The sequence below is a fragment of the Haliotis cracherodii genome, unplaced genomic scaffold (assembly GCF_022045235.1).
Source record: "Haliotis cracherodii isolate W230 unplaced genomic scaffold, xgHalCrac1.p SCAF_10, whole genome shotgun sequence".
NCBI classification, from domain to species: Eukaryota; Metazoa; Mollusca; class Gastropoda; order Lepetellida; family Haliotidae; genus Haliotis; species Haliotis cracherodii.
Genome location: NW_027266265.1, coordinates 42454822 through 42515769, shown reverse-complemented (window position 1 = coordinate 42515769; position 60948 = coordinate 42454822). Strand labels below are relative to the sequence as shown.

General features: G+C 38.9%; 2 protein-coding genes across 2 annotated transcripts; one reads left to right on the top strand and one right to left on the bottom strand.

The window, feature by feature from the left end:
* Nucleotides 1–3502: 3502 nt before the first annotated feature.
* Nucleotides 3503–33007, bottom strand: LOC139454399 (E3 ubiquitin-protein ligase ZNRF2-like). Its single transcript, XM_071236073.1, has 4 exons — nucleotides 32545–33007; nucleotides 9452–9547; nucleotides 6839–6944; nucleotides 3503–5969 (listed from the first exon to the last, which is right to left on the bottom strand). The coding sequence occupies exons 1-4, from the start codon at nucleotides 32855–32857 to the stop codon at nucleotides 5912–5914; spliced, it is 573 nt and encodes a 190-aa protein (XP_071092174.1). The 5' UTR covers nucleotides 32858–33007; the 3' UTR covers nucleotides 3503–5911.
* Nucleotides 33008–33272: 265 nt separating this feature from the next.
* On the top strand, nucleotides 33273–54280 carry LOC139450906 (sodium-coupled neutral amino acid transporter 7-like). The gene is made up of 9 exons (XM_071232735.1): nucleotides 33273–33500; nucleotides 42410–42531; nucleotides 43565–43763; nucleotides 46702–46843; nucleotides 48518–48610; nucleotides 49702–49759; nucleotides 50606–50865; nucleotides 52184–52383; nucleotides 53508–54280. The coding sequence occupies exons 1-9, from the start codon at nucleotides 33389–33391 to the stop codon at nucleotides 53711–53713; spliced, it is 1392 nt and encodes a 463-aa protein (XP_071088836.1). The 5' UTR covers nucleotides 33273–33388; the 3' UTR covers nucleotides 53714–54280.
* The last annotated feature ends 6668 nt before the right edge of the window (nucleotides 54281–60948 follow it).

The window sequence follows — 60948 nt, the reverse complement described above, 5'->3', positions numbered from 1 at the left end:
AAATCTTTATTAAAAAATCCAACAACCAATCAATTATCATTACTATCTTACCATTGTTATTTCATTCATTCATTATTGACAATATCGGTGCTAATATGGAAGATGATTTATATTTGACCACCTACATTGAATTTCAGGCCAAAGTTTTTGTAAACCAACCAATAAAAAATAAAAGGCATACAAACAAATGACACAGCAAACCCAGGTGGATCAAGCTGAAAGCTGAGTTTGTTACACACCAGTGCCCAGAGAAACATACAGGTGACTACAGGGTACAGGCCAAAAACACCGAATTGGATGTGTCTCCACAAGTGAAATGATACCCTGAAGAGTTACCTCCCCTGATAATGAAATTCTTGCCTGATGAACAACTTTGTTGTTTTTCTCATGAACATTCATGAATATATTATGATTACTCACAGACTAGGTCCCCTCATCATTGACATGTTAATTACATCAACAAATGTCAACCAACAATCACATCCTGCATTCAACACGTCATTCTCCCTCGGCCCACTGAACAACTTCAACAAAACACTCACGACTCTTCTACCACTGCGACAATGATCAGCATCTTGAATGCACATTGTATTTATTTTGGTCATATTGTCTTTCTCTTGTATATGTATAATTAAGGCAATATTTAGGAGAACACTGCTTGTATTTACACAAGTTTTTGGATGAAAATGAAAATGACAAAGGTTAATTTAATTCTCAACCACAAAAATCAGACAATAATTTCCCATCTCCAGTTCTGCTGCTAACCGTTGCTGGATTTACAGATCAGGTAAAGACCCTTAGACCTGATTTTGTGTTGTGAGATCCATAGATAAAATCATAAGGGAGCAACCATTTGATTTTCAGAGGGTGGATGGGTGGTAGGATTTTGGTTTCAGATCCTCATTTTTTTAATGTTTAGGAGTTCGATTAAGGGTTACAACATAAACGGGTGGTCAATTTTATTTTTAATAAATAAATAACAAACTGCTTTTTGGGAGACACAGATACAGTCTGCAAGAAAAGGGGACATTTTCCTCCCTGCAATACGAGGCATCCATTAAACGTTTTCAGTAAAATGGGCTTCATTATAATATAAGGTCCCCCTTGTAAATCAAATAGTTTCGCCCTAACAAAACATGTTAAAGAAATAATAAATGTAACTGACAATGATGAGAAACAAGTACTTTTCATCAAATAGGTGAATCCATCAAACATCTCCAAATATGTGAATATGATTAAATGCAGACAATACTCATGTTGGTCAAATATACAAAAGAAACGCCAAAGTATCTGTGTTCATGTTTAACTGCGTTCATATTCTGTCTATTTATCAAATGATATTCTCAGAAGCACTAACCTGCAATTGTAAACATTTTCGTCCTTGAAGATTATTGATCATGTTGATACTCAATCAGGCTTAAAATGGATCCCATTTGGCTTGCTAAGTTTCATCAAATTCAAAATTTCCAAATATAATTCCGCCAGGCAAATTGTGAATTTTGACACAAGTTATGGTGAAATGGCTCTGAAGTTTCATTCTCTGAAGATGAAGTTTGAACGAAACATTTTGGAGGCGTGTTTCCTTTTGACGATAATACGCAAAAAAATAGAACTAAGCTTTGTTGTCGGCCATGATTTAGGAACTAGAATTAGCTTGCACCTGGTGCATGTTGACACCTGACGAAAAATTAACTATAGTTGACTTATATAATTAGAAAAATAAAATCTGATCCCAGATTAGTGTCATTAACATTGTGAAATGTTCAGTTCACTGGCAAGATCACTTTGAACGGCATCACTTAAACATCCCATAATTTCTCTTGCTTTCTTGTCATTATCATAAGACTGACCTGGTAGGGTTTATGACGTCAAGCCAAAAGGACAATGTTGTATTACTCATGACACTGAGAATTGTAATGATGTATTGTACAAAAAGTGTATTGAATTCAAAGATTAATGTGGTGTAGAAAACATTCTTTTGTAAGTCTGTCACAAATTTGTAAAACATTTCGACATGCATTAAGTGCATGTAATGATAAATAATAGGTTGCATTTTTCAATATCAGGGTGCACTAGAGCATGTTTTATACTGTTAAATCAATCGCTGGTAATTGTCATAGACAACTGACCAATCAAAGCGGCATCACAAGAATTATTATTTTTATAGTTGGCAATAAACTCACATGATCACAGTTACTTTTGCCTTTGAGCAAATAACGTTCCAGAAATAGAATAATCAATGCAAATGTAACCAACCGACCATGCGGAGTAGGGAGAGCTCTTTAATCGTATTGATATATGAACATGACACAAACATATGTCAAATAGGCTATGAACGTGATGGTGACGCAACAATTACCCATGTTGGCCAAATAGACATATTCCTAATTTAACGAACTGTCCACCTTCAACATGTAAACTTCCACCACCCACCCACCCACCCACTCACTCACTCACTCAGTCATACATGTACAACACGGGTGAGCTACAGTGCACCACAGTATGGATGAGGAGCTCAAGGACTACCAGATGCCAGCATCGTGATGATGCTGATGCGATGCTGATGCTGCTACTGTTGCTGCTCCACAGAGTATCCCCAGGGAAGTCTTGTGATGAGGCTGACTCTAGAACTGGACTCCTGGACTCCGGTGACGCTAGACCTATAAAGCTAAACTCCTAGACTTTGGACCCAGACTCCTAGACTCTAGACCTAAACTCCTACATTTCTGGACACAGATTCTCAAGTCTGGACACCTAGAACCTGGATTCCCTAGACCTGAACTCCCAGACTCCAGACCTGGACTTTAAGACTCTAGACACATATTCCTAGACTCCAAGGATGCAGTGAGGGTGAAAAGATGTTTGAGGGCCCCTTATAATGATTATGTCTCTATAATGCTTTCTTTTCATAGTTTGTGTGTACCAACAACTTCAAAGTTTACTACCCCAAATTTCAGTAGAAGTTTGAGGACTGAAAATGAACTGTTCAGCATATCTGGGATAGAAATAATCTCCCAAGTTAAAAGTACCACAAAAATGGTCAGTTTGATTGTAACTTGATGATAGTACTGTGTGAGTGAGTCATTTGGTTTTATGTTAATTTTAGCAATATTCAAGCCCTAGGATCCAATAGGATTCAATAGGAATAGGATTCACAACAGTTACGACTTTGATTGTTCACGATTTTGATGAAGTGATCATGAAGTCACCTACAAATCCATAATAATTACCAGACAAGTCTTAATTAAGGAAAACACAGTCTAATTAACTGAAGACATTGTTGAGAAAGTTTGTAACATCAGAAAAGTAGATACTAGTTCGTAAACTTTACATTTTTCATCACTATAGCATGCGACGCAACTGACAGATCACATACAGTGCTGCGAGTCCAATTCTAGGCATATGCACACGCCACTGGGTTACAAGAAGCAGTGACAGACACAATGTATATATATTATATATATATATATATATATATATATATATATATATATATATATATATATATATATAATATCAGGTCATATCCCTGGTGGCAGCAACATGCTGTACAAGTATGTATACAATCTTACAAAAAGTTTATATCACACAGTAGATTCATTTGGCTGAATGTCTGTACAATGTTGACAAATCTTGTCACCACTGACAACAGGCATGGGCACCATTGACAACAAGCATGGGCACCATTGACAACAAGTCTTGTCACCACTGACAACAAGTCTTGTCACCACTGACAACAAGTCTTGTCTCCATTGACAACATGCCTGGGCACCACTGACAACAAGTCTTGTCACCATTGACAACATGTCTTGTCACCATTGACAACAAGTCTTGTCACCATTGACAACAAGCATGGGCACCATTGACAACAAGTCTTGTCACCATTGACAACATGCCTGGTCACCATTGACAACAATTCTTGTCACCATTGACAACATGCCTGGGCACCACTGACAACAGCTTTGGCACCATTGACAAGTCTTGGAACCATAGATAAGTCCTTATCTCCATTGACAATAAGCCATGGCACCATAGACAAAGAGTCTTGGAACCACTCACAAGGCCCAGTAATTGACAAAACTGAGCACTGTTTTCAAAACCCAACTGTTGACAAGACCAGGCATCGCTGACACTAAGTGTAGGATTGACCCTATACACTGTGCATAATTGACAAATCGGTGCAGTTGACCATCTTGGTACAGTAACCAATATCTGTTCCATTGACAAAATCAGTAGATTGTCGACAAATATGGGCACTGTTTGAAAGTCCATATAATGTTGACAAATCTTGGTAATGTTGACAAGCCTAATAATGTTGACACATTTGGGTAATCTTGAGAAATCTGTTTCATGTTGAAATGTCAGGGCAACGTTGACAAATCAGTATAATGTTGACGTGTCTGGGTGTCGTTGACAGTCTGCATAGCTTGGTGATGGCTGACTGTCGTTGACCTGCCACCCAGCTCTTGCAGACTGGCGATACATAGACATAAATGACTGATGCTTGTGAAGGTGGAGATGGTAGTGGTGCCTTACACACTGTTGGTGTGCAGAAAGGACTGCTTGTGCTGTGTCCACATCAATCACAACTACACCACTCCGCCGTCAAAACTGAAGGTATATTTCTTCAGAAACATCCTTAAATGACTTTACACAAAAACTTCAAAAATGGATGTTGCACTGGCATGAATAAATCCTATCGTAATCACAATCTCATTCTTATTTCACTGCATTTATTTTTATTACCAACAGGTGATTTGTGGCAACTTGAGAACCTCTGAGAATTATTTTGATAAAACACTGATGTGACACTCCATTCCTCTCTCGTCGAGTATCATGACACGGATGCTTCCACATTTATACCACGCTGGAGTATGTGTTACATCAGTAAACCACTTCAATACTTGTATCACATGGCATATATCCATCAAGTCAGTGTCCTCGTCTCCAAGGAGACGGCACTCATTGAAACATAGTGTCAAAACTGCACCACCAACTCTGAACACATTGCCTTTCACTGGGTTAAATGCAAGCATTAACCAACCAAACAGTTTACACACATCACTCCAGCACATATACACAGCTACTATGAGCTTTCAACTAAAACAGCCCTTCACCCTTTCAATGACAGATGTGTACCACTTGCCCTCAAAGTGGGATCTGTCTTAAAAGGGTTAATTATTTTGATGTTGTGTAAAGGCATTCCCTAGGTAACCAGCCTAGCATATGCACACTTCTCATTCCATGATCACAACTTTAAAGGTCAAATAAAAGTCGCAATAACTGTTTTCACGGCAATGTCCTTTCCATTTATGAAGCATTGCAACAAAATCAACACAGATCAAACAAATCAGAGATTAGACAAAACAGGAAATTCCATCAAACCCTGCTTGTTACACCTTGCCAATCAATACAATATATAGTCCACTCCGCTTCTCCATTTAGAATCTGTGTCCCAGGGAGATTGGCAATGATTTGTGACGTCATCTTTTCGGATGACAACCGGCAGCCATCAGTGGAAGTTAGTCATTGATTTGTTTCACATTCTGATTGATTATCCTTGAGGTCAATTGACTGCTGGCTGAAGACTTTAACTAAATCGTGTATCCAAACCAAGACTTTGCGATCCATCAATAACTGTGACTATCTATAGAAACTGGCTTATTGATCCAAGAATTGACTGCTTGTGTCATCTGAGAGAAAACTTATCAGATCGGCACAAACAAAATTGCTCTGCATTTAACAATTGCCACAACAATAAGGACAGTTGTGCAATTTCTCTGTGCAAGTAAAATATGGTCATTGAAGGTTTGATATCACAAAATTCATGCACCATTGGGTTTTTTTGTCCACCATTTTGCATCTGCTGTGAACTCCTGACACTGTCCTCACACCAAAGCTCCTTGCATCTCTAATCAGCTGGATGTTCCGGACATGAACGGTTTACTTCAAACCATTTGTCTATACACCTACAAAGGAAAAGAACTGAATCAGTGGATCAGCTTATACTGTAATGAGTGAGTGTTTGTTTTCGTTTGTTTGTTGTTTAACGCCGCACCACACTCAGCAATATTTCAGCTACATGACGGCGGTCTGGACCAGACAATCCAGTGATTGACATCACGAGCATCGATCCACACAATTTGGATCGATGCCATGTATCAACCAAGTCAGCGAGCCTTACCAACCGATCCCGTCTGTCGACTTTTAAGACAAGCATAGTCGCCTTTTAAAAATGTTTAAGGCGATATTTGACATATTTACTGATGAATCAAGGAGTAAAGTACAATACAGTGAGCAAGTAAGTATAGCTTTACGCCACTTTCAACAATATTCCTGCAATATCACAGGAGGGTATGCCAGAAATGGCCTTCCCATATTGTGCCCATGTGTGGTATCAAACCTGATCCTTCAGCATAATGAACAAACATATCAACCAATGAGCACCATTGCCTAAGTAGAATATAATATAATAGCAGTGAGTGAGTATGGTTTTACGCCCTTTTTAAACAATATTCCAGCAATATCACAACATTGGACACCAGAAATGGGCTTCACACATTGTACCCATGCAGGGAATCAAACCCAGGTCGTCAGTGTGATGAGTGAACACTTTAACCACTAGGCTACCCCAATGCCCCGATTGTAATGGAACTACTTGAGGTATGTCAATGTAGCTACACCATCCACACAGGGACCTGTATTTGAATTGCATCTGGAAGCAGCAGCTCGGTTCTGATGGAAGCACAGTGAGACATGATTGCTGTTAACCACTTTGACAAGACTGAGATTTAACATGTTTAACAAAGTTAACAAGCTGATGATAAACAGTACTTACGCTTTGTGATATATACACAAGCATGGTAGTCTGGCAATGGTATCCCCTTTCTGCAGATCTTCAAAACATATGACACACTCACCCTTGTCATCTGGCAACACATCCTCTGTAACATAGCAACAGTGTGTGAGTGAGTGAGTGAATGTTTTTAAGTGTTACTGTTAACAATCCAAAACATATTCAGATCCAGGAGGGTACAGCGGTGCATGCTCCCCTTCCAGAAGTAGAAGCACAACAAATATTTATACATTGTAAGCTTCATACAGTGACATATAGGCAACAGTCAGCAGTTGGAACTAACTGTTTTAGTCCACTCGTCCTTATAATGATAACAGAGCAAAATCCTTAAAACGGGCATATATCTACTAATCCTAATGATAACGCAACTATTTGGCAGTTTGGCAAGGAATGTAGGACTAGAGCCAATTTCAGACGCTGTATTAATAGTACTACAACCCAATAAGTTAGTCAAATATTTACCTTTCCAATGCAACATGGCTACCATGTGGAAATTATTTCAATGATTACTTGCACCGATATCATCATGATCAGACTGGTATGTTGCAGTCCCATAACACACCCCTCTCTCTGCTTGCTGAAGCAGTATCATGCCAGCCTGCTGGGGCTGGGACGGGTAATTCGGATACTTGGATCGAGTGGGTACTGAGCAAGACCCGGGTACCCACAGGACTACGTCATGTCATGTGATATATTTTCAATGACAAAAATTATCTCTAACGCCATGGTTACACTACAAGCGACTAATCTTCACATTTTTTTCTGACTTTTATATATTTTAATATGGCTTCAATCAAGTTCGATCCATGAAGAGCCGGGGTAGAATAGCTCTTCAGCAACCCATGCTTGACGTCAAAGGCAACTATGCTTGTCGTAAAATGTCGACTAACGGGATCTGGTGGTCAGGCTCTCTGACTTGGTTGATGCATGTCATCGTACCCCAATTGATTGTCTATTCCAGACTCGATTATTTACAGACTACCGTCATATAGCTGGAATATTGCTGAGTGCAGCGTTAAACAACAAACAAACAAAACATCAATCGAGTTCAGTGTAAGCATGGCCAGATCATTTTATATGTTTATCTTAATACTTTTTTCCAGGGCTATGCTCAAACAATTCCCAATAGGACATTTTGTACCGATTTTATGAGACCTACATGATACTCGTTTGGACTTGTCCCAGCCCTACAGCCTGAATAATCAGCGTTAGGAACTAACAGTTTCAGCTCACTAGTTCTTATAATGATAACATATAGCAAAACCCTTTAAATCGCAAATTTCTACCAGTCCTTATGATACCTTAACTACAGGGGAGTTTCTATTGCACGTAACCCAGTGAGGGACAAGCAACCTAGTGGCTGACAGCATGGCCACTAATTTACATTGTTGCAGTTTGGTGATAAACAATTAGCCAGTTCAGTGCTCATTTAGTTAGCTTTTACAAATAGCATGATCTACTACAGCGTTAGAAATTGGCACTAGTCCTATAGTCCTTGCCAAACTGCCCAATGGTAAAGGTATCATAAGGACTACTAGGAATTTGCCCTTTTTAAGGGTTTTGCTATATGTTATCATTATATGGACTAGTGGACTAGTGGACTAGTGTTAGTTTCTTACGCTGTACTATGTACTGGAAACCTAATCTAGCCTGGAATCCCCATGAGGAGAGAAACGGCCATGATGTGGGTGGGTGTACAGTGTTTGTTTGTCATCATCCATCATTAGCTGTGTGGTGATAATACACGATATTGAGCAAATATTATTCAGAGCTCCTTTAGCTGGCTTTTACAAATAGCATGAGCTACAATGTACTTGATACCTAATCTAGCCTGGAATCCCCATGAGGAAAGAAACAGCCATGTGTGAGTGGGTGTACTGAATGTTTGTTTGTCATTATCATTAGCTCTGGGGTGATAATACACAACGTTGAGCAAATGTAGTCTTACACAGCAGTCGGAATTATTGAAGCTATATTACATTGTTGTTGGTTTGGTTTTTAATACTGCACCCAGCAATATTCTAGTTAAATGAGGGTGGACTGTAAAATGGTGTGCTGTGTGGGTAACTACATCATATAAAAATAATGGGAGTCACTTCTTGTTGAAAACATGAGGAACAATCCAAACTGTACTATGACAAACAATCAGCCGGGAGGCACCCACGTGAGTCCTGTTCCACAAAGCCATATCAGCACTAATATGATCGTAACTCCCATACTTTACCATAGACTTGCGACAGTTGTAGCTCCAAGATGATGGTAACTCCCATACTTTACCATAGACATGCAACAGTCGAAGCTCCAAGATGATCGTAACTCCCATACTTTACCATAGACTTGCGACATTTGTAGCCCCAAGATGATCGTAACTCCCACACTTTAACATAGACTTGCGACATTTGTAGCTCCAAGATGATCGAAACTCCCTTCCTATAACATAGACTCATGCCTTAGCTCTAGGATTGTTTTGTGGAAAGGGACCCTGATCCTCAACGATCTACTCTAACGACATGGATGTGAAACTGGGGTCCTACTATGCTGCAGAATCCCCCTGGGACACCCAATAGAGAGGTCAAGGACAAGTGGTTGTCTTACCATTGTAGGTTATTCTTGGCTTGGTGAGGCAGATGACAAGGTGACACTCTATATCATCTGGAGGAATGAACTTGGAGCACACTGGGCACTTGATTCCTGCACAACAAAATCAGACTAAATAATATCCATTTCATTTTGTCACAGTTCCTGAAAGAAAGAAATTCCATAGTGACTGGCATACTTTGAAAAGGTTCTAGCGTGCTCCCCAGGCACCCTGGTAGTCTGTGAATGAGGAACAATTTACTAGAGTAAAAAATCTGTGCATACCTTCACTGATAACATTGTTTTGTGCTGACATCTATTTATTATACATGAAAAGTGCAGAGGTCTAGACCTGCTCAGATGCCTGATATTCTGCCGCAATTTTGCAGAAATTTTCAGTAAAAATTCTAAAATGGGAATTAAAAATTTCATATTTTAATTTAAACAAGCGTGGTCAGAGTAAAAAATCTGTGCATACCTTCACTGATAACATTGTTTTGTGCTGACATATATTTATTATACATGAAAAGTGCTGAAGTCTAGACCTGCTCAGATGCCTGATATTCTGCCGCAATTTTGCAGAAATTTTCAGTAAAAATTCTAAAATGGGAAATAAAAATTTCCTATTTTAATTTAAACAAGCGTGGTCAGAGTAAAAAATCTGTGCATAACTTCACTGATAACATTGTTTTGTGCTGACATCTATTTATTATACATGAAAAGTGCAGAGGTCTAGACCTGCTCAGATGCCTGATATCCTGCCGCAATTTTGCAGAAATTTTCAGTAAAAATTCTAAAATGGGAATTAAAAATTTCCTATTTTAATTTAAACAAGCGTGGTCAGAGTAAAAAATCTGTGCATACCTTCACTGATAACATTGTTTTGTGCTGACATATATTTATTATACATGAAAAGTGCTGAAGTCTAGACCTGCTCAGATGCCTGATATTCTGCCGCAATTTTGCAGAAATTTTCAGTAAAAATTCTAAAATGGGAATTAAAAATTTCATATTTTAATTTAAACAAGCGTGGTCAGAGTAAAAAATTTGTGCATAACTTCACTGATAACATTGTTTTGTGCTGACATATATTTATTATACATGAAAAGTGCAGAGGTCTAGACCTGCTCAGATGCCTGATATTCTGCCGCAATTTTGCAGAAATTTTCAGTAAAAATTCTAAAATGGGAATTAAAAATTTCCTATTTTAATTTAAACAAGCGTGGTCAGAGTAAAAAATCTGTGCATAACTTCACTGATAACATTGTTTTGTGCGGACATATATTTATTATACATGAAAAGTGCAGAGGTCTAGACCTGCTCAGATGCCTGATATTCTGCCGCAATTTTGCAGAAATTTTCAGTAAAAATTCTAAAATGGGAATTAAAAATTTCCTATTTTAATTTAAACAAGCGTGGTCAGAATAAAAAATCTGTGCATACCTTCACTGATAACATTGTTTTGTGCTGACATATATTTATTATACATGGAAAGTGCAGAGGTCTAGACCTGCTCAGATGCCTGATATTCTGCCGCAATTTTGCAGAAATTTTCAGTAAAAATTCTAAAATGGGAATTAAAAATTTCCTATTTTAATTTAAACAAGCGTGGTCAGAGTAAAAAATCTGTGCATAACTTCACTGATAACATTGTTTTGTGCTGACATATATTTATTATACATGAAAAGTGCAGAGGTCTAGACCTGCTCAGATGCCTGATATTCTGCCGCAATTTTGCAGAAATTTTCAGTAAAAATTCTAAAATGGGAATTAAAAATTTCCTATTTTAATTTAAACAAGCGTGGTCAGATTAGATATCCCCCTGGTCTGGTGCAATTCAGTATGACTCCCAACTCATCAAAAGGCACCAGTTCTGCACGGGAAATGGAATGACAGATGTACAGACAGACATGCTGATCACTATATCCCCCCATTTTTCAAAATGGGGGAATAATAAAGTCATAACTAATGGGTGAGTGAGTGAGTGAGTTGGTTTAAGGCCGCTTTTACCAGTATTCCAGTTGCATTATAGGGTGTCAGTTTAATGTGGAAGGAAAGCCCGAAGTGATGCAAGTTTCAGACAGCTCAACTCATGAGCACGGATATGGTACTGACTAGGGCTGCAACGAATACAATATGAGGCAAGTACGATTCGTATCACGAATACAAATATTAATTCATGAATATCACGAATACAATAACAAGTCAGCAGTTGATGTATTATTTGTTATATTCAGTGAAACAATAACAACATAAATTATTTGCTATGGTTTGTTAATCATTAATATATTATACATTTATATACTGCACTTATCCAGGTACTAGTACCTGCTCAAATGCGACAATGACCAGTGACCACAAAACTGTCAAATTACATATTATGAGAGTGCTGTCTTTTGAAGACATCTATGCATATAATATGTTCTCATGGATATTTTTAGGTACAGGGTATGTAAATGCACATGATTGCATATTCATAAATATTCGATTCTATTTGCCATGAACATGATGAATAAAAAATTCAATTCATGAATGGATACGGTTCGATTCACCAAATACGCGAGTGAATTGTAACAGCCCTAGAACTGACAAACCTACAAACATAATTGTGGCAAACCAGGACTCACGATTAGTTTCTGCAAAGCCCAAGGAACGCAATTCTGCGCCTTTTTCTAAGACAACCGGTGCACCCATACCCCCTACAACAAATGGCTTGGCCGAGGGCACTTGTATTCCACTGATAGCAAAACCATAAGAAAGAGGCTTAATGTTACATTATTGTATTGAATGCAATATAATGCTAAAATACCTTCGAAAATAAAAAAAATTAAAATAAATCCTAATTTTGAACAAATGTGCCCTCCAATGACACTGAGTTAGAAATCCCAGATAAATCCCCAGGTTCATCAGTGAGTGATTCAGTAAGTGGGTGTTGATTTCAAAAGAAAACAGAAATGGCAAAGATACTTTTCACGCTTATAGGTTACCATGATTCCTGCCAATCAAATTTCATATTGATAACGTTGATATACAGGATACATGGAAAAATGTAATGGACGAAAATGGCCACATTATCTGATCTCATTCTATATTTACCTGTGTTTATGTGTATACATATATTTCCATGGTAATCATGGTTACTGAAAACTACAAGCCAAATCTCAAACATATCACCAGCAACATGATCACCATTGCACACAAGCAAATGATATCAGTTGAAATACACACTGCAGACAGACTGATATAGATAGATATACAGAACACAAGGAAATATTTTTCATGAAACTATTACTATTGGGTCTGCTCCAAAAAGGGAACAAAGCTCGGGATATTACACAAATATACAGAGATGACGGTTGCGATAGACTTAATTCATATTCATCATTTCATTTTGTTCAAATTATCAATTATTCGCGTTTTCTGGTCCACCGACAGGGAAATAAAATGCCCCACACACAATTGTATATTCATATCTAACCTATAACCAACAAGGACATATAAACAATACTTCCCTTTCCACAGGCAAGAATTTATCATGTTTATTATGTTCGCAGAAGGTAAATACTAATGATAACGTCATAACTGTTATATTCTCAGTTAGTAAGATTGGTTGGTTGGTTGGTTTGTTGTTTAACGCAGCACTCAGCAATATTCCAGCTTTATGACGTCAGTCTGTAAATAATCGAGTCTGGACCAGACAATCAAGTGATTAATATCATGAACATCGATCCACGCAATTAGGATCAATGACATGCATGAACCAAGTCAGAGAGCCTGACCACCCGATCCCGGTAGTCGCCTTTTACGACAAGAGTAGTCACCTTTTACGGCAAGCATGGGTTGCTGAAGACTTATTCTACCCCGGATCTTCACGGATGCAGTTAGTAACATGAGTAAGATGCTTAGTTATTGGTTTTAAGTGCTGGCACGTCACAGGGTCACAAATCAGGTGACGACTCTGGTTTTGGAGTGGTGGAGAAGTCACCGACTGTTATCAGAATGCACCAGTGTTATAGTTTCCCTTGGCAACACGAAACCTGAACATAAGCGCTACAGAGACAGGCCGGAAGGAAGCAGGAAATGTCTGGTGACTTCATTCACTTGTACACAATCACAGCACCACAGAGCTCTAGATGAGCTTTTGGTTATTTACCCAGGGGTTTGATTTTGATTGGATATCCACAAATTTTAGAGGGTATTCAATTTCTTTTACCCACATGTCGCTTGACATTTGGGTATTTCACTTAAAACCTGTTTGGTAAGAGTACCTTTAAATCATTTAAAACTATGTGAATAGTTGTACATCCGTCTGTGTCTGCTTGTAGCTTCTTCTCCGGGAAGCCATTACTGTTTACACAACCTCGCATTTTGAGAAAGGCGCTATTGTTATAATTACCAATCAGCGACTAATTAAGATACAACATGTGCATTGACTAGGTATGATGTGCTTCTCAATTGCATCCATCAGTATGTTTCCTGCAGAAGCTCTTCCTAATGTATCTGTCGGTAAGCAAATTTGGCGATCAGCTGATGTAATTTTATCTAACTGTTGGAATATACACAGTCGTTTTCTCTAATAGTTATAATATACACATTTATTTTATTTCAATAGCATATTTATAGTTTTTGTCTCGTATTTGATACGCTAGGATTGGATTTGTCTGCATATTTCAGTTGATTTAATGCATATTTTACGCGAATATGCAGCTTATCTCGAGCTCTGACGCAACACATCAGTCATTATTAGAGATGTGTACAGAACCGAAAACAAAACAGAAGGTATGAAGACTAGATATTTTTCAGCCACAGCTACAAAGCCACAGATGTCATAAATTACAAGTATGAGCCTAAATAAAAATAAATAAAAAACCCATTTTGCAATGTTCTCTTTGTGGCAGACAATTTATTATTTCCCGCTCTGAACCCTAATTATTATTATGATTTAGACAGGTATGAAAGTCAAGAAGTGATGTAGAAACTTGAAAAAACTTGTCAGATGGAAATGATATCAATGAATAACCCTAAACCTTTATAATATAGCAACTGCAACACTATGCAAGCTACATGATCAAGCAGGGTTACACTGTATGCAAAATACCACATCCTATACTCATATGTATCATGATATATTGAGGATGGATGCAGATGATTTACATTCAGAACTCTGTGGACATATTACGACCAATCAAAAATGTAGACTACATAACTGACACATATAAGTGACAATTCAATTCTGGTAATACACTTAAGTTCAATGTGTCTGTATTTTCTAATCAAAACATTTGAATCGGTAAATTTCTTGATAATCAAGTGAAGAGTAAGATCAAGTCATCTAAGACGCCACAATTTGGTGTGCAGAGTTGCATCCCTTGGACATGATGCTAGAAACTCATAATAATGGGTTCGAATCCTGGTTTGTCCTGATTATGTATCTAAGTTTGTCCACACCATACCCATGGTCATGGGTTTCACCAAAGTGGTAATCATGTGAGACATGCATCACTAGGGGGTTCCCTCCCACATCAAGCTGACACGCCGTGACACAAATGGAATACTGGTCAAAGCGACATAAAACCCAACTCACTCACTCACTCACTCACTCACTCACTCAACTAAAGCTTGCAATATATGGCCGGCCTCAAATCCCTATGTTAATGTCTTGAAATACCTAAAATTATTAGTGAGAGTCCCCATGGCTTGAAAATAAATAGACACAGGTAAATCAATTAGAAGCTAAAAGAAATACTAGTTACCAAGGACCTTAGGGTTTGATGAATGTGATGAACTCATCAATCATGTCAATAGCTGTATTTATCATGCTTATGAATTACAAATCAGAAATAACATATCACCTTTGATCTTTTCACACCTGAAGGTAGAACAAAGAGATATGCATATTTACAATGCACACATGTAAATTTCACACAAAAAAAAGACATCCAAACCCCAGCCTTCAAGTTAATATATTCAACATTCATTTATGATATTAATCATGCTGACAGAACTTTCACTGATCATCATGTCTGATTAGTTTTGACATCAGGCCCGCTAGCGGCCGCCATCAGAGGCAGTCAACTTTGCAGCTTGTATCGTCATGATCCTCCAATGATCTTGGCTGAATTCTGTATCAATTTTCAGAAATTATTTGCTACATTTTGCAATAACTGACAACATGAGCTAGTTTTGTTTGTTTGTTGTTTAACGCTGCAAAATGCTAAATTTGACTGCATAAAATCATAAGAACAAACCTTGACCAGTTAAGTTGAAAGTTAAATACAAACTGCTTGATTGCAACACATTGCGCAAACTGTGTATCGGGATACATGTTGTATTGCGATATGTATCAACATGTGACGTGACTCCCTTTAATGCAGCATAGATGTCAGCCTCTCGACTTGTAGATGTAACATGTATAAGATAAATATATAACTTATTTTGTTTCATGATTATTAAGCCATTGTAACTTTCATATAAAATATTTTCTGATGTTTCATAATCATGATAATTTTTTACTGCTCTATTGTTTTGTAATGTAAACCTTTATTTAAACTCTACTATAACAAAGAAATTCAGTATATTGTGAAGGTTATACAACATTCTGCACAGTTATTGTCATAATCTGAGGGCTGCATGCTGCTGGTACTACAGGTACTACAGGTACTACAGGTACTACAGGTACACATTAGGGCTGGGATGAGTCCATTTTTACTACCCGGGTACCCACCCCCCTATTACACGACCCTACCCGGATACCCACCCTCAGATGATGTCTCAAATTTGTCCAATTGGGAACATTTTTAGCATAGCCCTGGCAAAACATATTTAGATATATGTATTAAACAATCTGGTCATTCATACACTGAAGTGGAATTTAGTTACATCTTTATTCAACCATATGAAAAATCAGAAGGAATGGGTGCATAGTCAGAAAGAAATGCAAACATTAGTGACTTGTAGTGTAGTGTAACCATAGAGTTCAAGATAATTTTTGTCATTAAACAATTTATCAGGTGACGTGGTCCTGTGGGTACCCAGGTCCTACTCAGTACCCACCCGACCCGGGTACCTGAGTTACCCGCCCAAGTCCTAGTATACATGTACACTGCAATATATTTTACAAACGCTACTTGCTGCACCATTGTTTCTGTGTTCCAGCATATTATATTGTATGAATAAATTCTGCTCTAATTTATATCATTTGAACTAAAGTCAACGAAGAAATTCATTCAAAATTGATGTTTCCCTTCTAAATTAATTGACAAACAGCGAAAACGATGATGTGATTTCTCTCTCATGTTAGTTGGGTTATTGTTTAACGCCGCACTCAGCAATATTCCAGCTATTCTGTTATTAATCGAGTCTGGACCAGACAATCCAGTGATTAATATAATGATCCACTCGATTTGTAATCCCTGACTGTATATTTGGCAGCGACTGATCATGCTGAGCAATATTTACTTTAGTTTGACATATTGCAGAAAATAGGATCTGCATGTACAGGATGTACAATCATTGTTAATCACTGTAAAACACTTTAGCTCCAAATGTATCGCAATACAGATACATGAAACGCAATATATTGCAATACAAAAAATTGCAAATACACAACCCTAAAAATGATTCATACAAAGTTTCAGCTGGATCGCTTGATTTAAGAATGTCATAGTGACTATGATTGATAATTCCATGTTTTAGAAGGACAAAGGCATGGTTAAAATAAGTTCCTGGTGCCCAAGGCTTACAAAATTATGTTATACTTTTTTATGATATTTTCTTATATGAAGCCAATGAGAAATACTTGTACAAAAGTAAACTGGATAAATACATGGTAAACAAGCATGATATACTCATTCTCCCGCCAAGGACATGTTCTTTTTAGTGCAAGACTCAAGACCCTCACCAGAAATGCCACCTTAGATTTGTTCTAAAAGAGTCCATTACACCGATTCATATGCTGCAAGCTGACTGGTTCTGTAAGCCATCTCAAAAAGATGGTGTTACATGGAGATTCTTTTTTTGTTTCTTTGTTGTTTAATGCCACACTTGGGAATATTCCAGCTACATGACAGAAGTCTGTAAATAATCGAGTCTGAGCCAGGTAATCTAGTTATTGACATCATGAGCAACAATCTGCGCAAATGGGATATGGTGACATGCATCAACCAAGTCTGACCACAAGCATGGGTTGCTGGGACCAATTCTAACCCGGATCATGATAGGTGTTACTTTGAGAAGATCACTTGAAACAGTGGCTATCATCAGGTTTTCAAGTCCTTTCAATGGAACTTGAAAAAACATGAAACACATAAACTTCCAAAAGAAATAAAGACAGCCTCTGACCACTTCATTGGTATTGGTCAGTGAAGAACTTTATGCTCAGCCAATCAGCATCGAGGCTCCTAAATTCTCGGAACAAGTGATCAAAGCATTCATGCAAGCAAGTTTGATTTCTATATCTCAAAACAAGTTTAAACAACCGAATGAACATAATAAACCATTATCATGATTTTAAACCATTTTGATGACGTCACACTCTTTTCGTTGCAGTTGATTCAGAGCCAGGAATTCAATGCCCATTCTGAACATGCATTTAAACAAGTTGTTTGTTTTGTTTGTTTGTTGTTTAACGCCGGACTCAGCAAATATTTCAGCTATATAATGGGTCTGTAAATAATCAAGTCTGGACCAGACAATCCAGTGATAGACAACATGAGCATTGATCCATGCAATTAGGATCGATGACATGCATCAACCAAGTCAGCGAGTCTGACCACCCAATCCCGTTAGTCGCCTCTTTTGACAAGCTTAGTCGCCTTTTACAGCAAGCATGGGTTGCTGAAGACCTATTCTACCCCAGATCTTCAGTGGTCCATTAAAACAAGTCAAACTAATGCAACTATAGGTCATTATGCAAAATCATAGAGAAATATTATATCAACCACAATCAACTCACCAATTTGGGGATCGTTGATACTCCTCCTAAAATCAACCGATTCTCACGACCCTTCCTTTACATATCGTTGTGGATATTTTATACTGTTTTACACCCAGTTTGTTCTTAAGTTCCGTGACTTTTACAGCCCAAAGGGAGTACCAACAGACGATTGTTAAAATCAATATTTCTGAATGAGGGTCGTAGAGAAATGAAGCCGAATCATTTTAGAAAGCCGATATGCTCTAGAACCCGCACATCCTCCAACTAAAGTTCACCTGGCCTGATGCAGAAAGGTATCATATTGGAGTAATACATCTGGACACAAAGCAATGTTAGCACTACGACAGTCGTAAGCCTAAGTTAAAGTATGGGAGTTCCCTTGTCTTAGTGCTATGATTGCCTTGTGGACCTGGGCCCTGCACTCTATTCTACAAAGTAATCTTAGCGCTACGACAGTCGTAAGCCTTCGTTAAAGTATGGGAGTTCCCTTGTCTTAGTGCTATGATTGCCTTGTGGACCTGGGCCCTGCACTCTATTCTACAAAGTGATCTTAGCGCTACGACAGTCGTAAGCCTTCGTTTAAGTATGAGAGATCCCTTGTCTTAGTGCTACGATCACTTTGTGGAACGGGGCCCTGGACACTATTCTACAAAGCAAACTTAGCACTACGACAGTCGTAGGCCTAAGTTAAAGTATGGGAGTTATGATTATCGTAGCGTTTCGATCGCTTTGTGGAACGGGACCCTGGAAACCATTCTACAAAGCAATCTTGGTGCTACGACTGTCATAAGTCTTTGTTAAAGTATGGTAGTTACGATCATCTTAGCGCAAAGATTGCTCCATGGAACGGAGACCTGATCTTATCGTAATTGATCTTAACATCCACTGTAGCATGTATCATATTGTGTATCATATTCTGATCTTGTTATTTTAGACAGTGTGAAATATTGATACTGTTGCACACTTTCAGCACCTATTCGGGTCAGCCCATTTTGCCACATCAAATAAATCATTCTTCTGTCAAGTTAACCATGAGTTGCTGATTACTGTTCAACATGATTGAAAAAAAAAACAACTGGTTATTTCTGCATCAGAGATGTGTGCAACAGTATAACCTCTAAAGCACATGTCGAAATTATAAAGACGAGTTTGCAGTATAGATATCTGGTTATTCACCTGTGGAGACATCTCAGAGGGGAGGAGACGCTCACTGACAAAGCCCAGCAGTACACTGTAAGCCTTAATTAATTCCAATCATCACACAACGGTCTTAAGCCATGTCATATGAAAAAATATGACCACACAAGGTAATAGTGAATGAATCTTAAATTAACCTAGGGAGGAAGTGACAGTGAACACAAGGAGAATTATATCCAACAACTTCATATCTCACTTCAAACAAATAAATATACTTCAACTTCAGGAAAAAGCAATTATTCTGTCAGATTTATCACCACACAGACTGTTGGCTGATTCTAACCCTGACCAATGTTGAAAGTGGGATTAATGTCATGTTGACAAGTGTGGCGCTTTTTGTACTGATCTTCAGTAAGGTGGGAAGACCGATGGAATTACTACTACATGGTCGTAAAGGTGACGATGCATCACATACACATGGCAACAAGAAAAGTAAGTACTTGATGTTTCATTTTATTATGATTTATATTTATGCCTTAGGTTTCATGTTATACTTGTACCCTATGTTCCTGTGTCTGAAGGTGAACAATTGCCTTGCTTTTGCATGTGTTTGTGATGGTGGGGTAGGATACGCTCATCTTTTTGCAACCACCAAGTACATCACTATTTGATGGTGACTCTTAAACAAAAGCTCATAATATAGTCAGACTTGAACAATGAAATCTGTTTTTAACAGAGATATCTCATGTATATGGAAAGGGTTTTGTTTTATTTCATTTAGGTGAGAATATCATTAAACAAACAAAACGAGGTCAAAATCTTAAATATTGTGAACATGGTGAAGAACAATCTATATATGTGTTCAAATAAACAAGCATTACATAAGCACACTTGATTTGGAATTGCAGCATGAAAATAATTTGAACTTCAGACTTCATAGTTTTAAATCATATAAGCTATCTTTCTTGGGCAATTATATTTTGTTAAAAAAAAAATGTGTCATTATTATTTGTACTTACAGGTTTTGATTATTGTATTAAACACACTTGGTACACTGAAGATTTCCTAATAATGTTAACATTAGGGGTGTCACGATAAATCAAAATATCAATACATTGCTATTGGTAAGCACTTAAAGTCAATAAATTGATTGTTAAATCAGTTTCCGATTAATAGTATCCATTTCAGTTAGAAATATCGATAGTTGATTGTATTTACCATATCAATAAAATATAAGCAATGCTGTTCAAATTAGTTTTTCTTTTGATCATGAGTGGTAGTAATTTACGCATGGTAAAGTGGAAGTTTCTTTTTCTTAAATCATAAGGGTAAAGAAAAAATATATCAGTCATATCTCAAACTTTACTTTTTATTTGTTGTTATGGTTATCACATTCAAAGGAAACTTCAGTTCCAAGGTTTAATTCAACTCCAAAATCCATCCGACATGATACACTGAAAACTATCGATATTTATTGCAATAGTTGCTTGCAAGATCAATAGTTATTGCAATAGTTTCTTTCAATATCAATAGTTATTGCAATAGTGATTTCCAGACCAATAGTCACCCCTAGTTAACATGTAGAGATTTACTTCTTGTCAATAGGGGGGGCGAGTCGTGTAAGGCGCCACGATTCGCTGTGCAGAGCTGCATCCCTTGGGCACGCCAGAAAATTATGATTGTGGGTTCAAATCCCAGTTTGCCCCAATTATGTTTCTAGGTTTGTCAGCACCATACCCGTGCTCGTGGGTTTCACCGAAGAGGTAAACGTTTGAGACCTGCATCACTTTCACGGACTTTCCTCCCACATTCAGCTGACACGCCGTGATATAACATGATAACTGGAATACTGTTAAAATCAGCTTTAAACCAAACTCACTCACGCTCCTGTCAGTAGTATTTCGCCACTGATCCTTAGAATTTGTTTTACCTGCTCTTGGAGCTAAATATGTCCAATACAAGTGTAACTGAAGCTATACTGGTTACACTAGTGGCCAGAGAGGAAGGTGTAGAGATCTCTGTAATCACCGTAATCAGTCTGCCACCAATCTAATCACAGCCTCGCCTTATACTATTAAACTACAGACATGTAGGAATGAAAAGGCTTCAGCCTCTCCTGATCTGAGTAATTTGTCATATGTGCTGGTAATGTGATGCTGTAATACCTAGAACATTACCTTCACCCAGTGCCACCTTGTGTCACATAACAAGAATTCTGTAACATTGACTATAATATTTGAGATCAAAGGTGTTTATAGAAGTCAAAGCGGAGGCCAATTCGAAATATTTCAAGGGAGACAAGGCTCAAACCAATTACAACTTAATTTAAAGGAACTTGTCTCAAACCAATTACAACTTAATTCAAAGGGAAACTTGTCTCAAGCCAATTACAACTTAATTTAAAGGAATTTGTTTCAAGCCAATTACAACTTAATTCAAAGGGAACTTGTTTCAAGCCAATTACAACTTAATTTAATGGAACTTGTCTCAAGCCAATTACAACTTAATTCAAAGGGAACTTGTCTCAAGCCAATTACAACTTAATTCAAAGGGAACTTGTCTCAAGCCAATTACAACTTAATTTAATGGAACTTGTCTCAAGCCAATTACAACTTAATTCAAAGGGAACTTGTCTCAAGCCAATTACAACTTAATTCAAATGGAACTTGTTTCAAGCCAATTACAACTTAATCTAAAGGAACTTGTCTCAAGCCAATTACACCCTAATTCAAAGGGAACTTGTTTCAAGCCAATTACAACCTTATTCAAGGTGGAACTTGCCTCAAGCCAATTACAACTTAATTCAAATGGAACTTGCCTCAAGCCAATTACAACTTAATTTAAAGGAACTTGTCTCAAGCCAATTACAACTTAATTTAAAGGAACTTGTCTCAAGCCAATTACAACTTAATTTAAAGGAACTTTTCACAAGCCAATTACAACTTAATTCAAAGGGAACTTGTTTCAAGCCAATTACAACCTTATTCAAGGTGGAACTTGTCTCAAGCCAATTACAACTTAATTTAAAGGAACTTGTCTCAAGCCAATTACAACTTAATTCAAAGGGTTATTGTCTCAAGCCAATTACAACTTAATTCAAGGGGGAACTTGTCTCAAGCCAATTACAACTTAATTCAAGGGGAACTTGACTCAAGGTAAATATGACTTTATTCAAAGGAAACTTGTCTCAAGCCAATTACAACTAAATTCAAGGGGAACTTGGCTCAAGCCAATGACTTAATTCAATGGGAACTTGTCTCAAGCCAATGACTTAATTCAAGGGGAATTCTCTCAAGGTAAATATGACTTACTTAAAGGAAAATGTGACTCAAACCAATGACACCTTTCTTAAAGGGGGACAAGGCTCTGCTACCATATCTTTGTTTGAACCGTATTCGAAAGACACACTGCTTAGATAGGCATCAAATCAGATTAAACCTATGAGATGGAACTTTGATACTGCAGATTTTAAACAACTGGATAAGAATTACCTCTAACATATTGAAAAAAATCAGCTTGACATAACTGCCAGCTAAAACATGCTGAACATGCTGAAGGAGAGTCACCTGTATGCTACCTGGGTACTGTCACATAGGTAAGTTGATGAAATGGGTCTGCAATCAACTCCTTGTGTCATGCTTATAATATATCCAGTACAAATTTGTTATGACTGACCTAGTTGTCTGTGTTTTAAGGTTCAAGTAACTCTGAAGTGTGCAATAGTAAGAAAATAGTTTACTTCTAGAGCTATTGACCATGTTGACATGAATCTTCATCGTAGGAAGACAATGACCAACAGGGATTCTCTTTAAATTTTTTACCTTCATGAGAGAAAATCGCCCCTGGTCCAAAAGCAATGAGATTTTTTGGCGTGTGATGAGATTTTGAAATTTTCAGAGATAACTGTCTTTCATTTTCAGTACTTGTGACTTGAATTATGTTGCAACTAAGAGATAATTCATCTTCACACAGAGGAAACTGTATTACATTTTCAGTATTTGTGACTCGAATTATGTTACAACAAGCATGAAATACTCATATCCCCACCAATATGACATGTTCAGGTTGTGTACAAGGCAAGAAATATTTACGGTCTTCAAGATCTGCTCCAGAAACAAGCACTACCACATTTTTTTCTGCGAAGGTTGTTGCCATGAAAACTAAAAAAATAAATAGTCAAAAGGCACCAGTTCATTAATTATTCCACCGTGAATATTTAAAAATATTAGCATTAGTATTATATGAAAATGACATTAGTATTTATATTTCTGTTCATTGCCTAATTAAGTGAGTGAGTGAGTGAGTGAATATTGCTTAACGCCCATAAGCAATTTTGCAGCTATTTGCGGCGAGGCCTAATTAAGTAGAAATTACATTAATATTTATGTAATTCTGTTCATTGTCCACTTCAGGAGGAATTATTTGTTTACAACCATCAGCTGTTCATTTAATTGGCATGGCAACCTGCAGTATCAAATTTCTAGATCTCCAACAATGTGTTTTTATGTGGTAATTTAATAAATTCAAAGTGATGACATGAAATATTGACTGTTGTAAATGTAAATGATGTTACAGTCTGTTGGCAAAAAATATATTATGTACATTTCAGAATGAGATAAAACAGTGCTTTCATAAATTTTTTACTGTCTATTTCCTTCTGTAGTGTTATCCAGGGAAATATTATTAGGGCTCCAAGCCGAAAGGCTGTAGAGCCCTATTGTAATCGTTCGATTTATTATTATTATTATTATTATTATTATTATTATTATTATTATTATTTATTATTCCGCCGATTTTTGTACCTGCCCTAGCAAAATAACCGCTAGCTCGATTTTGTTCACATTTTGTGCGTGTTTGTAGACCGTTGGGTACTAGTGCCCGCCAAAAAGCCAAGCCCATAGGCCCAAAGGCCAAGGGCAGATAACTGAAAAACAAGTATTTTTTGACGATATACTTTGCCCTGTTGCTCCACAACCGTTTGTCCGTTTACTTTGAAACCTTGCATGTATATGATGCTTGAGCTGCTTGACATTTTTTGTTCTTTGACTTTGGTCATTGGACACGTGGTTAGGCAACCATATTGGATTCAAGGTTTTCAAAGGGTGTTTGGGGTACCTGTCTTCAAATACTATCTCCTCTGAATCCACTGCATGAAAAGCTTTCAAACTTTCTGAGAATTGTCTCCATACAGAACACAACAAATCAGCATAGCCGTTTTTGGATATCTTTTGTAGTTGCGGCCATATTGGATTTTGAATTTTATCATTTTTTTCACCGAAATTTTACCTTTAAGATCATAGCTTGTAAGGTTCTTAACAGAAACTATTGAAAGATTGCATGAAGTTTTGAGACTATATGTAGCTCATTTTGTCCTGGGTTGCATACTGAAAGCACCACTGCTTGGTGTGGTAGTATTTGATTTAAGTAAAAAAATCAGACTTGAGTACAAATACTGAAGGAAGCGCCTCATAAATCTACCATACACCCCCATTCACTGGCTTTGCAGATATCCAAGCGTTCTCCACAGCCTTGTTCAGTATTGTGTGTACTACCCTTGACGACCAGGATCAGAATTGGCCTTTCTCAACCGATGCTTGTCTCAAGAGGCAACTATGCTTGTCACAGGAGGCGACAAATCCGATTGGGTGGTCAGACTCGCTGGCTTGATTCTTCATTTCTCAATTGCCAATTGCTAGGGTACCTTATTTTTGACGGCGTTGTTTAAAGCAAACCATTTGCGGATTAGAATATGGTCGAGGTCGGAAATTGGTTTAGTACACTCTGGGAAACTGTGGCACACGCCAATTTGGTAATGTCCTGCAAACGGTGACTATCTTTTGACGGAGTTGGTGCAAGCAAACTATATGCGGATTCGAACATGGTCGAAGTCAAACATGAGTTAAGAACACACTGGGACACGTGTGGTGATGTCTCACAAGCGGTTCATTACATTTGATGGCGTTGGTACAAGCAAACCATATGCGGATTCGAACATGGTCGAAGTCAAACATGAGTTAAAAAAACACTGAGACACATGTGGTGATGTCTCACAAGCGGTTCATTACATTTGATGGCGTTGGTACAAGCAAACCATATGCGGATTCGAACATGGTCGAAGTCAAACATGGGTTAAGAACACCCTGGACACGTGTGGTGATGTCTCACAAGCGGTTTACTACATTTGATGGCGTTAGTACAAACAAACCATATGCGGATTGGAAAATGGTCGAAGTCAAACATGGGTTAAGAACACACTGGGACACATGTGGCGATGTCTCACCAGCGGTTCATTACATTTGATTGCGTTTGTACTAACAAACCATTTGAGGATTCGAACATGGTCGAAGTTGGAAATTGGTTAAAACATCCTGGGACACCCAGGTCAATTTAGTAGTGGTGATGTCTCACAAGAGGTTCTTTACATTTGATGGCGTTGGTACAAGCAAACCATTTGGGGATTCGAACACTGTCGAAGTCAAACATGGTTTAAGAAAACACTGGGACACGTGTGGTGATGTCTCACAAGCGGTTCATTACATTTGATGGCGTTGGTACAAACACACCATATGCGGATTCGAACATGGTCGAAGTCAAACATGGGTTAAGAACACACTGGGACACATGTGGCGATGTCTCACAGGCGGTTCATTACATTTGATGGCGTTTGTACTAACAAACCATTTAAGGATTCGAACATGGTCGAAGTTGGAAATTGGTTAACACATCCTGGGACACCAGGTCAATTTAGTAGTGGTGATGTCTCACAAGAGGTTCTTTACATTTGACGGCGTTGGTACAGGTAAACCCTTTGAGGATTTGAATATATGAACGAGGTGGGAAACAGATTTAGCACTTTATCTCAGCAATGCGACAGGAACCCGGGGCCCGGACGAACGCAGAACGCTAATCCATTTGACTGGAGCCCAACTGACAAAGAAGTTACAGCCTGTTAAAGAGTCACCAAGCCGAAAGGCTGAAGAGTCCCAGTGTTAGCGTTTGATTTAATATTATTATTATTCCGCTGATTTTTGTACCAGAGCTAGAAAAATAACCACTGGCTCGATTTTGTTCACATTTTGTGTGTGTATGTGGACCTTTGGGTACTAGTGCCCGTCAAAAACCCAAGGCCGTAGGCCCAAAAGCCAAGGGCAGATAACTAAAAGAACAGAATATTTTGAAGATGTATTTCGCCCTATTGCTCAACAACCGCTTATCCGATTACTTTGAAACCTTGCATGTATCTGCTGCTTGAGCTGCTTGACATTTTTTGTTCTTTGACTTTGGTCATTGGTCTCGTGGTTTGGCAGCCATTATGGATTCAAGGTTTCCACAGTGTTTTGGGGGTACCTGTCTTTAAACGCAAACAACTCCGAGTCCACAGCATGAAATGCTTTCAAACTTTTTGATAATTGTCTCCATAAATAACACATCAAACTTTAGTAGCCGATTTTGGAATTCTTTTTTAGTTACAGCCGTATTGAATTTTGATTTTGATCATTTTTTTTCATCGAAATTTTACTATAAATATCACATCTTGTAAGGTTCTCCACAGAAACTATTGATTGTTTTACATGAAGTAAGTGTGCTATATGTACCTCATTTTTTTATCTTTGACTTTGGTCATTGGTCACGTGGTTTGGCAGCCATTATGGATTCAAGGTTTCCGCAGTGTTTATTGGGTACCTGTCTTTAAACGCAAACAACTCCGAGTCCGCTGCATGAAATGCTTTCAAACTTTTTGATAATTGTCTCCATACATAACACATCAAACTTTAATAGCCGATTTTGGAATTCTTTTTTGGTTACGGACGTATTGAATTTTGATTTTGATCATTTTTTTCAACAAAATTTTGTAAGGTTCTCCACAGAAACTATTGCAAGTTTACATGAAGTTAGTGTGCAATATGCATCTCATTTATTGTTGTTGGTTGTATGCTAAAAGTAACACCGCTTGGTGGTAATATTTGATTTATATTTGGGACACCCCTGGAACACGCCAATTTCGTAGCGGCGATTTCCGGTGACTATCTCTTGACAGAGTTGGAACAAGCCAACCTTTTATGGATTCCAACATGTTCGAGGTCGGAAATGGTTTTAGAACAGACCTGGACACCCTGGCACACGCCATTTCCCTTGCGACGATACCCTGCAAGTGGTGCCTACATTTGACGGATTTGGTTCAAGGAAACCGTTTGAGGATTCGAACATGGACGTTTGGGCACAGTGTTACTTGGAGCCCGCCATTGCTGCTTGCAGCTTTAATTGAATTTTCAATTAGTTAGAAGTGACAGTTCATTATACAATGAATATTGCTCCAGGTTGACTATTTTGTTTAATTAGCAACAATTAAGTCACTTATTTCCCGCAGGGGGTGGCACGTTTGCCATGTGCTGCAGCTGGAAAATGTTGACGAGTAACTGTTGACATTTTACAATGTTTATGAGTTACATTTGAATTATTAGATTCCAGTTTTCAAAAAGAAATTTACAAATCTGGAAGCAAATATATTGTAGCATATATTAAAAACTCTAAATCCAACTTGTCGTATGGCCACTAGAAATATTTCAAAATTTGAAAATTATGCACGCTGGCCATTTCTTCAATTTCTTGCAACTGGGTTTGTTTGTGAAAACTCTTCCACCAGTGCTGTCTTTTCTAAAGGCAAGGCGAATATCATCGAAAATATGATAGTTTGCAATATGAAATTTGTATATTATTATGCAGAAAGAGTTGCAGGTATATTCATTTAGTTTTTGTTTTAATGTCATCCCAAAATAGAAATTTGCTTAACCCTAACCCTGATTTGAACATTTACCCGTGATTTTTTTATATATCTTGATTGACATGTAAGACCCACGTCTTTGATTTCTGCTAGGATGTAAGAGTCAATTAATGTAATATGTTCAATTACTTTCGTGTTGTAGATCAAGAAATAAGATTTCTGAGTGCTACCAAAGAGTTTATGTTGTAAAATTGAACACTCGTTTTGCCAATCAGGGATCAACAATGTTGCGCACTCCACCATTGTCAGCTGATGCAAAGTTCCAAGCAGCGTCTCGGAGGAATCGGTCAAGCACATTAAGAGATAGCATGAAGTTTTGAGAGAATACAACTCGCTGTTTCTATTGACAACTTTGGACAATTAATAAACTGAGTAAGTTTTTTGACAGTTTTAGGTATGGTAGATAATATTATTTGAGCAATACGACTTTTTTTATTTTTGAAGGTGAATATGAGATTGTCAATGCAGATAAAATTATTTAAAGATGTACGCGATTTTCAATTGCGCTGATTGAATGTGATGCACTGTCTATGACAACTATGCGAGAATATCGCAAAATCGCAGTCAAAGTCAATGCCTCCACCATTGTCAATTCAAAAGATCCTGAATATATCAAGAATGTTATTTTCATGGAATGCTATTTTCCTTGTGACTGACCTCAGTCATGTCAAATACAAATATTCTTCATTGTACTCTTCATTGTCCTGCAAGAAGTAAAATTGGTCTGATCTTGTGAGATAAACTTTCATCCATGTAACATGTCAGTGTTGTTGATAGCCATTAATCCAGTATGCACAGACGCCTTCAAATGTCTTCCAATCTTCCTTTTTCACTGTTCATTGATCTGATGGCTACTGGTTATCTTGCCTTATCATACTCACAAAACTAAAGTAATAGATTCTTTTATATACCTTGTGTATAAGCAATTCAGAAAACTAATCATGTGTAACTTATCCTCATTACTGAAAAAAACATGTCCTCCATCTGATAGAAATGTTTGACCTTGTCTAACAGGCACCAGTGGAAATGGAAGGGGACAAAAGACCCTTTATTCCGCATAGATTTCAGGTTATGGATTAGTATTGCCTCAACGGCTGTTTTCTGGTGGGTCATGCCCCACCTGTGGAGTCGTCCCTGTGGGGAGGAGACGCTCAGGGAGCTATAACAGTGTAAGCTGTGGTTAACACCGAACGTCACACAACGCTCTTCAGTCACACCATGTGAATAATATCCTCAAAAGCATAGGCAAGAGAAGGCATGAAACTGGTTCAAAAACTTCGTCTTCATCATGTTCATAGTCCTAACTGTTTGTTTATTTCACTCCACACTCAGCAATATTCCCGCTATATGACGACAGTCTGTAAATAATCGAATCTTGACCAGACAATCCAGTGATTGACATCATGAGTATCGATCTACGCAATTGGGATTTGATGACATGCATCAATCAAGTCAGTGAGCCGGACCACCCGATCCCGTAAGTCGACTTTTACAACAAGCATAGCTGCACTTTCACAGCAAGAATGGGTTGCTGAAGACCTATTCGACCCCTGATCTTCACGGGTCTCCTATCTGTTTGATTGCCTCCAGCTTGATATCAGTCCAAGAATCTACTTCGAAACGTCACTATATGCAATAAACCAGAAGTTATAATCATTAAAGCTGTACGTTTTTCTTACTTCGTAGTCCTAATAGTTTGAAAGGAAACACATGTCAAAGGAGAAAAATGGCAAGCATTTTGGAGATATGCTTGTATGCTTGTGTGAATGAGTGAATGTTGTTTTACTAAGCATCTGTTTTGAAGATATGGTATGGTCAACGTTGTCTTACAACGCAACTGTTTTGAAGATATGATATGGTTAACGTTGTCTTACAACGAAACTGTTTTGAAGATATGATATGGTCAACGTTGTCTTCCAACGAAACTGTTTTGAAGATATGATGTGGTCAACGTTGTCTTACAACACAACTGTTTTGATGATATGATATGGTCAACGTTGTCTTACAATGCAACTGTTTTGAAGATATGATATGGTTAACGTTGTCTTACAACGAAACTGTTTTGAAGATATGATATGGTCAACGTTGTCTTATACGCAACTGTTTTGATGATTTGTCTGTGATTTTAGCCACTAGACTGAAGCTTGAGTCTAGTACACTTTCTCCTGGTCTGGTAATAGCAGCTTACTATATTCCATATACTAGGGATGTCACAATACGACCATCTCACAATACAATACATAATGTAATACTTTGTTCACGATACGATAAATATTGATACACTTAACATGCTTAATTCAATGCAATTTCATGGGGCATAAACACTTATAAAAAGGCTTGAAACTTAAATATCTTGTCTCATATTTGAAAATAAAAATGTCTCATTTCAATCAATACTTCATGTCAAATACAAAAAGAGTGTCAACATAAATATTTTCTCATATAAAACATAACAGCAGTCAGCAAAGTCCCTGTTTGCTAAATACCTCAGACATGTCAGATGTGCGCCCGAAATTAAATCAATTAAATATGAACAGGTCCATGTGTGAACCATGGTAAACATGGTAAAATGATACAAGATTTAAATGTGAATCGATACAGGGTTAAACTATGAATTGATACAGGTAAGTGTGTTTGAAGTCTCATATCATCTGAGAATATTATTCATGCATCAATATATTGGTGAAATCTACTGAAAATATTGCCAAAATACAAGTTTGGGTTTGTCAACTTTAAAGTATTTGGCACAGACTGTCTTGATAATAGCATTTACATTTCTCTCAAAACTAACATCATATCCTACTTTGTGAAGTCAGTGGCACGGATGGGACATGTCAGGTCACATAGCAAGACTGTAAAGGTGATAAGTGTTTACACAAGTTAGTACAATGTTATTCCGGCAGTATAATCTGACAGTTTATTGATAAGTACAGCTTACAAGAGAGACAGTTACATGACCTACTGGTCCTTTGCCCAACAATTTATGTCTGGCACTAAGAGTGAGGGAAATCTCAATCTCATTGAAATCAGATCTCAGTTCTCGCTACCGCTAAACAAAGATCTGAAGACATCCCATTACAGGTCACGTCAGACTGACCTTTAGCGAACTCTGACCTACCAATGGAATTACTGACAAGAAGTCGACATTAGCCAATCAGATGGCAGATTTCTCGTACTTTACGGCACTAATTGCAAATTGGCGACAGCGCTTCGAAACATATTTGGACAAATTCTCGATTGAAAATTTGAAACCTGAACAAAAGCATACTCTCGAAAGGCTAATATATGGTTTAGATTGTATAGATCCGGTCGTTAAGCCCGTATCTATCGTTCGGAATACCCTGTTTTAAAGTTTTCGAGGCTGCATGATCAGAAATAACATTCCGGCTGTCACTTTCATGATCTGGTAAGCGACGCTCTGATTGGTCTGATGAAAGGTCGTTCTGACGTGACCCCTAATGGGATGTCCTCCGATCTTTATTTAGCAGTAGCGAGAACTAAGATCTGATTTTAATGAGATTAGAGAAATCTGGATTAGTCCAATTCTAACTGATGAAAACTAATGTGGTATTAATGACCATAAACATGATCAATTAGGTTTAGTAATAACAGAAATCCAGATTAGTCAATGTTTTGTTTTCACAAATTCTGCTGTATGTGAAGGTGAGTGAATGTTGTCTTTATCATGTTTATGATTTCATACTCTAATCAAGTCTGCAAGTCAGCAATATCAGCATTGGAAAATGGCAGCTGATATTGTAGTATACTGAGAGTCTAATTAGATGTATAAAAGATAACTATGACTTATTCACCTCCCAAAATAAAAATCGCCCTTCTTCTTAAAGTCAATAAACTAGACAAATTCTATTATGCACTCTAAACAAAAACGCAAAAATATTGTTTGTTTTGAGCATGTGATCAGCTGACACTCTGTGACAGAAAACCAAATACATCACTCAGGTCGGATGCTGTTGCAGAGGCGGATAAAAATCAGCTCCAAATTTAGTACCCTTGATCGTTTGTTGTCATCACATGACCTCTGCTCCACGTGGCTGATCCCAGGACAAAAACATTCATGTAAACAATCCTGTTAGGGAGTTCATACAATGAATGAATAAGCACAAATAACATACGTCAATCCTGGAGTTTCCTAGACAGGTGCGCGTCACAGTACACGCTTACCTCCAGTTTCAGTTGTCGTCAAAATAAAGTTTCACACTCAATAACAGAAGTTAATGACGAATGGGGTGTACATACCTTGTAAAGCAAACAAATGAACGGGTAGCGAATGAGCAAATGCGCGCCCGAAGGGTCCTCCTTCTTCAGGTGAGCTAGAATCAGAATCGGGCGAATTGCTTCTGTGAGCGGCGCCATTTGATGTTGGTATAGTCAAACCACCCGAATGACCAGGGGATTGGAAGCTTCCCAGACTTCTGGCACGGGCACGAGCGGCAGCCCCCCCTGATCGACCCATGGCTAAATCCCCTGTGGCCGAACTGGTGCCCGCAGGACTGCTCCCAGAGTATGTTCTCATACGGGGCTGGTTGTGCGTACTTAGCTTCAGGCCCATGGTTATTCTATACACTGACAATTCCTTCTTCAAATTTCATGGGTTGGAATCAACGAATGCGACTGGCAAAACTCTAAACTTGCAACATAAATACATGATTTGATCTCTTTCTATTTCTATCCGCCATCTTTTCTTCCTTGTTTTGCGTGAGGGAACCAACACAAAAGTGACGTAGTTTTGTCATGTGACCTATGTAAACCATTGAAAGACAACACAAGGGCATAAATCATATGTGTTTCAAATGATTGTCGTCTGCTCAGAGATTGTATCAGTCACTGAGACAATACCCACTGCGATGCTATTATAGATGTATTAGATAGTTTTATGTGCCTCTTTGCGCATGTACGATTTTGTGGGATTTTATTCTTTCAAATATTTATCATTTGCAATTTCAGTCACATGACTTAATCATGGCGGATGCAACCCACTTGCGCGAGGCAAAACATAAACATGATAGATTTGACATTTTATGTTTATGATTAACGTCTACCAAGAGTGTACGAAATAGTTCGGTTTTTGAACAGCTAAACGATGTCTCTCCAAGCTTCCGATATTGCTGACGAATTAGTCGTTCCTCAAGATGAAGAAGGAGTTGGATTGTTGACGGGAAGGAAAGGGAAAGATGCACCCGCAGTTATCAAAGGTCCAGTTGTGTTCCAATTATAACAAGCATTAAATAAAAAATACGAATGTTTGTGTCGAAAATGTGGACAGGATTAATTTTGATGAAAATCGCCATCCCTCATGTCAAACATGCTTTACTATGCCACAGACAAACAATAAATGATAAATATACAAATCTCATAAAGTGACAGTGCCCAAGACAAAATGTTAGTTTCTTTAAGATGTCAGTTATCATGTTTAGATCTTACATGTTATGTTTACATTGTGTGCATGTTTGATGTTTAATTTCTGCAGAAGCTGATTCCAAGCATGGTAAATTTTCCAAGCATTATAAAATTGTAATTGAAAAATCCCAACCGATAAGTCCATTTTTGTTTATATCCAAAGCACAAAGTCCTACACCATATACATATGTATGTATAGCCACAAAGTGTTCAACATTAATATTGATTTAAGATAAGTTGTCACCTCATTCAATTTCTTATTACAACCGTGCCCATAAACACAAGAAATGGACTTATACATGTGCACATATTATGTGCAACCGCATACACAAATGAGCCTTTCTATCCACACACTAAAAATATTAATGATATTCCACATAAAGGGTGAATTGAATTGTAATGACACAAACATTTTGATAACTATAATACTGTATTCGACGCAATAAGCGCCCCACTCTAATATGCGCCCACAGTGATATATGCTTATATATTGGCTAGTGAACAATCCCAATTAGCACTCCTTCCGATTGATCAATGTACATAAGACTTATTTATTCGCGTATAATACGCACTCGTGTGTTATATGCATTCTTAATTATGGGCAATTAGATTATGGAAAAAAGTATCTGTCGCACATAAAAATTTCAGTGTGTCAGCGTAAACCACAAAATTTATCTTTCAGCTCTCTTTTTTTCACCAAAATAACATTCTAATAACAGCCCCCTATTTCTAATTTTGAGAGCGCCCTGGGCGCTTATTACGTCAAATACGGTAACACCCATTACAACATTTTAAAAGATATGCGAGTCAAAACAGACCATGCAAGTCAGTCAAAATCACCCAAATTTCAGTTGTAATGGACTATACATACATAGTGAAAATGGACCATATGTAATTGGGATATTTAGCACTGAGAGAATAAGTTCAATATTTAACCTGACTGAACATCATTGATGACTTAGAGATAGCTTTGTGAAGTCGATTGTTTATTGCTGTTGTTCAAAACACCTCAGCTCTAAGTGAAGCCTCTCCTGGTATGATCATTAACCGACATGTGTCGCTTTTGAAATTTATGAGACTTGTATCTGTTGTCATGATTATATCAGTTTTGAAAATTCATAGTCAAAACATTTTTGTATGTGCACCGCGAGGAGGATGGTGAGCTGTATGAGTTATGTCAGTTTGTAAAATCAGGACGACAGAATACCCTAAATAATTCCTAATAATTAATTACTCTGTTTGGGTGATCCTAAAAGCTGAACTCTTTCTGACAGATCTTGTCAATCAAATTCTACTAATTGCTCACCAACACTCGTCATTGTAATGATTATTTATTTGCAAAGTGATTCAAGGATCAAGTTGATAGTTTGCGGTATTGTCATCACTAAACCAATGTGAGTAGTCTTGAGTGGAGGACAAATATTGTTCATTAATAAACACATAATTAGCCCATATAAATGAACTTCAAATACCAAAATGCTTTAGATATAGATGTATACAAAATACCCATTATTAATAATCATGTTCTGTGTACCCATGTATTTGATTGTTATTGTGAATGGGGAGGCCAGTTTGTGTACATGTTATCCAGATTTGTGTGCTGGTCAGAGAAAAACTTCATGAATGGGTCTGTCAGGTCTTCTTTTACAAGTCTTTGTGTGTACGAGTTGACACATGTGAAAATATCGGTTATTTTATACCCATTAGCTTCATCACAAAATGCCTTAAACTGTATAGTAAATATGTCTCCAAGGGCTATTAATACTACAATATACATATACAAATACCCTTCACCGCAATATACAGTAGTCAGTATTGTGACAACACCATGATGAAATTGTTGACCTGATAGCACACTAAGTGTGATAAGAGGACTTTAACCCTGAGTGTAAATGAAGAGGCCAAATTGGCTTGGCACTGACACATATTCTCTAACACAAAGTAACTGTGATCATAAACTTCATTGATAAATGAAAATTAATAATACTACTAATAATTTTTTAAAATAACAACGACGACGATGATGATGATGATGATGATGATGATGATGATGATGTGTTCAGAGACTGATTAATCTTCAAACTCTGTACACAAGAAGCTACTGGTTAAGACCAGGGTAGCTTAATTGATGATGTCTTGATGCAGAGCTGGACAACATGGTCAAAATGAAAAGTCATGCCTCAAATTTTGCTTCCCTTTCAAACTGTTGTACATCTTAAATAAGGGAATGAAAATAAGAACATTTTATCATAACTTGTGTGAAGAAAACAAAACTTGCTAGTCAGAATGCAAATTCGAAATTTGTTTTAAACTTTTATTTTAAGAAATTATTTTTTTTGAAAGACTATGGAGTCCATAGTCAGCATACTTGAATGCCAGTACATTTTAAATCTTCAAATGAACCATAAGGGGTTTTACCGAGTCTCATTTTGACTCAGCATTTGTGTGTATCTGACGCAATTTTCATCCGAAATAATCCTACTGTATTGATATTTGATGCCAAATATTTCTGTCAGTTCAGTTTCCCACAAATACATCCATGTGACTGTAACTGAATTTTTAAATATTTTGTTAAAGTTGCATACTGTATTTCAATCAGCAGAATGTTTACAAATGTTATTGTTTGTTACATGGTAGGTTGAAAAAAAAGTTCATGCATGACTCTAAATTGTTATTACAACTCTTAAGATAATCACAATGTAGAGATTATTTATGGATAACCACGTTTGCTTGACAATGGTACAAGGATCTATACCGAAATGTCGCCTTTATCTGTAAATTAAGAAGTCGTTATCCATAAATTAACTCTACTTTGTGATCCGTCAACTTCTAAATAATGCCTATCAAACCATTCTTAAGATAATATACAGTGAGACTGAGTGAGTCATGATGTCTCCCGGTTTTCATAGGCTTTTCAACTCTTTTAGTTTATATGGTCAAGTGGAAAGAGTGGATAGATTTATGTAGACCTGCTCACTGGGCGATATTAAGCCCCATGTCTCACACACGCACACACACATGCACACACACCCACACATGCACACACCCCACACACACTCACCGACACACACACACACTCACCGACACACACACACACACACAGTGACACACACCCATGCTCCCACCCACCGACACCCACACACTGACACACCCACAACCCCTGACACACACACACACTCACCGACACACGCTGATACACCCACACCCACGCTCCCACCCACTGACACATACACACCATGTCTAATATAAAACAAGTTCTACACACACACACACACACACACACACATGCACACACACACATGCACACACCCCACACACACTCAGTGACACACACCCATGCTCCCACCCACCGACACCCACACACTGACACACCCACAACCCCTGACACACACACACACTCACCGACACACGCTGATACACCCACACCCACGCTCCCACCCACTGACACATACACACCATGTCTAATATAAAACAAGTTCTACACACACACACACACACACACACACACACACACACACACACACACACACACACACACACATTGACACCCCCATACCGACACACACCCCCACATTGACACCCCCATACACACATGCTTCCACCCACTGACACACCCCCACACACACTGACACCCCCCACCCACCCTCCACCCCCACATTTACTGACACACACACATGCTTGTTTAGTGAACACTTTGGGGATTCCTTTAAATTTTTTTATATTTTTTGGTGGGGGGGTGTAATTTAACTCATGTCTAATATTAACAAAAGAAAGTTTACCCCTTAATCATGTTAATGACCCAGAATGCCTAAAGCTATGCTGAGCAATTGCACAACCGTGCAGATCATGGAAAGGTCATTTATCTTCATCCAAGCTTGAAAAAGAATTGAAATTGGCTTGCAGCTGCTACAGAGGTTATTTGAGTTGATGTATTGTTTAAACTATATTTATATATTTTTTGTGAAATAAGAATTGTACGTTAAAATATACAATGGATGGAATTTGATTTTCAATCAGGCTAATCCTTTACCATGTTGATGTATCAGATAAGTCGGTTTTGTAGGTGTATTTCATGATCATTCTACATGTATTATCTTCCAGTGGTTATCCCTTTGTGTCTATATGTTCATTCACTTCGTGAGGGCAGACGAGGCTCAATCGCCCTAAGGTGCCATAATCTGTTTTGCAGGGTTGTGTCCCCTTGACATACCAGGAACCAATAATGTGGGGTTCAGATCCCAGATTCACCCCGATTATGCTTCTATGTCTGTCAGCACCATACCCATGCTTGTGTGTTTCTCCACTAACTGTTAACCTCGAAGACCTGCGTCCCGTCGGGCTTTCCCCCCTTATCAAACTGACATGCCATTATATATAACTGAAAAACTCCCACGTCAAGGTGACACGCCTTGATATAACTGAAATACCCCCACATCAAGGTGACACACCATGATATAACTGAAATACCCCCACATCAAGCTGACACACCATGATATAACTGAAATACCCCCACATCAAGGTGACACACCGTGATATAACTGAAATACCCCCACATCAAGCTGACACACCGTGATATAACTGAAATACTCCCACATCAAGGTGACACACCGTGATATAACTGAAATACCCCCACATCAAGCTGACACACCGTGATATATATAACTGAAATACTCCCACATTAAGCTGACACACCGTGATATAACTGAAATATTCCCACATCAAGGTGACACGCCGTGATATAACTGAAATACTCCCACATTAAGGTGACATGCCATGATATAACTGAAATACCCCCACATCAAGCTAACACACCGTGATATAACTGAAATACTCCCCCATTAAGCTGACACGCCATGATATAACTGAAATACTCCCACATCAAGCTGACACACCGTGATATAACTGAAATACTCCCACATCAAGCTGACAAACCGTGATATAACTGAAATACTCCCACATCAAGCTGACACACCGTGATATAACTGAAATACTCCCACATCAAGCTGACAAACCGTGATATAACTGAAATACTCCCACATCAAGCTAACACACTGTGATATAACTGAAATACTCCCACATCAAGCTGACACACCATGATATAACTGAAATACCCCCACATCAAGCTAACACACTGTGATATAACTGAAATACTCCCACATCAAGCTGACACACCGTGATATAACTGAAATACTCCCACATCAAGCTGACAAACCGTGATATAACTGAAATACCCCCACATCAAGCTAACACACTGTGATATAACTGAAATACTCCCCCATTAAGCTGACACGCCGTGATATAACTGAAATATTCCCACATCAAGCTAACACGCCGTGATATAACTGAAATACTCCCACATCAAGGTGACACGCCGTGATATAACTGAAATACTCCCACATTAAGGTGACATGCCATGATATAACTGAAATACCCCCACATCAAGCTAACACACCCTGATATAACTGAAATACTCCCACATCAAGGTGACACGCCATGATATAACTGAAATACCCCCACATCAAGCTGACACAACTGAAATACTCCCACATTAAGGTGACACGCCATGATATAACTGAAATACCCCCACATCAAGCTGACACAACTGAAATACCCCCACATTAGGCTGACACACCGTGATATAACTGAAATACCCCCACATCAAGGTGACACACCGTGATATAACTGAAATACTCCCACATCAAGCTAACACACCGTGATATAACTGAAATACTCCCACATCAAGCTAACACACCATGATATAACTGAAATACTCCCACATCAAGCTGACACACCGTGATATAACTGAAATACCCCCACATCAAGCTAACACACCGTGATATAACTGAAATACTCCCACATCAAGCTAACACACCGTGATATAACTGAAATACCCCCACATCAAGCTGACACACCGTGATATAACTGAAATACCCCCACATCAAGGTGACACACCGTGATATAACTGAAATACTCCCACATCAAGCTAACACACCGTGATATAACTGAAATACTCCCACATCAAGGTGACACGCCATGATATAACTGAAATACCCCCACATCAAGCTGACACAACTGAAATACTCCCACATTAAGGTGACATGCCATGATATAACTGAAATACCCCCACATCAAGCTGACACAACTGAAATACCCCCACATTAAGGTGACACGCCGTGATATAACTGGAACACTCCCCCATTAAGCTGACACACCATGACAACTGAAATACTGATATTGTTTGATCAGTAGAGATGCTGAGTCATTATATTAGTATTTATCATACCTCTTTGTCCAAATGATGAGATCAGATTGGTCCATGTGATCTTGATAAAATACTGTGTATCCCTCCTTAGCGGAGAATACATTTCTCAGTGGGTGAATAAATTGCTTCTTCCCCATCACTAGCAAGTCAGGCTGCACATGGATTTCTGAAAGGCAGAATAAATCCCTTATACCCCACATCAAAGCAAGAAGCTGCATGCTTTTTCCGAGTCAGTGGAAGTCATGTGACCTAGCACAAGCTAACCTCAGCTCAATCAAACAGCTGTTTTCTATCAATTTTGAAATTGTTTGAATTCTTTTATAATGTCCTATTAAAGCATTTCGGTAAGTGAGTGAGTGGTTTAGTTGGGTTTAACGTCACTTTTAACAGTATTCCAGTTATATTGCGGCGTGTCAGCTTAATGTGGGAGGAAAGCCCGAAGTGATGCAGGTCTCTGACGTTTACCACTTCGGCAAAACCAACGAGCACGGGTATGGTGCTGACAAACCTAGAAACATAATCGGGGCGAACCGGGACTAGAACCCACAATCATAGGTGCCCAAGGGACGCAACTCTGCACAGCGAATCGCTATGCCTTAGACGACTCGGCCACCCGTGCCCCCCATGTCTGTAAGGTAACTTTGTTGTAGTAGCCTCCGGCTTGTGGTATAAAACCTAATGCAGGACGCATAAAACCCCATGTACCCCGAGTGATCCTGCTACAACTAACACTAGCCATTGTGATGATGACCTGTCCATTAAACAGTCGCACATACTGGTTATGTTTACATTTGATGTAAATTTACAATTTACAATGTATTTTATGGTTACTAGCATCTCAAGTACACAAAATGTTGTAAAAATGATTTCTTTTTCTTTAGCTTTCATGATTGTATTTTAATTTTTTAATCAAAGGATTTACAGTGAAAGAAAACTTGCTTGTACATTTTAGCAAGACAAAGTAAAAGGTTTAATAGAAATAATTCATTTAGCCAAGCCTTTTTGTTATTGTTGTCTTTTTTTTCTAGTACATGATACTCACATCTGTCACAACCGTCCCCATGACAGATCCTCCCTTGAATTCCAGTGAAACCTCATTAGTCTGGACACCTGTTAATCCAGAAACTGAGCAACCTCAGCTTGTTGTTATAGGAGAAGAAATATGGATCCGGTTGTCAAGCTCAGTGCATTGGTTGATTGCGTGTCATCGTACCCCGTGCATGGATCATTGCACAAAATATAGATCACTGGATTGTATGGTCCAGAGTCTATTATTTACAGTCTGCCGTCATATTGGTGGATATTTGCGTAAATACAAAGGTACATTACTCCATATCTCGAATTTTTATTCCGAAATTTATTTAATCCTGACGATTTCAGTGGGTAAGCAGGTGTCCTGAATAATGATGTTTCACTGTACCCCCAATGCACATGCTCTTTTCCCCTATAACGTGTCTTACTGTAAACGGGGCGGTCGGGTAGTGGTTAAAGCCTTCGCTCGTCACGCTGAAGACCCGGGTTCGATTCCCGACATGGGTACAATGTGTGAAGCCCATTTCTGGTGATCCCCGCTGTGATATCACTGGAATATTGCTAAAAGCAGCGTAAAACTGTACTCACTCACTCACTCTTACTGTAAACAGACCGCCTCCGTGGTCTAATGGTAGAGCGTCCCCCCGGAGAGCGGAAGGTCCGAGGTTCAATCCCCAGCCACGTCATACCGAAAGACGTTAAAAGATGGTACTTGTTGTTACCCTGTCTGGCACTCGGCATTAAGGGGTTAAAACAAGGACTGGTCGGCTCGGAATCAGTATACTGTGTCTGAGTGGGGTATTCATGTTAAACTGCAGCATGGTATCTCAGTGAGCTAGCACTATAAATCAGTCTGGACTAGTACAAGCAGCCACACACACACACACACACATACATGTGCATGCACGTTGCTATATAAGTGCAATAATCTTGGACGTGACGTTAAACCCCATTTCACCTCACCTCCTACTGTAAACTGTGTTCAATACGACCAATGAAGCATGTGATGAGCTCGGCTGAGTACTGAACTGAACTTCACTCTTTTTAATACTCACTTTGGACATATTTAATTACTAATCATGCTAATCAACCAACCAAACATGTTTTCTATGAATAAATAATATCAATTGCGAAAAACCTTTTAATGGGTCAAAAAAAACATCCAATTAACATTTATGTTACAAAATGGACTGATGTAAAATATTACATGGATATATATGCCCTGTAACAAATGTCCTACAGGCCAGTTCTGAAGTTTTCCACCTTCTAAACGTTGCCATGGTTGCAGATATCAATACATTCTTGAATGAATGGTACATACTTCAAACTATTTTGTTTCAGTTGGTAAGAAGGTAAGGGCTGTTAGATTTGTCCATATGATGTGTTTACACTATGTTGGTTTTTTCTCAGGGTCCTCCTGGTTTTCCTCCGCATTCCTGGTGGTAAATGCAGCCTTGGGGGCGGGGCTGCTCAACTTCCCCCAGGCTTACGACCAGGCCGGGGGGGTGCTCATTGCTATTGTCATACAGACAGTAAGTAACAATGATTTCCTGAGGTCGTGATGGAGATACTTTTAGACTTTGATACTTTTAGACCTGTGAAGATTCCAGGGTAGAATAGGTCTTCAGGAACCCATGCTTGTCGTAAAAGGTGACTATGCTTGTTGTAAAAGGTGACTAACTGGATCGGGTGGTCAGGCACGCTGACTTGGTTGATGCATGTCATCGATCCAAATTGCGTGGATCAATGTTCATGGCATCAATCACTGGATTGTCTGGTCCAGACTTGATTATTTACAGACTGCCGTCATATAGCTAGAATATTGCTGATTGTGGCGTTAAACAAAAAACCAACCAACCAACGACTAGCATTAATGTTGTACTATTGTAAGTGTAAGGTCAGCCTAAATTTAAAAAACAGGAAATAAATTTTGCAATGTTCAACCAAGTATCTAAATATGTATGATTTTAAAACCTGTTTACTGGGATGTTGAAGAAATAGTTTGTTGTGAAATATAGTATAGTTTTGCCCTGAACTTTTAGACCGCCTCCGTGGTCTAGTGGTAGAGTGTCTGCCCGGGTTTTGCTCCCTGGCCATTACATACCTAAAGTTGTTAAAAGGTGGTACTTGTTGATACCCTGCCTGGGGCCTGGTAACAAGGAGATAAGACAAGGACCCGTCAGCTCAAAGTCAGTATACTGTGTCTGAGTGGGGTATTCATGTTAAAATGCAGCATGGTTTCTCAGTGAGCTAGCACTATAAATCAGCATCAGTCTGTACCAGTACAGGCAGTACAGGCTGAATGAATTTGTTGTGTAGAGTTGTCTCCCCTAGCTGTGCTAGGATTTGATGGTTGTGGTTTTCAAGCTTCTTCCTGATTATGACCCTTGATCTGTTAACACCATATATGTTGCATGGTTGTATAGTTGCCACATGCTCACACACATGCACACACATCGATATATGTGTGATAATCATGAACGTGAGATTAAACCCCATTTCATCTCACCTATTATTCTCATTGATGGATTAAACATGCTGATAAACATGTTTCCCAATTTTCAGATAATGATGACATTTGTTGTGATGGCCATCTTCATTCTGGCATACATCTCGGACCTGAATCACAGCGCCACCTATCAGGATGTTGTGTTGTCGGTGTGTGGAAGGAAGGCACAAATAGCGTCCGCCTTTGCATTACTTATCTACTGTTTTGGGACATGCATCACTTTCCTGATCATCATAGGCGACCAGTGGGAGGAATGTAAGTACAAGGGGAGGTAACTTTGATGATCAGTTGAAGGAATGTTACAAGCTCCTCACAGCCCCCTTCAGGAGCTCTCCACTATTGCTGCCACCAATGCCATAGCCCCCCACGGTCTACAATCATGCATAAGGTACTAATCTAAGATGTTTCGCCTCGGGATCAACAGTGCCATCTATACTTTATCCTTTGGTTAAGTTTACTTTTTGTGTTACCCCATAACCAGCTGACATCATGAAGCTGTTCAAAGTACCTCCCCCCGTAGTCTAACATATTCCATTACTCTCAGAGAAAATGGCACATCCACATCATTATCAGCTGTGTCTTTGCCACAGTAGTCACAAAGTTGTCTAAGGTGGGCGTTGGTACTCTGGGAATTATGGCTGTCGCTGGACACAGGCAAGATCAATCCTTGAAAAGTTCCATGTACACATGTACACCTGTCGCTCAGCATAGGGCATTTAGAAATACCCTGTAAAACAAAAAAATGACCCCTGTTGCTATTTTTCCGCCATGTTCATCCCACACCTCCCACCATCGATTGACACCAGTCGGTGTTTCGTGTAGTGCAACCAACTTGGTAAGCATTCCGTTTCATGGCTTTCAGTAGCAGCTGTTTGCCATATTAGTGATGGATACAAAGTTGTAGGGCTTGGACGAGTCCAAATTTACTACCCGGTACCCATCCACCTATTACCCAACCCTACCAGGATACCTGATGTAGGTCTCAAGAGATAGATACAAATTGTCCTATTGAGTGAGTGAGTGGATTAACGCCACTTTTAACAGTATTCCAGTTATATCAAGGCGTGTCAGCTTTATGTGGGAGGAAAGCCCGAAGTGATGCAGGTCTCAAACATTTACAACTTCTGTGAAACCCTCAAGCACGGGTATGGTGCTGACAAACCGAGAAAGATAATCGGAGCGAACCGGTATTCAAACACACAAACCAAAAGGTTTCTGGCGTGCCCAAGGGAAGCAATTCTGCACAGCGAGTGGCGCCTTAGACCGTGCCCCCAATTGTCCAATCTCATTAAAATCAGATCTTAGTTCTTGCTACCACTAAACAAAGATCTGAGGACATCCCATTAGGGGTCTCGTCAGAATGACCTTTCATCCGAACTATCAGACCGTCTGTCGTTTACCAGATCATGAAAATGACAGACAGAAAATGAAAGGTCGTTCTGACGTGACCCGTAATGGGATGTCCTCAGATCTTTGTTTAGCGGTAGCGATAACTAAGATCTGATTTTAATTAGATTGCCATTTGTCCTATTGGGAATCGTTTGACTGTAGCCCTGGCAAAATGTATTTAGATACACATATAAAACGATCTCTTCATGCATACACTGAAGTGGACTGAGGTTTTATTTTTATTCAGACATTATGAAAGTCAGAAGGAATGCATGCATAGTCATAAAGAAATGTGAACATTAGTGACTTGTAGTGTAACCATATAAACAATATATCACAATCATCACTTACCACGTTCTGAGATCATTTTTTTTCACTGAACAATATATCACATGCCTAACCACGGATCCGGCCCGACCCGAGTACCCGAGTTACCCGTCCCAGCCCTAAAAAGTTGCAACTTTAACAAAACAAAACACCTCAAATCACAATATTCAGAACAATGCACTTGTGGAATGGTCCGAGCTATCCAAAGTAAAATTAATATAAAAATTCATATTTAAATCCTACTTGTTGCTGCATGAGATTATGGATTACAGACTGAACAGATCATAAGTAATAACTCACTAAAAACTAATTTAACCATAAACTACCCATTTTTCTGGTGTGTCTCTTAGCAACCGTATATGGATGCAGGCAATGATATGGATCCTGTCAGTAACTCTGTTCAAAAAATTTCAATTTACGACTCCACTTATAGCAGATTTGATTTTAAATCCCATCTCAAATAAAACATCACTTTTGTCGCAAATCTGACAAGGGGAGGTAACTCTCTGGTCATTATAGGCTCCAGTTGGAGGAATGTAACAAGCTCCTTCCCAGCATTGGACACTTTCGTAACACTCTCGGTAACATCGCTGCCACCGGTCTGGAAGCTGCTGTTACAAGAATCTTGAAATTTCCCCTCTTACCCCATATGTAGTCAGATCTTTAGTTTTGTTTATGTTTTTGGGAACGCCGTCATAACCAATTTTGAATTTGTTTGAAAAGGTTTACGACTTACCAGATTTCCCAGATGAAGTTACTTTTTTGTTTGTTTAATCAGATTGGTTCGGGATTGCAGATGAACGGAAAATCAACCAACTTCCCCCTTACATCCTAAATATACCTATTACATGATAGTTGAAATGAAATAGAAATTCAAACTGACAAGCAAAGAAAATAATTTAGCTGAGGTAAGAGTATTTGGTGTCACGGCAGTCATCACTTGTTTGTTAACATAGCGGTCAGTTGGTTGTGGACACCCATCACAGTAGGGAGCCTTGACTGGATCTTCGGAATGTAATTGCAAATTGAAGTAACTCTATGATCATCAATGGCCACAAGTTATACACACACAGAGGGAGGTAACTTGGGTCATTAAAGGCCACCAGTGCGAGGAATGTAAATGCAAGAGGAGATAACTCTCTGATCATCAAAGGCCACCAGTTAACTGTAATAATGTAAATACAAGGGAAGGTAACTTTCTGGTCATTAAAGGCCACCAAAGGGTTGGGGGTGGGGTGGAGGGGGGGGGGGGGGGGGGGACTCCCTGATCATAGATGACCAGATTGAGGAATGTATGTTGATACATATGCTCCAAATTCTTGAAATACTGTATGCATTTGTGTCAGAGTTGAGGAAGCACTGTGCATACCAATCCATGTTATATAGTTCTTTCCAGGGAACCAATCATAGGAATATAAGCATAAGGGGAGATCACTCTCATCATCAGTTCTTGTTTTGCATAAGTTTTATTTTTCAGTTTTCCTTTTCGTGGCCAAGAAAGTATACTGTGATGAGCAGCCAATCTACATGAACAGAAGTTTCTGCGTTATCGTGACCTCGATCCTTCTCATCCTCCCCCTCTGTTTCCCCCGGAGGATCGACTTTCTCAAGTATGCCAGGTAAGCTGCAGATGACAGTGAATGTGTCCCAGTCAGCACAAGGCATTGATAGTTTGATAGTCACAGCCTATTCATTATCAGAAAATCAATATTTATTAGTAGCTACATTTAAAAACAACAACACACCTATCCCATAAACAGCATTGCTGCACCTGATCCCCAGCTAATTGCTTCTGACTTTCGTTTCAAACATTCCTGAGATAAGAATTTTGTCCAAAATAGAACTGTTTGGTTCTTAAGATATTAAACAAATCAAACTATTTGTGGCACACATGCATTGATAATTCTACAATTACATTTACAGGTGAATGAATTTTGTTAATTAAGGTTTTATTTCTGAGAGTTTCAGAATCTCATTCATGTGATCGTGGATTCACTGCAATAACTGTACCTTTGTATAGAGCTAATATCCAACAAACTACTTTTCAAAAGTGCTCTGAGTCTGAGTAATGTCGCGACAGACAAATCGATCAAGACTCCACACTTCATAGGCCAGCTGAACAAGATGTGTTTCCTGTTAAATTGTAAAGGTTGCAAGTTCTATCATCTAGTATTAAACAGGGCAATGATGGCCCCGTCATCTTATATTTAGCAAGTTACATACCTTAGACGTTGGTAGGAATGGGATTCACTGAAGCGGTAAATGCCTGTATCACTCCAGGCTTTTCTTACACATTCAGCTGACACCCCGGGATATGATTGAATACTGTTTAAAGCAGCGTTAAACCAAACTCACTCACTGGCTCACTCACTAGTATGAGACAACCTTATGAATATGGTGCACAAGTTACTTGTTGGTCTGAAGAATTATTGTTTCACTTCGTCCATGTTTCAGTCCCTCATTCACCAAACATATCATAAGGCTTATAAAAATAATAGAATTAGTTCTCAGGCAATGACTTTTGAAAATATTGTGCTGGCGTGCAGTGTTTTTTTTCAAACTACAAATGTAGTATGTAACCAAATAAACAGCTGTGTACCATCAACCTGGGAAACAACCTACATAAACAAGCATACAAACTCCTTTTGCTGCTATGACCATAACACGAGATGCGCAGTAAAGCAGTGGGCATGTAAAGGGAAGTAACTGTGTGCTATATTGGATCGCATTGTTTTTAAGTATTAGGATATTTTATTTGTTTGAAAATGAAATAAAAATGAAATGTGCGGCGGACTTTATGCCTGGGAACCAAGACTACCGTATTCGACGTAATAAGCGCCCCGCTCTAATAAGCGCCCATGCGATATTTGCTAATATATTGGCTAGTGAACAATCCCAATTTGCACCCCTTCCGATTGATCAATGTACACAAGACATATTTATTCTTGTATAATATGTATGTTAGATGCACCCTTAATTATGGTAAATTAAATTCTCAAAAAAATATATATGTCGTATATAAACATTTCAGGCTGTCAGCATAAACCACGAAATGTAAGATTTTTCAACTCTGTTGTTTTTCACCAAAATAATATTCTAATAAGAGGCCCCTATTTCTAATTTTGAGAATGCCCTGGGCGCTTATTATGTCGAATACGGTATTATTTTTTTTAGCTCTATAATTATATGTTTGAGGTACGCAGTGTTACTATCACTAACTACCAGTAACTGCTCCACTGGGATACCAGAGACTAACGATGGTTGAAACTGAGTGCATGTTTTTTCTGTTTCAGTTTTGTTGGCGTAGTTGGGATTGTTTATGTTGTTGTCATGGTTACCGTGAAGTATTTTCTCCCTCACGATCCACCACAGCGTGTAAAGACAACGTAAGTGTTATTAATAGGTAAAGTGGGAACGGGATTGTGGGTTAACAGGGAACAGTTTAATTAATATACACAGGTGTTTCACCCATTGGTCATTATATATCAATTCTTGTATTACCGTACATTTTAATCAGTGTGTGAATTGCCTGAGATTTTGTGTTTATGTGCGAGATGAAGTTGCATAATTTCTCTATGTTTCTTAGTGTTTTTATCAGTTTTTCAGTTGATGTAATAATTCACTTGAATACAAATCATTCAGATGTATTACTATGATGGCAAAGTGTGATTGGTTTGTGGACTTATAGATTTCAACTTCTTTATTCTTTGAAATCCATACGTCAACTTGGTCTTCAACAGTCTAAAATGCCACTTTAAAACATTATGATTTGTTTCATGCATCCTACGCCTAGTAAGCATGGAATCAGTGTAGCCCTATTGCGTAGACCAATACTTATGATGTTAATCACTAGATTGTCTGGTCCAGACTCGATTATTTACGGACCGCTGTCATAGTGCTGGAATATTGCTGAGTGCGGCGTTAAACAACAAACAAGCCAACAAGTCATCCAATCACTAAAAAATCATGAACAAGAATTGTATAGTCTGGAAGTTAATTTAAGGTACAGCCTTAAAGTATTCAAATATTTTAACAACGAAACCTTTCGCATCAGCGGAAAGACGCTTGCGCTGAGACATCATGAAATCTAATGCTAACACCGTATTTGTGCATGCGTGATTCCCGTGCAACCTTTCGAGTTGAGTTGATTGGTTCAACTGTGTCATATGGCCCTGTGACACAGGGGTAGCATTATGCAGATGGCTGTTACAATGAATGCTCGTTCCACCTGTGACGAACAGGTCTGGTTGTTGATGAAATATAGTGATAGCTAAATAGACAGATTTTTTATTTATCCACCGATTGTCTTTAAAAGTAATATCCAGTTATGTATGACTGTTTAATAATCTCATACCAACTTTGACTGGAGTAGGTCCAATAGTTTTTCAGATATTGTAGTAAACGTCGGTACATTAAATTAACTTCCAGACTATACAAGCGTTTCAAGCAAGATATTTTATGTGGTACTCTGTTACAGGCCCGATTCATGGATGGATGTGTTCCTTGTTGTGCCAACAATATGTTTTGCATACCAGGTACGTGAAGCCTCAACAATCAGCTGATTAGCGCTGGAAATGTTATCTCCTCGTAGATGTCACACATGATAGACTTACCTCCCTTTATCTAATATTTTGTGAATGTAATACACTTAGTTCGAATTATGCCTGTTCACCCAGCAGTATATGGGAACCCGTTAGGATGAGATGGCATTGTGGCTGTTTACCTTCTAGCACCTCACAGGCAGCTTGGGTTGTATACTCCCAAGGGAGCTGAGAATGAAATTTGAGCACACACTGATTCATTGATTGGGGTAATAATGTGCTTTGAGCATGATATTCGGCATGGAAAAAGTGTCATACAAATGGATTATTATTGTCGTTGTTGTTGTTGTTGTCGTCGTCGTCGTTGTCGTTGTTGTTGTTGTTGTTGTTGTTGTTGTTGTTACTGCATTGGTCATGCTCTTCTCCATTTCTCATATCAACATTTGTGCAGTGACAGAAATTTAGGGGGTTCTGGGATTCTATAGGTTTTCTCTCATGGTATTTGAAGTTAAGCTCCTCCTAAATACTTCACTTTCACCATTAGGGTTATTTCAAAGACAATTGTGACTATGCTTGGGGTAAGAGACGACTAACGGGATCGGGTGGTCAGGTTCGCTGACTTGGTTGATGCATGTCATTGTATCCCAATTGCATGGATCGATGTCATGATGTCAATCACTGGACTGTCTGGTCCAGACTCGATTATTTACAGACCTCCGTCATATAGCTGGAATATTGCTGAGTGTTGCATAACAAACAAACAAACGAACATCAAAGACCATTGACTTTCATGATATATTTCCAACTCTGTATGTAGTTAACTTGTCTTCTTCCTTGCAGTGCCATGTCAGTATAATCCCTATATACTCCTGCATGGAGAAGAGAAATGTGAAGGAGTTCACTAAGACCATCTCTGTGGCGATGTTTCTCTGCGTGATCAGTTACACAGTGACGGCGGCGCTAGGATATCTCCAGTTTGGTCAAAGTGTCACCAGCGACATATTGCTCTCTTTCAAGCCTGATATACCTGTGATTTTTGCGGTTGTGTTTATAGCCATTAAGACCTACACAACATACCCAATTCTGCTGTTTTGTGGAAGGTTTGCATTATCACTTATCCTTGCCTGATATATAATAATCTATTAATCATAGTCCACATAGCCATGGAAGCATACCATTTTCATATATCCAATGTGATATTCCCTCTCAAAGTCTCCCCACGTTAGAATTTGTCTCCAGCAACCTATGCTGGTTGATAGAGACGACTAAACGGATTGGGTGGTCAGCCTCAGTGTCATCATTTGTTGCTTACAATATCAATCACTCGCTTGTCTCGTCCAGACTTGATTATTTATAGCCTGCTGTCATATAGCTGGAATAGTGCTGAGTGCAGCGTTAAACAAACAAACCCTCTCAAAGTCCCCCACAGTCTAAGCAATCTTGTCCATATATAGCAGTAACCTGACAATTACAGTATAGGCAGCCATGTAGACATACCTTTTCCTCATTTCAAATGTGAAATTCCCTCTCAATGTCAAACATATCAAAGTGTGTTGAGCAACCATGTAAAAGAGAATTCTCATGAAAAGTGACGTAATACAAATATTCCCTGAACGAATCCTTAAGAAATGCTTCACTGCAGGAGGTTGAAGATCCGGAGTAGAATAGGTCTTCAGCAACCCATCCTCGCCGTAACAGGCGACAATGCTTGTCGTAAGAGGCGACTAATGGGATCAAGTGGTCAGGCTCGTTGACTTGGTTAATGCATGTCATCAATCCCAGTTGCGGTAATCGATGCTCATGATATCAAGTACTGGATTGTCTGGTCCAGACTCGATTATTTACAGGCCGCCTTCATATAGCTGGAATGTTTCCGAGTGTGGCGTTAACCATAAACAAACAAGCAAAACTGAAGGATGTGAGACTTATTAGACATTAATATATTGCTATGTACCTACAAGATCATAGGGGGCATGGGTGGCCCAGTCGTCTAAGGCGTCGCGATTCACTGTGCAGAGTTGCGTCCCTTGGGCACGCCAGAAACCTATGATTGTGGGTTCGAATCCCGGTTCGCCCGATTATGTTTCTAGGTTTGTCAGCACCATACCCGTGCTTGTGGGTTTCACCGAAGTGGTAAACCTCTGAGACCTGCATCACTTCAGGCTTTCCTCCCACATTAAGCTGACACGCCGCGATATTACTGGAATACTGTTAAAAGCGGCGTTAAACCCAACTCACTCACTCACAACAAGATCATGATTTCATGATCCATGATATGTGTGAGTGAGGCCAGAATAACAGGAGTTAAACCACAGACCTTACTTTGTACCCATGAAAATATCAGAAAAACAAATGGAGTATGTAGGCCAACTGTGTTCTATCAGAATATCAAAAAGGTCTGATTTTATTGTGTTGCAGGGCAGCATTTGAATCTATCTGGATCAGTGCAAGAAGAATGGCTCCAGAAGATATTGCTCAAGGGGAGAGAATGAGACGCATCATTACGACTGTCATCTGGTTTGGGTTGACAGTAGTGCTTGCTGTGTTAATACCCAACATTGGAGTGGTTATACAGATGCTCGGAGCTCTAGCTGCAGTCTTCATCTTTATATTCCCAGGTAGTTATGCACTATGTTGTTATACAATTTATACCCAACATTGGAGTGGTTATACAGATGCTCGGAGCTCTAGCTGCAGTCTTCATCTTTATATTCCCAGGTAGTGATACACTATGTTGTAGGGCTAGGACGGGTAACTCGGGTACTCGCCTCAGTTGGGTACTCAGAAGGAATACCCAGACCTGTGGTTAGTCATGTGATATATTGTTTAATGACAAAAATCATCTAGAACTATATGGTTCCACTACAAGTCACCAAAGTTCACATTTCTTTCTGACTATGCACCCATTCCTTCTGACTTTTATATGTTTAAATAAAGATAGAACTTCAGTCAACTTCAGTGTATGCAATGACCAGATCATTTTATATGTGTATCCAAATACATTTTGTCCAGGGCTACGGTCAAACTATTCCCCAAAGGACATTTTGTACCTATCTCTTGAAATCTACAGCAGGTACCAGGGTAGGATCGGGTAATATGGGTGTGGGTACCCGGGTAGTAAATTTGGCTCATCCCAGCCCTGCTATGTTGCTATATAATTTATATCCAACAACGGAGTGGTTATACAGATGCACGGAGCTCTAGCTGCAGTCTTCATCAGTGTGTCAATGTATTCCCTGGTAGGCCAGTAGTAATAGCAAAGTATCCCAGTTGTTTTAACTTGATACTTAAGGAGACATATCCTTATGTCACAGGGAATGTATGGAGACTTGCTTGACAATGGGATAAGGATCTGTACCAAAATGTCACAATTACAGCATATTTTAGAAGTTGTTGTCCATAAATTGTGACTACTTTGTATAGAGACCGATGCGAAACATATTAGATCATTAAAAACAGCAGGGAAATATGAAGAATAGGTGTGTTCCATGCTTGTTTAGAAGCTGACTAAAGAGAAGGTGTGTGGTGAGGCTAACCTGTAATGTTCATGAATGTTATGCTTCAAAGATGAGTTAACCCTCATTGTCATTGATAGAGAACTTGTTAATTTTTTGGCTTAAGTGTAATCATTTGAGCAGCTCTGTGTGTTATGCTTGCATCAGTTCTAAGTTTAGCTTTGAGAATATTGATTCCAAACCCTGTCCATTGATCTAGATGATCAGATTACAATGTTTGGTTTTAGGAATGTGCCTGTTAAAGACTTCTCTCAACCGACTAGCAGACTCTACATCCATTGAAGATCAGCGGAAGTACAAGTTTTTTCTGTACTTTTCCTGCTTTTTTATAATCTTGGGAGCATTCATTTTTGGCCTGACCTTGACACAGGCTATATTGAAGGACGCAACCCCTGGTGGCATAAAGCCTGACAAGTCAAAGTTCACGTGTTGACCTTCAGAGGTCACTGGTCTTCTTATTCAAGTTCCATCAGCAACGGAGCGATTTGCAGCCAATCAGCTGTCCTGATCAACTAATTAATCCCATCCGTCATTGTGGCTTTTTGTGTCGAAGACTTTATACAGTGGCGTACAATGTGTGAAGCCCATTTCAGGTGTCCCCCGCTGTGATATTACTCTCTCACTCACTCACTTATACAGTGGCAATCATGTTGTCATTGAGGCTTAGCCACAGGGACAAGTATTGTATTTACACAAGGAGAAATGCTTTGACCCATCAACCTGCCATTAGTGCTAATTTTTTACCAAAAAGAAATGGCCCTCCCAAATTCACGCATGGGAGATTTGCCAAAATGGTCATGTGACAAAGTCAGATATTCTGCCTAGTGTAGTTTGTGTTAAATGCAAGAAATGAACAAACTAGCTATGTAATAAATATTGGGTTGGGGGATGGGTTAATATTGGCAAATCATTTAAGGAACTGCACTTTGCTGTTTAGAGTTTCATCCCAAAGACATGTCCGAAATCTATGATCATGGAATCAAATCCGATTTGCTAATTATGGAACCATGTCTGCCGGAGGGTTTGACCAAAAGTCTGAGACCTGCATCTCTTCAGGCTTTCCTACCACATCAATCTGAGACGTGATGATATAACTAAAATACTGTTGAAAAAGGGTGTTAAACCAGTCTCTCACTCACTCACTCACTTACTCGATGTTGAACACATGGAGTTCCCTGGTACAAGTAACACTTTCATCATTGATCTCAATGTCATGAACATAGATGTGGTCGAGATTACCATGGTAACGAATAACGAACACAATTCTTTCAGAGAAAAATGTTAAGGATTTTGTATTCACAATTTTGTTGAGATATTTATTCTTAATGCATTGCAATTGTTAGTAGGGTCATTGTATGTATAGCTGTAGCTTTAAGCCTCATTTAGCAGAATACCTTTCATGGAAAGTCTATGTACATAGGTAACATGTATTCAACAATATCGCTGTGCAGAGTTGTGTCCCTTGGGCATGCCAGAAACCCAGATTGTGGGTTTGAATCCTTGCTCGCCCTATGTTTCTAGGTTTGTTAGCACCATACTGTGCGCCTGGTTTTCACCAATGTGTAAACATCAGGGACCTGCATCACTTCCGGCTTTTCCCCAACATTAACCTGGCATGCCGTGATTTAACATTACTGTTGAAAGCAGGGCTAAACCCAACTCACACTCAATGAAACAATATACATGTATTGAGCACTAAAATAGGGATGACAGACTGGATAATTGAAGAATGTTCATACACTATGCGATGTAAAGATGAAATGGCAAATAATTTTAGATGCTGTATGACTATTTGTCCTTTAAAAGCCATACTGTATTTGAACAACTTCTACTCCCTCCACTGGATGCGTCCATCTCCACAGTCAGAGTTACCTCCCTTAGTCATTACAGGCCCTACCATGTCCAGTGGTTGGGAGTTATCACAGATATCCCGTGTTATGATCATTTGTCTATAAGCACCATTCGCATGCACTTGGGTTTCAGCAAAATGGCAACCTACATTTCTGCCGCATGTAAAGTAAAACTCGGTGATGTAAAGTGGTGTCAACCCAAAGCACTCTTAAAATCACAATAAATACCCCAAAGTAGGAATTTATCTTAAAATATATTTCATTTGAGAAGCTAATAACCACTCTTGATGCGAATTATTGCATAAATAACTACACCTCAGAAACCTTGAAAATTCCCATTCTTGTACAAGTATCACGATGTAAGAGGCGACTAACGGGATCGGGTGGTCAGGCTCGCTGACTTGGTTGATGCATGTCATCGTATCCAATTTACGTAGGTCGATGCTCATGATGTCAATCAAAGGACTATCTGGCCCAGACTGCCGTTATATAGTTGAATATTGCTGAGTGCGGTGTTAAACAACAAACAAACAAACGAATCTTATACAAATATAATTCTACATTATGACCCACTGCACACATTGTTTACAAATGAATTGCCTGATATATAACTTAACTTAATGTTGTCTCTTCAGTCTGAGATGACTCTTGAGATTAGACTACAATACTCATTCTTGTACTTAGATCATCTTTCACAGAATATACACTATCATACAACATCATTGTCTGTTTTGTAATTGTCACTTCACGGGAACGCTGTTTATCTAGATCGGATAGAACTTGTACTTTCAGTTTTGGGTCATTTGAGCCTGATGTTAAGTACTAATCTGGACATGGATCCTATTTCATTAAACTTTATTTGATAAATAATATTTCCAGATATTAGGCCACTTCCTATTTTACTTATTAATTTGGAGTAACCTCAGCCTCACATCGGGGCTGTCGGGTAGCCTAGTGGTTAAAGCGTTCGCTCGTCACGCCGAAGACCCGGGTTCGATTCCCGACATGGGTACAATGTGTGAAGCTCATTTTCTGGTGTCCCCCGCCGTGACATTGCTGGAATATTGTTAAAAGCGGTGTAAAACCATACTCACTCAGTACAGTCGCTCAGCACTCTGCTTTCACAGTTCTGCAGTTGAATAAGTTCATTCTGTCCTGTGAGATTGAGGGATTCCAGAACGAGTTTATTCAACTGCAGAACTCTAAAAGCAGAGTTTGCTCTGCCAGGTTACAGGTGACTTGATCGGTTGGGGAGGTTCGCTGACTTGGTTGATGCATGTCATCGTATCCCAATTGCGTGGATCGATGCTCATGAAGTCAATCACTGGATTGTCTGGTCCAGTCATAAAGCTGGAATTTTGTTGAGAGCGGCGTTAAAACTACAAACAACCAGGTTACAGGTGAAGTGAAATGGGGTTTAACGTGACGTTGGGGGTTAATGCACTTACAGAGCGATATGCATGCACACGCGCGTGTGTGTGTGTTAGTTTGTTTGTGTGTGGCTGCTTGTTCGAGGCTGGACTGAGGCTGTTTTTATAGTGCAACCTACTTAGATACCGTGCCGCAATTTTAAAATGATTGCCTCAACAGTTCTTGTTTTATCCCTTCAATGTCGAGCGCAAGGCAGGGTAGCAACAAGTACCATCTTTAACGATTTTGGTATGACTCGGCCGGGGATCGAACCCTCGACATCCCCGGTTTCCAGGTTAGAACACGCCCTCAGCAACTTATGCTAGTACGGGTGATCCACTTAGTTTCACACATACCCACATTCATCCTAGAAACCAGGTACGGGTGATCCACTTAGTTTCACACATACCCACATTCATCCTAGAAACCCAGGTACGGGTGATCCACTTAGTTTCACACATACCCACATTCATCCTAGAAACCCAGGTACGAGTGATCAACTTAGGTTCACACATACCCACATTCATCCTAGAAACCCAGGTACGAGTGATCAACTTAGTTTCACACATACCCCCATTCATCCTAGAAACCCAGGTACGGGTGATCAACTTAGGTTCACACATATCCACATTCATCCTAGAAACCACGGTACGAGTGATCCACTTAGTTTCACACATACCCCCATTCATCCTAGAAACCCAGGTACGGGTGATCCACTAAGTTTCACACATATCCACATTTATCCTAGAAACCACGGTACGAGTGATCCACTTAGTTTCACACATACCAACATTCATCCTAGAAACCCAGGTACGAGTACGAGTGATCACTTAGGTTCACACGTACCCACATTCATCCTAGAAACCCAGGTACGGGTGATCTACTAAGTTTCAGACATATCCACATTCATCCTAGAAACCACGGTACGAGTGATCCACTTAGTTTCACACATACCAACATTCATCCTAGAAACCCAGGTATGAGTGATCCACTAAGTTTCACACACACACCCATTCATCCTAGAAACCCATGTACGAGTGATCCACTAAGTTTCACACATACCCACATTCATCCAAGAAACCCAGGTCAATGATCCACGTCACTCGACATATACCCGCATACCCCACCCCTTTTAACGCGTACCAAAAGCTTAGCATAAATCCAAACTGACCTTTCTTTAAAGTGATTACGGGGCGGTCGGGTAGCCTAGTAGTTAAAGCGTTCGCTCGTCGCACAGAAGACCCGGGTTCGATTCCCGACATGGATACAATGTGTGAAGCCCATTTTCTGGTGTTCCCCGCCGTGATATTGCTGGAATATTGCTAAAAGCGGCGTAAAACCATACTCACTCACTCACTTAAAGTGATCAGACACATCATTCACACCAAGACGTTTATTTATCCCCAACGCTTTAAATATATATATATATATATATATATATATATATATATATATATATATATATATATATATGTGTGTGTGTGTGTGTGTATATATATATATATATATATATATATATATATTTTTAAGTGCATTCCTAGTAGATATTTGCATACTTCTGCTGTTGAAGTGTTTATCCTATTGGATGTTCTTCCTACAATGTGTATCTGTAACCATAGCGATACTGATCAAACACAACCAAACTCACCATCATAAGCTAGAAATGATTTGCTGAAATATTTGTCGATAATGAAACAACACTCAAGGGTGAAGTACGCTTTCAATCAACATGTCTGAAATGTTGTTTTCCGAAACGAAATGTGTATCGAACACTACAGTGAAACTGAAGTTTTTTCCACATAAGTGGCGAGTTTAGTGAGGGCTTTTATCCCCAATAGTAGATTGTACCAGATAATTCTTGAATAACATAATTTTTCTTCAGAACTTTGAAAAAGCAAAGCAATTGCCCGACACAAAAATACGTTGTTGCAAGGTGTTTCCCAAGGTGTCATACCATTGACGTGTGCGTGTGCGTGCGCGTGTGCGTGTGTGCGTGCGTGTGTATGTGCGTGGGTGGGTGCGTGTGTGTGTATCTCTGTGTGTTTGTGAGTGATTGTTGTTTAACGCCTTACTCAGCATTTGTCCACCTATGTGACTGAAGCTTAAAACAATAATCGAGTCTGGACCAGACAATCAAGTGATCGGTATTGCGTGCAACGATCCACTTAACCGACCAAAACCACCCGATCCTCTTTCGACCAGCACGCGGTGCTAGGGATCATTTCTAACCAAGAATCCCCATGGGCGAATGACTGGATGTCATACGTAGCAATGACTGAATGTCATACGTAGCAATGACTGAATGTCATACGTAGCAATGACTGAATGTCATTTGAATGACCATGGTGTAGCGGTACATTGGACTTGGTGTAAAAACTAGGACAGGCCATCATAGATCTCTATGTCTACATCACATACAAGCTGCTTACACAGAAAGGACGTCTGTTCAAGGGGCAATCACAGGATACGACAGACGCGTGTGCACTGAAGCCTTCGGAGTTGATTGACAGCATTGTTTTTTGTGCATTATATCCAATAAATTCAGTAACTATGCATACAGATAACGTTTACTGATATCATTGACACAACTTGCATTTGTTGATGCGCTTAAAACACATCCGTTCTGATCTGCATATATCTATTGATTTCAACTCATTCTTACAATGACTTTTTACTGTTATTTGGCTCCGGCGCTCAATCAATACATTGCAATTGTTATCTCAGGTGATGTGAGCTCATTGTCGATATCTTGTTGTTTATATGTATAAGCGTAGTCGTTAAAATGCAAATCACGATCGTTCGCTCTGCGTGACAGGGTGTATGAACGCTATACATTGTTTAATCGGATGCTGATTAGTGTTTTACAGGTATTCTATAAACGTGGAGATCGATAAAAATGAATCTGAAAAGACTGATCATCGCTTGATGTCAAATTCAATACTGCTTGAAGACGGAGAGCAGAGAGATTCAGTACATTTCAAAACGGCAATATGGTGGACTGGTGGGGGATGTCTTCTTGCTACACGATGGTGCCTCATACCCTGATGGTAAGTGGACAACACCAGCTTCAATGTGGATGTGTCTGAATATCTAAACAACGCAAGGCTAGTTGACGTTCTTTTTTCATGTTTTTGAATCTTGGAAAGGTACATTTTTCTTACGTCAAAGCTTTTCAATCAAGGTTTCATAATCAAAGGCCTGGTCGAGTCATTCCAAAAATATTATGGTAGACATTGGAAAGGTACATTTTTCTTACGTCAAAGCTTTTCAATCAAGGTTTCATAATCAAAGGCCTGATCGAGTCATTCCAAAAATACTATGGTTGACATTGGAAAGGTACATTTTTCTTACGTCAAAGCTTTTCAATCAAAGTTTCATAATCAAAGGCCTGATCGAGTCATTCCAAAAATACTATGGTTGACATTGGAAAGGTACATTTTTCCTACGTCAAAGCTTTTCAATCAAGGTTTCATAATCAAAGGCCTGATCGAGTCATTCCAAAAATACTATGGTTGACATTGGAAAGGTACATTTTTCTTACGTCAAAGCTTTTCAATCAAGGTTTCATAATCAAAGGCCTGATCGAGTCATTCCAAAAATACTATGGTTGACATTGGAAAGGTACATTTTTCCTACGTCAAAGCTTTTCAATCAAGGTTTCATAATCAAAGGCCTGATCGAGTCATTCCAAAAATACTATGGTTGACATTGGAAAGGTACATTTTTCCTACGTCAAAGCTTTTCAATCAAGGTTTCATAATCAAAGGCCTGATCGAGTCATTCCAAAAATACTATGGCAGACATTCAGGTGAAATTACTAAATATGATGTTATCCCATATTATGACCTTTGCGGGGAGTTTTTAGACCTCCAGATTGGCCGGGTGGTCGAGGTTGGTCACTTCGTTGACAGCGTGGCGTCGAAAACCGTTTTTGTTTTGTTTTTAACGCCGCATTCAGCAATATTCCAGTTATATATGACTGAGGTCTGTAAATAATCGAGTCTGGATTAGACAATCCAGTGATTGATATCATGATCATCGATCCACGCAATTTGGATCGATGACATGTATCAACCAAGTCAAGCATGGGTTGCTGAAGACCTATTCTACCCCGTCGCGTCGAAAACCGACGATGTAGATCATTGTTCATGATACTGATCACTGTATTGTCTGGCATAAGTATTGCCGTGTTTGGTGATGGGCAACAACAAAAAAAACATTACCTATTTTGTGAAAGTTGTGAGTGGGGGAGGCTACCAGTAGAACACTATTTTGCTTTTTATTCCCTGTGAAATCTGATTCGGCATATAGTCTTGTTGACATTTTGACATAGCAGGACTACATGGAGTTCTTGTGTATCGTTTTTAACGTTGAAAGATATTAGATGCTTATGTCACGAAAAAACAAC

Coding starts and splice junctions, on each gene's coding strand:
- LOC139454399 (XM_071236073.1), bottom strand. CDS start 32,857: ATGGGCCTGAAGCTAAGTACGCACAACCAGCCCCGTATGAGAACATAC. Junction 6,945..9,451: donor GCCAAGAATAACCTACAATG/GTAAGACAACCA, acceptor GCTATGTTACAG/AGGATGTGTTGCCAGATGAC. Junction 5,970..6,838: donor TTGTGTATATATCACAAAGC/GTAAGTACTGTT, acceptor TTTCCTTTGTAG/GTGTATAGACAAATGGTTTG.
- LOC139450906 (XM_071232735.1), top strand. CDS start 33,389: ATGTCTCTCCAAGCTTCCGATATTGCTGACGAATTAGTCGTTCCTCAA. Junction 42,532..43,564: donor TTGCTATTGTCATACAGACA/GTAAGTAACAAT, acceptor CCCAATTTTCAG/ATAATGATGACATTTGTTGT. Junction 43,764..46,701: donor AGGCGACCAGTGGGAGGAAT/GTAAGTACAAGG, acceptor TTTATTTTTCAG/TTTTCCTTTTCGTGGCCAAG.